This window comes from Telopea speciosissima, chromosome 5 (genome assembly GCF_018873765.1).
Source record: "Telopea speciosissima isolate NSW1024214 ecotype Mountain lineage chromosome 5, Tspe_v1, whole genome shotgun sequence".
Taxonomy (NCBI): Eukaryota; Viridiplantae; Streptophyta; class Magnoliopsida; order Proteales; family Proteaceae; genus Telopea; species Telopea speciosissima.
In genome coordinates, this window is record NC_057920.1 from 55,357,235 (window position 1) to 55,429,323 (window position 72,089).

General features: G+C 39.6%; 2 protein-coding genes and 1 pseudogene across 2 annotated transcripts; 2 read left to right on the plus strand and 1 right to left on the minus strand.

The window, feature by feature from the left end:
- Positions 1-3,214: 3,214 nt before the first annotated feature.
- Positions 3,215-31,746, plus strand: LOC122661539 (oxysterol-binding protein-related protein 1C-like). Its single transcript, XM_043856964.1, has 10 exons — positions 3,215-4,098; positions 4,177-4,533; positions 8,556-8,655; positions 17,183-17,625; positions 23,617-23,772; positions 25,227-25,394; positions 25,475-25,615; positions 30,830-31,060; positions 31,170-31,283; positions 31,381-31,746. The coding sequence occupies exons 1-10, from the start codon at positions 3,475-3,477 to the stop codon at positions 31,546-31,548; spliced, it is 2,502 nt and encodes an 833-aa protein (XP_043712899.1). The 5' UTR covers positions 3,215-3,474; the 3' UTR covers positions 31,549-31,746.
- Positions 31,747-32,263: 517 nt separating this feature from the next.
- On the plus strand, positions 32,264-33,202 carry LOC122663094 (annotated as a pseudogene).
- Positions 33,203-63,765: 30,563 nt separating this feature from the next.
- Positions 63,766-64,848, minus strand: LOC122663095. Its single transcript, XM_043858800.1, has one exon. It carries the CDS (start codon positions 64,846-64,848, stop codon positions 63,766-63,768), a length of 1,083 nt encoding a protein of 360 aa, XP_043714735.1.
- Positions 64,849-72,089: the final 7,241 nt, after the last annotated feature.

The following is a 72,089-nucleotide window of genomic DNA, read 5'->3' on the forward strand; positions in this document are numbered from 1 at the left end:
TATCGTCTCCTGTTACAGCACGATGCTGTAACGCATCATGCGGTAACTGCACAGGCCATGTGCACCATGTGGGATGCGTTACAGCATCGTGCTATAACAAGAGAGGATAAAAATACTAAACATAGTGATACATGTGTTAAATGAGGATATGCAGTCATTAAATCAGATGAGAAGTGTGAATAAAGGGTGCCTTTGTCATGTCCGGATAATGCCTTCTTTGTTTTCACCGCCCAAAGGCAGGGGCATTTCATGTACGTGTTCGTTCAACAACATATATGCCTCTCCATGTTGCTATTAAGAACATTCAAAAGGGCATTTATGGAAGCAAAAAGATAAAATGTATGTGAAGCGCATATTCGAACTATTACGTGAAGGATAAAGGAGAGATTTTAAAAGCGTGCAGTACGGTAATGTTAAGTGGAGATATCAATACCTGGCAGCTCGGGTATCCATCGATCCAATAATCACCATTGGATGTGGAACTGCTGGGTGCCGCACTGCATGCTTTTAGGACTTGAAGAGGATTATTTTTCATAAAAGAGACGGAGGGTCCCCTGACATCAACTAGCTTCTGTCGACACGTATCCCTCTTGTTGTGCAGTTACCGTTCTGCCTTCTTTGCTCCCCTTCTGTCGCGCTTCTGTAATAAAAACTCAGTCAAGCTGAACAAACCACCGCGGCAGAGCAATACACAACAGATAAAACTCACCGTGGTTAGAGTGGACCCCAGTGCCACGTAGGATGCACCTAGCCAGAGTACTTTTGACCGACAGTTAGTCAAACTTGGATGCCTCATTCTGTGATCTCGTGTGACATCGTACACGGGGACATGCGTGGGTATTCAAAGTTTTTTTTCGCTTGGTCTCTCGGGTCCTTTGGACAGTGACGACTCACAACCTTTCGCAAGTGTCTATTGAGAGAAAAGAACAGAAAAAATAAGACTGGTTTTTGCCACGTGGAAAATCGTATGGGTTTGAAATTTTGAGAACAAATTAAAGCTTTCAGTTGTATTACATTACGGGGGGAGAATAAATGATTAAATTTAAGGGGAATTGTGGATTATTATTCGCTGCTATACTCATCGTATGGTGTTGTAGGTGCAATGTGTAATCAATAATCGATCCAATACCATGCATTAATTCGAACTGTAGTTCTCGTTCACTTCTCTTAATTGTATAAAACAACCTGATTGGGATCTCTTCGAGTTCCCTCTTTCGATCGTAGATCATTGAACTATGTACCTATCTTGTCTTTTCAATGAGCCGTAGCTCCCCCGTTCACTTAGTCTACAAACTACTACCTGGCTCACTTGAACAAGAACTCCAACTTGGCTCACTTCTGGCTTGTTTAACCCTAGATCGCTTTCTAGGATATTCACACTGTTTGGGATCATTATGAAAACTTCTCTGATGTGAAATGAAAAATTCAACCGAATGACTAAACGAGACTGCTCATCCCTCTCAACTATGTTATTACACCAACTACCACTTCTAGTTCTAGACCCAGACCCAATCTTGCAAATCGGATTTGGGTCGACAATGAGCATGCATCAAAAGATGCAAACGAAATTCTTCAAGGAGAAGATCTTTTCTCTATAAAATAGAATTTCTCAAATTTAAGAACTTATCTAATCTGACGCAAGGCTTGGAGAACCATGGGCTACACGGTCCCTCACAGAAACCATTTTGTTTAAATTTAGATATCCAGATCATTTCTTATATATCTTACGGTCAGAATCTCTTAATCATAGAATATAAAAAGAGACTAGGTAAAGTCCCTTGACGAAATCGCCGGATCGAATCCACTTGATGGAAGATTCTTTTGTTCTTTATTTGAGTTGCTTTCAGTTACTATCTTTGGCGTAGTTTTATAATCAGATGATTGGTGCCAAGTCTTATCCAAAAGTTACAATGTTTTTGAGGGGATGGATTTCCTGGGTTGGTGACATATAATAATAATGTAATTAAATTCGCGTTTTTCCCTTGAATTATATCCTGATCTTTCGATCGGAATATTTACATTTGTTTATTCAATGATTATCTTGGTATTCATTTTCTAGTTGTTTAGATTCTAATCGAAAGCAACTGATTGGTTTGTTGTCATCACCATGCACTGTATGAACTTTCGGATCTTATAACTTTCAGACCCGAGCCGATCCCAACCGAGAAATGAGTCAAATGACCACAGCTAGACATTACCATTTTTTTTTTTGTTAGTTTGAATGTATGGAAACGTGGGTGGCACTCTATTCCTGGTCTCTTCACCACTTTCTAATGATATTCACATTTTCTTTTTACCTTTTTTACCCTTCTCTTTATGAAAAATTAGCTGGAAATTCGGAGCAACAAACTTGGGATCCATTATTATTACACGTGACAATATGAAACGGCAACTATAAATATAGCCATCCACGTCAGCAAACTTAAAATGTCTTATTTGCTGTGGTCATTATCTGCACAAATTAATGGTTATTAGAGGATATAAACAAAGAATGGATCCACCTAAGCATCTTGGAATCAAAGAAGGAATCAAAGAAAGAATCAAATGGGGTCTCAGTGCACATATTGTGAAACTTCACTAAGGCCGGCTTCACATGAAACCCTTCCTCAAAACCGTCAGATTAGAATCTAAGGTGCGCCAAACACACACGTAAGACCAGAATGAGCCTTCTGCCCTCCGTGGGTATAAGACAAAAACCCATGTTGGCTTGTACGTATACGTGGGGGGTTGTTCTGCACGGACGAAGCCCAAAGTGTTCAGGCGTACTGCACATCCACCCTGCGCGTACTACTATACAGTATAAACTCTTCAATAGATCCCTAGTCTCTTACTCCGATCATTCTATAGAGATTCTCCACTGAAAAACCACCGTCAGTTATGGACCCCAATCAATCAACCACTAGTTTCATGCCACGTTTCAATATGATATTGCAATGGCTGCCAGCTGTCAGTCATGCAGTTCCCCGGCGGCGTACGATCCTTATTTCCATATATTAAAACTACACCCTAAAAAAACCCAAACAGAAGGAAATAAAACAAAATGAAGAGCGTTGGCAGAGAGAATCATTATAGAAGCAAAACAACCGCCTTATAGTGAATTATTTAACTTATCTGAATACCGGCGAATCTTCGCCGGAATTCATTAACCGTCGGTGATGAGAAGGCGGAGTTCTCGGAATCGCCTCTGTACACTTCTTCTTCTTCTATTTCTCTCTAGTCGATACATATATAAATAGATAAGCAGATAAATTTAAATAAGGATAACCGTCCGCGTGTTTGGCATTCTTGCGGAGCAAAGGTGGCTTTGGCTTTCTTGCGGTATTTCTTCTTCCAATTATAGCATCTGAAAGCAAATTGTCTCCGACGAACCTCTACCACCAGCAGTGATGGATTCTGGCGATCCTCAACAGGCTTTTTGATTCGTTAATCTGCCATGATCTGAATCATTTTCGCTTTGTCGTCCTTTTTTCTCTAATGCATCCCTTCTGCTGTGTCTCGACAGTTTCCGAACGAAATACGGCGGCGCCGTCATCGGCATCGTCGTCTTCATTGACAGAGTTTCTAGACATGCCTTCACATCAACCAACATCGACGAACGCCACACCAAGATCTGATTTAACGAATCGCCACCGTGAATCTCCTGTCGATATTAGTAGCAGCAATAGCCACAATTCCAATGGCGGGTTTAGGAACAACAACCATAATAACGGGGGTGGTGATTTCGGCCGGTTGAGTATGAGGTCTGGTGGTCCTCCGTCGATGGAGTTGTTGTCGAGGCTTTCGTCGTTACACGATACACAACTTTTATCGGCCGATCACAGAGATTGTGTGAAGATCAACGATATAGTTGGGAACGGCATCTGTGGAATTCTTTATAAGTGGGTGAATTATGGTAAAGGTTGGAGGCCACGGTGGTTTGTTCTTCAAGATGGTGTTTTGTCTTATTACAAGATCCATGGACCTGACAAGATCATTGTCAACCAAGAAACTGAGAAAGGATCGAAGATCATTGGAGAAGAATCGGTCCGTCGGATCAGTCGCCGTAAGAATGGCCAATCACAACTTCGCCGGAAGCCATTCGGTGAAATTCACCTCAAGGTCTCTCTTTCTGTTCTATCTTGAACTTTAATCAGAGATTAAAATTGCCAATCTTAATTCTGTTGTTTTTTTCTTTAGATTTCGTCGATCCGCGAAAGCAAATCGGATGACAAGAGATTCTCCATCTTTACTGGCACAAAAAGGCTGCATTTGAGGGCCGATACGAGGGACGATCGAACTGCTTGGATGGAAGCATTGCAGGCTGTAAAGGATTTGTTTCCAAGGATGTCGAACAGCGAGTTAATGGCTCCTATGGAGAATGTTGTCGTCTCAACAGAGAAGTTGAGGCAGAGGCTGTTGGATGAGGGCGTCAGCGAGGCGGCAATTCAGGACACCGAGCAGATCATGAGGAGTGAATTCTCGGCGCTTCAGAACCAGCTAATGCTTCTCAAACAGAAACAGTTTCTCCTCTTCGACACACTGCGGCAGTTAGAGGTATATATAATGATTCGTAAAAAACCAACTTGCCAATCGAATTCAGAATAGTTCTTCAGTTTATTTCTCCGAGTATTTTTCATAGCCCCCTCATTACAAGGTTGTAGGGCAGAGATGTGTCATTTCGTTGCTTTTTCCGTGGGATTAATTTTTAGATTTGTAACAATCTGTTTGATTCTTCCTTCTATTCATTGTGTATGGAGGTTCAGATATGAACAGGCCTTGAACTCAGATGTATTATTTTTTACATTTACTTAATTATAATGCAATGAAGTAATGATATCAATTTCTACAAAAACACAACTTTCATGTTTTGATGAGAAGAGAGTTTCATGGTTTGCGCTACATTCTTTTGAGTAAAGGTTATATCTTACTTATTATCAATGAAACCCCGGTACAGAGGATACAAAATGGAGCGGTTTTGATCTGCTGTGTTGGTTTAAATAGTAAAGTCTATTAAAAACAAATCCTAGCTTCCTTCTTGTTTTGTCCTGCCCTGTACTCCCTTCTGCTGTGGTTTTAATATCACTGTTATGCCTTAACACCATGCTTTTGATTTTATTTGCTCGCTGAAATTTCTCTCTTCCGCCTTGAAGATATTTTTCTGTTTTATCCACTTAAACATTTTCTCTAAAAGTTGAGTTCTTATTAGGGTTATCTTTTTCTCCCTGTTTCCGGGTTCAGTTAGAATGGAGATAGCCTGTTGAAAAATTTGTTTAGATTGTTTGTCACTTCATTAGGTTGTTGAGAGACTAATTATAAGCTGGAAAATATATTATTGTGAAGTGGAAAAGGGTTAGTGTTATAATTTTCATCATTTTCAATGTATATTTCCAATCTCTTGTCTACGGTGTCATGCAATTATTTATTAGGACTATAATGTTCTTTCAGTTATTCATTGCTACTCTGGAATTAAATGTGCAGTCTCTGATACACATTGGATACTGATACATTTAGAACACCTCTAGAATTGCATCAGTTATCATTTGCTGCTGATTCCTTTCTTAATGATCAGAACTTGGTGTCCAAAGCCTCCAATCTATGAGCATAAACAACAAGTTGACTAACACTACAATGTGAAAATGGTGGATCTCTTTTTACATTGCTTTGGGGGGGGGGTGTTACTGGAGGTTGACACTAACCTCAATAATTCAGACTGATTGATTCAGGCATACGTGCAGAGAATTAAATCCAGATGGAAAACTGAAACAAGTCTTAGAAATAGATTGAGAACTCCTAGCCTATGAGACACTGCAGTTTACTAGTCTGCACTGTCAGAAGCTTCATGGTATTCTAATGATTTAACCTGGTTAATTGTGAAAGATGTTGCTTACAACTTTTCTTATGCAGCAGAATATTCATAGTCTTGACATAAAAATGGAAAATGAGAGAACATTAGGGTTGACCATATACCGTAAGAAGAGAGAACCATTCTCTTTTCTAATCTCATAACATTACAAGTCCACAGCATAAAAAAATAATTGGTCCACATCTGGTTAATAACCCAAGTCAGACTTTGAATCAGTCCTAATCTATCGTAACTTCTTTAAAGTATCAAATTAGACTAGACTAGATTCTGAGATACCCAGATTCCGTCCTTAGATAATTATTATCTGGCTTTATGCCTACATTTGGTTGGTTATACTTATGGATTACCCCTTGGAAGTTATCCTTTCAGCATCAGAAGCTTTAAGCAAATCCAACATAATCCTTATACAGAATTACCTCAATGAGTGCTCTATGGCTGGGTGGTCATTTTTTTTAATCATTTACGGTGTGGCTTTTAAGGGTTGCATGTTGCAACTTCTCTCCCATGTTTTGCATTGTTGTTGGTTTCTTGAACATTAATTTATTTGATGGGAAGGAAACATTTGTAACATTAATGAGAAGAGAGGGAAACTTTATACAGTTTTAGGTTATGAAAGCCCTTCCTCCATTTCGTCTGAGATACTATTAAGATAGCACAGCAGGATTTTTTTGTGCATTGATATATGAATGTATGAATTGCATAGTATTGAGTGTAGGATTCTGTAAAATCCAAAAAGCATGCTTCCATACATTGACCACCTAATGAGCTACATGGAAGGATGATTTGGCAAATATAACTGTTGAATAGGAAGGGCATGGTCTAGATTGGTTACTTGTCAATTTTTACAGCAGAACTCAATCATTTACCACCCATGTATTGGCATCTTTCCCTTTTAACCGTCCATTTGCTTTCCAAAATGTAATGAATCTTCAGAGCTTTATACTGCTACATGGCCAACTCTGAATGAGCTCAATATTGACAGGACAGGTAATTAGGGTATCATGGGGCATACTTGTACACAAAATTTTTGCCCTAACTGATCTGCCACATGGCAAATATTGGGTCTAAGCACCTAACATCCTATGGTTGAGCCTAATTACTGCTTATTTATGGTGTATTATGCTTTAAAATTAAAGTTTGCATGTATCCTAAGCTTATCCATGCATATCTTAAGTGTATTCACTTAACACCTTGGGTATGAATCGTGTTGCCACCCACCCCACCATGAAACTAAGAATGGCCATATGCCATTCAAACAATAAGAGAGAGAGAGAGAGAGATTATGCATGTGGTACTCATGGCTTCCGTGATTTAGCGCTCACCGTCTTACAGTTTGTTCATATATTTTCTGGACCTTTTGAGCTTCCTGTAAAATCAGAAATATCTGATAGTTCGTTCATCTCTCATTAACTTTCAAAGGCGATAAAAATATATTTGAACTACAATTATATTGAGCTTTGGAATTCATGTGGACCTCAAGAGAAGTTTTAAAACAGTAATTGCAGTAATAAGAGCAATGCATTTCCACAGGCATAGTTCAATTTGAGAAGCACTTTGATTTGAATGTCTTTTACAGGGCTGAAGGTTGTAACACATCACAATGTGTTGAGTTTAAGTTAAGGGTCAGTTTGGCAGATGCTAACTCATCTTGGTTTAATGACAAACTTCATGATTCTCCTGGGCGCTGACACTTCCACACCCTCCTCAGTGCCCTTACAAATTATTATTCTGGTTAAGGGTTTAATTTGAGCATGAAAAGAAAGGGTGAATATTCAGTTGCTAAATGAAAATCAGATGTCTAGTTGAAAGAAACCTAAATATTTTTTTTTATTGAGTTTTTTAATAGAAAATCTTGCATTTTCTGTGTGCACCTTCTTAGTTTGATGATGTGTAGAAAACCTATAGTTTGGGATTGCCTTAAACTTGTTTGCTATTGGTATTTTTCTTATAATTTTCATGTCATATATATAGTATGCATTTTTTTTTCAATTTATATATATGTTTGTTTTATTTGCCTAAAAGAAGAAAAATAAACTAATTCTTAGTTCTGGGATTAATTTTTTGCATATCTACTAAAAGAAAATTTAAAGAAAATTAACATTTTCTTCTTTTGCTTCTCTCTGTGTTATGCATGATCATTAGGACATAAGTCCAGCTGTCTGTACCCAATTCATTACCTGATGTGAAAATTACATTGGTTTATATCACACGTACTTGTTAATTGGGTTTGCTTCACTTTGAACCTGGACTAGTTATATGATTAATTTTTCCTAAATATATACACCTCATGACTGAAAGAAGCTCTGAGTCACTATGAATTCTGCCTTCTGCTTTTTGAGACTTTATTTTCAGTAACTTCTTAAATTTAAGTGACAAAGATTTCTCGATGAAGATTTTGCTCCAATTGGGGCATCCATTCCAATCTTATGATTTCTATCTAAAACTAATTTTGTTAATCACACTTTAATGGCTGCAGAGCCTCAGACATCCTATTTGGGAAAAGTATCCACAACTAATGAAACTTCTGATCTGTAGACTGACTACCTTAATGTTGCCTTCGATAGTTTTAACGTATATTTTACTAGAAAGCATGGATTTATCATATCCTTTGGATTAAATTGGCAGGTTGACTTACTGTTCAAGGTGTTATTAGTTCAGAATTTCTTCTTATTGGTATGCTAAAAAACTTCTTTCTGTAAATTTCGTTGTGTAGACAGAAAAAGTTGATTTGGAGAATACACTGGTTGATGAGAGCCAAAGACAGTTGAAAGAGCAAGGAGCTTCTTCAAGGTCAAGGCAAGATAAATACAGTGGTACGAATTCATGAAATGGAAATTCATGATTTGTTGCGACTTGCAAAGTCCAACAATAATGTTTGCTTATACTAGATATGCTTGGATTTGATTCCCCCTCCCTTTATTTTCAATGAAAACCGTCAAAGCTAGCTTTTAATTAATTGATTCAGTTTTATTTCATTGTTTTCCAATTAAGTGATTGGTTGGGAACGTTTCTGTTATTTAAAAGGCTGCTATGTTGGTTTCTGAGTTGATAAGATTTTATTTTCTACTCTGATTAACTGGATGAACCTCCATTTTTTCTTTTTATTACTTAAATTCTCATCATGAAATTACATGGCTGAATTTTGTCCCTTTTTAGGTTACTGGCACTTTGATTCTTTCAATCTGGGTGTTTGAAAGGCATTTGATTTTGATACTTGTTTGGATTTGCACTTATAATGTGGACTAAACCTTTTGCCCATGGTTAGATCCATAATGTACAGTTTGGGGTATATGATGACAAGTTGTTGTTTCTGAGCCTATAATGTTAATGTTTCAGTGACTGCACTGTGTCAGGTCAAGAACACATACCCATTTACCAATATCTTATGAGTAGTTACAGTATCTCTTTCATGAAGACAAGGGTATTAAATACAGTTATGGAGTTCTAAAAGTTGAATATAATGGAAATTCTAAGCACTTAAACCTAAACAGAAAAGCAAGAAACTTTAAATTGGGGTAATGAATGCAAATGACATAACATAAATCTTCTATTTTTACATGATGCATGCTGAGTGGGTGGTATGGTACTATGCTGGGTATCATATGTATGTGTGGCCCCCCTTGAAATCTTTTTTTTATGGGGCAGGGATTACTTCTCTTTGCAGGAGTTGAAAATCTTTTGCCATATATAAAAATAGACATAAATATGAGTTCAAAATAATTACATTATAAGGTTAGTACTAATAATGATGATGATGAATGATGATAATGATAATATAGTAATACTAATAGTAGTAATACTACTGCTTTGACTTTTTCCTTTACTTATTTTCTATCCCTCTTCCTTTTACTTCTTTTACGTCTTTTTACTTCTCTTATTTCTTTTACTGGCATAGCTTCTATCGGATCCATGTAGCCGACCCCATTTAGTTGGGATAAGGTTATGGTTGTTGTTGTTTTTGTAGTAATACTAATAGTAATGGTAAACTCTATGTTTCTTTTTATAACTTATGTTTATTTTCACATTTATTACGGATATGTAATGTAATAAAATAAATGATTGACATATAGAGCATAATCACCAAAGTTATATAATTAATTTAGACCAGTCACAAGTGATAAACAGTCCACAAGATGATCGCAAACTTTAGGTCCAGCAGCACTAAACAATTTGATCGGTTCTCAGATTTGTAGGAAATTTCAGAACAATAAAATAATAAAAAAAAGAAATCGAAGAAGGGGAGAAGATAGGATAGTCTCTCTCAGACTCGGGTCTCTCTCCCATGGCCTCTCACTGTATTTTGGTCTCACCAATGGCATCTCACTATACTCTCTCAAGCTATGTTTTTCCCCCCCTCGGTCTCATTAATTCAAATTCGTGTACAAGGTTGTAGCCCCTTACAAACTTATACCCAAAAACAGACTCAAACACTAGAAAGGAAAGGCCTAACCCAATCCTAACTAATAAGGTAACATAAACTGACTAGGAAACTAAAATAATGAAAGAAAGAGACTCAAACAGGACTCTAACTAAACTAATGAAGTAAATTCCGTTTTCCTACTTTCTACCCATATTTTAGGCCCATTACAAAAAAAAAAAAAAAAAACACATAGGATCCAAGGGCCCAACACCTACACGACCCAATTTATTTCCAATAAAATAAGTGATGAGGACATCATCCAGAGATTTAGAACATATCAGAGGAGACACCGATGTACACTGCAACATATCACTTCATTATGGCTAGATGTCCCTTATTAACTTGGTCCTTAGTAGCTGTAGAGAATATGCATGGTTGTACACAAATGTGGTCTCTTGTCTTGCCCTCTTGACTACATTCCGTACCAATGTCTTTTTCCCCATGTCTTTTAGCATAAGGTCCATGCAGTTGGCTGCACAAGGGGTCCCAAAAAAGGCGGTATCTACTGTTCATCAATTTCTCCCCCATCTTCTTAAAGTTACTATCGTTATCCGTCATCATGATAATGTTTTTTATCCCCACCTCCTTCAATAAGTTGTAAATATATTTTACATCCTTCTTTTCCTTGGATGCATCAACTAACTTGAGGAACACAGTCCTCCCATCATAGTATACCATGAAGTTGATGAATTGCTGTCTAGTAGGTTCACACATCACAGTGACTATAATCTGACCATAGACCCTTGAGGGTCTCCATGTACTCCTCTTAACTCTTGCTGTTGGGGCAGATAAATTCATCAACTCGTTAGCAGTGAGCCTCTTCACTACCTCCCCAGCCTTCCCCACAGTGTCTAACATGTTCTGATAGTAGGGCTTCTTAATGGCATGTGCTGAGATGCTGTGGTTAAAGAACCACTTTGGCACTGCATCCCCCACTATACCCTTCCACTGACCTCACAGCTGCTTTAGATTTCGTTGTCTACTCTTCGGTATGTAAGCTACAGGATCCTACACAAGTATATCAATATGATCATCATCATTGTCCCCTAAAAATCGGGATGGTGGGGCTGCCCTCACACTCTGTGATCTCCTGAATGGCAACTCCATCTGCTTGTATTTCTTCGTACTTTTGCTAGAACTACTAGGATCCATAGTTGTCATGGCGTCCTGGTGCTGGAGAGGGTTGCATGGCGACCTACGCCATGGCGACCCTCTTTGATTTCTTCTTCCTGTCTCTCTTTCCCTCTTCGATTTCTTTTTCCTGCCTTCGATTTCTTCTTCCCTCTTCGATTTCTTCTTTCCCTCTTCAATTTCTTTCGATTTCTTCTTTCCCTCTTCGATTTCTTTCGATTTCTGAATTTTCTTCTTAAAACTTGAGAAACAATAGAGAAAAAATAAAACATGGCTTGAGTATACATCTATTAACACATTAAAAATAAAGAAAATAAAAAATAAAACATGGTCGACATGCTCGCCATGGCAACGCCATGGCGGGCGACATGTCGATATATCGAAGTGACACCCCTCCACCGACTTGGATCGCCGTGACGCCGTGACAACTATGCTAGGATCAGTCTGACATTCAAGAGACGGCAGAGTTCCGGCCCACCTGGGAGATCATTAAGGGGTCCTCACCAAGAGACGACTTAGTACCAAAGGATTTGGGAGATCAGTGTGGGGGTGCAAACTGAGTCTCACATTGTTTAGGGAGGGAGATCATGAGCTATTGATAAAGAGTAGCCTTCTCTACTTGGTATGATGTGTTTTAAAGCCCCGAGGTCCATTGGGCCAAAATAGACAATATCATGCCAAGAGAGGGGCTAGGTCGTTACAGTGGTATCAGAGCAAACTCCCAATACCGGTGGTGGGGCCACAACGGGGACGATGTACCCGTATTGGGAGGGGAGAGAGAATGTGACACCCAAAAGACGGCATAATACCGGCCCGCCTGGGAGATCGTTGAGGGGTCCCCACCAAGAGACGAATTAGTACCAGGGCGTTTGGGAGATTGGTGAGGGGGTGCAAACTTAGACCCACATCTGGTAGGGAGGGAGGTCATGAACTATCGATAAAGAGTAGCCTCCTCTACTTGGTATGACGCGTTTTATAGCTGTGAGGCCCATTGGGCCAAAACGAACAATATCATGCCAAGAGAGGGACTGGGTCCTTATAATCAGCCTCTTCTCCAACTGCTCTGGAGGAACTAGCTTCTCCCCTGAAGTTTCTATGTCTATCATGCTACTGTTGATGTGTGACATGGCTCGCTTTGGTTGCCTGCTATATCTATTTTTGGCTTTTATTTCTGTCTCCATATCGACAGGCACAAAGTCCTCAGCAGAATCTTGAGTCCCCTCCTCCTGCCTCTGACTGTCTCTCTAGGACTGGATCGTTATAATCTTCCCTTACCCTCCTCTTGTCTAATTTCCGCTTTATCCCTTCCTTCATGAGGGTAGGCATGGCCTTTTGCACCTCGTAAGGAACCTTGGAGCATTTTGCCACATCCCTATGCCAAATTCCACTTCAGTCTATTGGCCTCGCCTCCTAGGATTTTTTTTCCATAATAGTTGCACTGAAATTTTCTTCTTGTCATTCTCAATAGGTTTACCATGCCTCCATGTTATTGGAACCCTATCTGCTCCCTAAGAAGCCATGATGTGCTCTTCTTACACTGTTGCAACAAAAAATGTCACCATCAGTAACTTTTCTACATCAATTATATATCCTATGACAACAAGAAAGCTGTTTCATAATTTCTACCTAAGTTGTATTTTTTCCTTATTTCAAATTACATTTTATAATTATTTTTTAAATAATAATAACCTAATTAACCAATATATAAGTATGAAACAACACATAAATATCATTCTATGTTGAAAAGACGACCACAATTCAATACTTCAAAATTTTTTTTAATATTTTTCAAACCGAAACAGAATATGTTTCCATATTCTTCATAATTTTTTTGAATTTTTTAAAATATTTTCTTGAAAATTAAAATAATTTTTTTTAGCAGAAAAAAGCGACATCGTGACTCCATTGATCAGACGATGGTGACTAATATATATAAAATTGAGCTCCAACTAATAAGTATTAACCCTAATTGTTTTTTTCAGAAATTTGTTGCAAAAAAATCATTTTTTAAACTAGAACATTAAAGATAATTTAAAAACAGAAAATTAAATCCGACTCCGTGAAGTCGTAGATCGGCTAATACTATCCAACATAAAAAATTGAAGCCTAAGTACTACATATTTACCTTATTTTTTGCAAAAAAATATTTTAGGGAAATAGGGGATACCTCAAACTATGAATCTTTAAATAGTGTCTCTCAAATCCAAATGTTAGCTATAGATGACTTGTACAAGCTTCTAACAACTTGTTTCACCAATAGTTGGAAGTGGAATGGTCAAAATCCAGGTAAAATTGATTTTTTTTTTTTAGGCTCACAGCAGGTTCCTTACGAAACCTATTGAAACTACACCCCAGAATGGGTCGAAACAGTATCCATTTCGACGGCTTTTGGTTTTAAATACACCAGGTTGGACCTTTCGGCGAAACAAAATTGCACGACAAAAACAACTGAGATTTCGACCAAAACACTAGGTTTCATGCTGGTTCAGGTTAAAACCAAAATTTTTTTGTAAGTTTTGACCGAAACTACTGACTTCTTGAATTATGTTCTGAACTCCAAAAAGTTGATTCTGTTTTCTCTCATTGTATCTCATAATTCTCACAATCATCGAGTATGGATCAATCTCTTGTCCTATATATATATATATATAGGTCAAGAGATCTCTCCTTGGTTGCATGGTCTCTACACAAGCGTCTGGGCCAATGGGAGAGCACACCTGGGTATCTACCCAGGGGCAAAGGCGTCATCTCACAGTGCCCTGTGAGAGGGCGTAGGAAACACCACTAAGTCGAGATCTTTTTCCCATATATATATATATATATATATATATATATATATATATATATATTGCATTGGACTATATTTATGGTATGATCTCACTACATATTCTTTTTGTTCAATTTTTCTTTTTTCTTTTTCTCGAAGTATATGTAATGTAGCTCTAGATAGGAGGCAGTCCTACTAGAGACCAGGTGAACAATAATCCTGAAATTAATCAGCCGATTGGGGCAAAGCAGGCTGACTTGACTCAAAACTAGGGTTAGGTTTATGAATTTGGGGATGGGTCTTCTATAGTTTTAATAGGCAGACCTAGGGGGTTATTATGGTATAAAAATATCAAGGTTTAGATAAGTTTGAAAATTCTGCAGAATTGGGGTTAGGGTTTAAAGTGAGGTTTTGGGGGAGGGCTTTGGATCGAAGGTAGGGGACAGTGGAAGGGTAACTCGACTGGAATTTGGTTGGTTTTTGATGGTGGGAAGTATAAGATCTAAAAATTGGAGTTTTAGGGCTTATTGGGGAATGAAGGGGATTAGGGTTTTAACTGTTGGAATGGGCTTTAACTGAGATCGAGTGGAGGGAGGTGTTTAATGGGTCTAGACTGTAATATGGGCTGAATCTAATGGAAGAATAAGGCTGTGAAGGGATTCTAGGGTTTAATGGAGTTAGAGTTTTATGGGAATCGATTATGGGAGGCTGGAGGAAGAAGAAGAGGAAGGAAATCTGCAGAGGATTAAAATTAACTCACTGATTAGAACTCTTTCAAAGACAGCTGCAGCTTGAAGATAATCTGAAGAAGAACCTCCCGATCTACAAGATGCAAGGAATCACTGGAGTCCACCAGCCCTTCAACCTTGATATTACTCACAAGGGGGGGGGGTCTTGATATGACACACTAGACAGTCTCTGAAGAGAGAAGCAGCAACAGCAAAGGCCAATAGCAAAAGACTTGATTTTGTTTAAACATAAAACTGGTGGGGGAGCCTCTCCCATGATATCTTATTAATAAGGGCCTAAGGGCTGAATCAGATTACAATTCAAACTCCTCCTTCAGAATCGTGGAGGTTAGGCTGAAATTAAACACTTAAAAGAGAAAAGGCCTAACAACCCTTAATAACTTAAGACAACTTAAAACAACTTAAATATTCCCTAACAACCAATAGGATCAAATCCGCTAACAACCAATAGGATTAGATCACTTAAAACAGCTGAAATAAAAGATACCCTAGGAACCAATAAGAATAAAACAATCTCAGCCAATAGGATTAAGTCCTTAAGGCTGCTAAAAAAAAAACTAAATATAGAACTGAAATAAACTATACTAAGGCTCAAGGAATTAAGTATCGGAGCGTATCGTATCGTCTCGGCTGATACGTCTCGGTATCGGTCGTGGCCGAGACGAGACAGGTCGAGACGTATCTTTTTTTTTTTAAATGTAAATGTCTCGAATGTATCGGTATGTATCGACCGATACATATCGATACGATACGATACGGTCGATACATATCGATACAGATGAGACATGATTTAAACCATTATTTTATTATTTTTGAAATAACGATACGTATCGAGACGTATCGAGACGTCTCGATACGTATCGGCAACTTAAAAATCACATGGGCCCAAGTCTTCTCAGAACAGAAAACTCGAGCAGGAGCAGGCTGGCGGAAAAAAAACAGTTCCAGCTTTGAGAAACCCATCAAAAAACATCTTTAAACTTGGTTTTTGCCAAAGATTTGTTGAGGGCTTTGATTCCTTTGCCAAAAACGATCCTAAAGGAGGTGAAATCTCATCATTTGCTGCATCTAATAGCCCACATTCGAAATCAAAAGGTGTTCTTGAAGGGAAAGGTAGGTTTTTTTTGCTGCATCTAACAGCCCACACAAATTGCTTGTTTATATTGTTTTTATTGTCCAAAAGTGTATTTCCATGTGTATTTTGATCATTTTCATGCGTTTCTGCACTGGTCGATACGTATCTCCGATACGATACGATACATCTCTTAAAATCGCCTGACCGATACGATACCCGATACCGATACTTAAATCCTTGCTAAGGCTCCTACTAAAACCCTATGATCAAGGGGGCTTCTTCAGGTCATGGAGACTTGGATCTACATCAATATGGAACCTCATGAATCCTTTTCTATTGTGCCTTATTTGGTTTATAAAATGTTTTTTATCTTCTGTTGGAAAACAGGAAAAGAGAAACTGTTTTATTATGATAAATAGAAGAAATATCTTATCAGAACAAGGAGTAAAATGCATGAAAAGAAATTTAAAATGAAAAATGCATGTTGAGAGAATCGGGAAGAAAACTTAAATTTATTGTTTCAACAATTTTTTGAACTTTTTACTGTTTCTCGTTTCTGTTATTTCTTCAAGAGTGATGTTAAATTTTCTTTATAGCTTTTCCTCTTTTTCGGCATGTGTGTGACCATTAATTCTCCTTTTTCTTTTGTTCTTTTTACTTTCCACTCCAACCCCTCTCTTGGTTGTGGTGGAAAGCTTGAATTTAGCAGTACTCTCTACAACTATTAATTGTTTAATTTCTTGATTTCTGAATCTTCTCCTCCATCTCATGGTTATATTATATATAGGATGTCAACCCGCTGACCATTAATTCACCTCTTTCTTTTGTTCTTTTCTACCTTCCACTCCAACCCCTCTCTTGGTTGCGTTGGAAAGCTTGAATTTAGTAGTACTCTCTACAACTATTAAATGTTGAACTTCTTGATTTCTGAATCTTCTCCTCCATCTCATGGTTATGCTATATATAGGATGTCGACCCGCTGACCTTGAGGCGCAAGAACTTGATTGTTAACTACAAGTTAGTTATGGTTTTCACCTGACCTTAGGGTACAAGAACTTGATTGTTAACTGAGAACCTATCGACATCAAGATGATTGTTCTCCTTCATCATTTGCGCTTATTTGTTACTTTATTCAGTTTTCTTCCTTGAAATGTTGCAGCAATCTTATTATTTTTTTCCAAAATGATTTTTTTTTCAGAAGCAAGTGCTAGTGAATCTGAAGATGATAATGAAAGGCAGGATGCTGCTGAGGAAGAAACAGATGATGATGACAACACCTTCTTTGATACACGGGATTTTCTCTCATCAAGTTCTTTTAACAGTGGATCGGATATTCGGAGGTCATCATTTGATTCTGATGATGAACTTTATGCTGTTGATTTGGAGGATGGTGTCGATCCCTCAATTAAGTCTATTGGAACTAACTATCCACATGTTAGGCGGCGCAAGAAGTTGCCTGATCCAGTTGAAAAAGAGAAAGGAATCAGTCTCTGGTCAATGATTAAAGATAATATCGGAAAGGATCTCACCAAAGTTTGTCTTCCAGTTTATTTTAATGAGCCATTGTCTTCTTTACAAAAATGTTTTGAAGATCTGGAATATTCGTACCTTCTCGATCGGGCTAATGAATGGGGTAAGAGGGTAAGTTTGCCACAGGAACTCAATGGCTTTTCCTTTCTTTTTATGGGTGTGAAGATATTGCTTGCAACAAATACCTCTGCTCTGCTGATTTCTAATATTAATTAACCCATGTCTTAGTTTTATTCTGATCTTGAAGACCTTGGTAGTTGTTTGGCAGATTCCCTTTAATCGGGGTGATTGCTTTACTGCTTGGTATACTGTTATTACCATGGCAAGGAAGTAACTTTTTCTGTAGATATGGGTATATTTAACCAGTAATTAAATTATTGCATTTATAAGAGTTAAAACCCATAACATGCCATGTGCCTTGTTAATTTGGTACCTCCCTTGGATGAATTAACCAGGGGCGTAAACTTGCTTGAACGTATGATCTCAACTAGTGTCTTTTGTGTCAGTTTATGTCAAAGCTCCAAAATTCGTCAAAAGAGATTTTAGACCTACATTTCAACCCATGGGTAATTGTGACTTGTGGTTTTGGTTTAGGCTAGATTTTTCTGGTTCAAAACTGAAGCACTTGTTCAGGTCTGGTTCTCCAATTGTGGATCAGTTTGAGGGCTGCTATCTTCTTTATTTTTGTTAAGTAGTTTCCTTATAAGGATGGAATACCAATTATTAATTTCAGTCCTATTTCTATTATGATTTTGCAAAGTCCTAGTTGTTATAGGAGTTCTTCCATAACCTGCGGTTGGGAGAACCTTCTCATTATCTGTTTTGGTTTCTTCTTATCATGTTTGACACCCAATTTCTTCTTCTAACCCTCTAATCCTTTCCCCCAATCGATCCCCTTTATTTTTGGTTTGAATCCCATAAACCCTAACTCCATTAAACCCTAGATCTTGCTGCCCAGCCATATTTAACCATTAAAATTACTTCAAATTCAAACCACAGCCTCTCCTTAACACCCCCTACACTCGACCCAAGCTGCTGCCCCTATTTGTCTTTCAAAACCCTAAATCCCCTCACCTCCATTAAAGCCCTAAGGTCCCTAAAAGCCCTAAAATCCCCACAGCCTGATTTAACCATCAGAACCAGCCCATATTTGGATCGAACCTTCCCCTCCCTGTTTAGAAAACTCGATCCCAAGCCCAACCCTTACATCCCACTTAAAACCCTAAATTTGACCTAATTTCTAAACCCAAAACCCCCGAAACCCTAACCCTAATTTCTGGAATTTTGAATTCTCATCTAAACCTAACCTAACCAAACCGAGCTTTCTAAACTCCCCAAAGCCTGCCTAGTTTAATCCTATAAACTATATTCCCATTATCCTACCCTAACCCTAGGAATTGACCTAAATCCTAGTGCTGTCCATTCGAACCAGTAGCGCCTTTTGTTATTTGATCCTGTTGTTTGGCTCCTAGTAGGTCTCCTACCTATCTAGGACTACATTAAGAGGTATCAGAGCCCATGGCTGACCCCATGGCTACAATGCTCAAGATGTTCCAGAAGGTTGCTGCTGAATACACAGCTGCAACTGAAGCCCAGAGGGCTGCAGCTGATGCCATCATGGTTAGGTTGCAACGATTGGAAGAGCAGAGAGTCACCCCTGATAGATATGAGATATGGGAATTCCAGATATGAATATAGAGGTAACAGAGATGGACCCAGAGATCACAAGGAAGACAGAGAAAGGTATAGAGAACACAAGGGACAGCAGGTCATTCTAAATCCTTTTAATCTACCCTCTGAGATGCGCAAACGACAAACCATGCGCACCAATCAGAAGGGGACAGATTATGAGAATAAAGTCTTAGCTGCACCATAGAAGGAATTTGAGCAGACCAGCCATGATTCAGGTCTGATCCTAGCCGTGGTTACACAAGAAGTTGCTGCCCAGCCTGAGGTCAAGTTGGCACAGCCCATCAAGGAGTTATTGCATGATTTTTCTAATGTAGTGCCAGGGGAGCTGCCAAATGAGTTACCCCCATTGAGGGATATTCAGCATGTAATTGATTCAGAGGTGATTCTACAAGAGAACAATGACCTTTAAGATGCTGTTCTTGAAGAGGTGGAGCTTGTGTCTCAAGTATTAGATGAGAAGGTTGCTAACACTGAAGACTCTTTGGATAGGATATTCACAATTGGTGCTGATTCAGAGGTAAAACATATAGAGTTTGTTATGCCACCATGGTTCTTCGAAGAGAAAGCTCCACGCCTGGAAGACTATATTCCTAATGTTCTTGCCCCACCAGAGTTTTGTTTGGGAATGGTCAAATCTGCTACTCACATGTTGTTTCCCCCTTACCACTACAAAATTCGTTCAAGCTGGGGAGAGTTGATGCAGAATTATCACCAAACTGGGCTTCTTTTATTAGTAATAAGTCTAGGGTTGGGATATATATATGTTGGGCCTTTGATCCCAAGGGTTTTCTATGTAATACGTCACTTTAATGAGCCTAAACTAGGGGTATATAGGTTGCATACGGGATTAGCCCAATACTTAGTTTATTTTTATGTTTTTTAATTGAACTGATTCAAATTGGTTGCATCCAAATGGTTCAATTTAAGTGATCATGTGACTTGGTTAAGTGGTCATGTGACAACTTAAGTGGTCATGTGATGTAAGTTGGGCTGGATTAGGACTCTATAAGTCCAGCCATGTTTTGAGTTTATTTCCTTTAGTATTTTAGTTTCCTAGTCAGTTTAAGTTACCTAATAGGTCAAGGATTGAGTTAGGCCTTTCCTTTTTAGAGTAGGAGTCTATTTTTGAGTCTTTTATATGAGGTTGTAAGGGGGGCAAACATTGAATACGAATTTGATTAATGAAAAGCTTTTGTTTGCTGCCATTGCTGCTGCTCTGCTCTGTTGAGTGTTGCTCCTTGTGAGTGTGCATCCTTGTGGTTCTATCAAGGTGGAAAGGGACTGGTGGAATCCGGTTGACTCCTTACGCCGTGATGGCTGGGAGGAACTTATTTAATTCGAAGGTGGTTCTATCCTTCACATCTGTTCAAGCTGCTACCAGTGGAATCTCCAGTAAGTTTGACACCCAATTTCTTCTTCTAACCCTCTAATCCTTTCCCCCAATCGATCCCCTTTATTTTTGGTTTGAATCCCATATACCCTAACTCCATTAAACCCTAGATCTTGCTGCCCCGCCATATTTAACCATTAGAATTACTTCAAATTCAAACCACAGCCTCTCCTTAACACCCCCTACACTCGACCTAAGCTGCTGCCCCTATTTGTCTTTCAAAACCCTAAATCCCCTCACCTCCATTAAAGCCCTAAGGTCCCTAAAAGCCCTAAAATCCCCACAGCCTGATTTAACCATCAGAACCAGCCCATATTTGGATCGAACCTTCCCTTCCCTGTTTAGAAAACTCGACCCCAAGCCCAGCCCTTACATCCCACATAAAACCCTAAATTGGATCTAATTTCTAAACCCAAAACCCTAACCCTAATTTCTGGAATTTTGAATTCTCATCTAAACCTAACCAAACCTAGCTTTCTAAACTCCCCATAACCTGCCTAGTTTAATCCTATAAACTATATTCCCATTATCCTACCCTAACCCTAGGAATTGACCTAAATCCTAGTGTTGTCCATTCGAACCAGCAACCCCCTTTTGTTATTTGATCCTGTTGTTTGGCTCCTAGTAGGTCTCCTACCTATCTAGGACTACATTACTAAGGATCTTGGAAGATTGAAGTATTTTTTGGGTATTGAAGTTGCTCAATTAAGGAAAAGAATTTCGCTTTCTCAGCAGAAGTATGTTTTAGATTTGCTTACTAAAATAGGGATGTTAGGATCCAAGCCTCTAGATACTCACATAGATCCCAATATGAAACTTACAGCTGAAAGTGGTGATATTCTAGATGATCCTGAGAAGTATCGGAGGTTGGTACGAAAATTGAATTAACTGTAACTCGACCTGATATAGCCTTTCCTGTCAGTGTTGTGAGTCAATTTTTGTCCTCTCCTTATATATCCCACTGGGATGCTACTATTTGTATTTTAAGGTATCTCAAGAAGGCTCTAGGCTGTGGTCTAGTATACTCTGATTATGGACATGGACGTATTGAAGGTTTTTGTGATGCTGATTGGGTTGGATCTCCTGTTGATAGGCGATCAATTACTGGTTACTATACTTTTGTTGGAGGGAACCTTGTGTCTTGGAAGAGCAAGAAACAAACTCTTGTGGCTAGGTCCAGCGCAGAAGTTGAGTATCAAGCCATGTCACTTGTGAATTGATGTGGGTGAAGCAGTTGGTGACTGAACTTGGGTTTGAAAGTGTCTCCTATGCAATTGTGGTGTGATTAGGGTTTGAAGTATCGGTACATACCGGTATCGGTCGGTACCAATACGATACATACTAATACGTCTCTTTTTAAAAAAAAATGGTTTGTCTCGAATTGTATCAACCTATATGGGCCGATACGATACGATACGACTGATACATATCGATACCATCCATTGTTGTCAAGGAGTCGACTAGATGCCGCCTAGGCGTCCAGGCGCCTTGGACGCCTTGTTAGTGTTGCCATGTTTTGGGACCCTCTCCAGCACCTTAGGTTGCCTAGACGCCGTGACAACTATGATACCATCGATATGTCTGGTAAAGGGTTCCGTGGGTGGTTTAATACGTATCGATACAGATCAACCGATACGGCTTGATACATCTCTATTCATAACGATACATACTGATACCATCGTTACATTCCATAAAAAATCCCTTTTCACTCACAGACTTGATACAACTCCTATTCTAACAGAAAAATGAAGGAAAACTCTCAACCAAGAGTAATTCTTGCATTTAATCTTGGTTTTTCACACTTTTGGACTGAAAAACGAATCAAGGAGTGCTACAACATCATCCTTTGCATCATCCAATACTCTTCATGGTTATAGACGATTACAACATGTAAGAAACCTCATCTTTTATAACAATTTCAATTTAATGGACTTGTTTGGTTGTACATAATTCTCCATTTTAGTGTTTATGCTTGATACTTGTCATATATATATTTTTTTTGTTCCAAAAGTGTACTTCCATGTGTATCTTGACCATTACTATGCATATTTGTAGTGTTCGATAGTATCTCCGATACGATACATCTTTTAAAATCACTCGACCGATACGATACCCGATACCGATACTTTAAACCTTGGGTGTGATAACCAAGCTGCTATTCATATTGCATCAAATCCAGTGTTCCATGAGAAAACGAAACATATAGAGGTTGACTGTTACTTTGTTCAAGAAAAGCTACAACAAAGAATTATCTCTACAATTCATGGTCGCACAGGAGAACAACTTGTAGATGTTTTTACCAAGTCTCTTGGGAGTGGTAGAGTTGATTATATTTGTAACAAGCTGGACATGATTAATATCTATGCTCCAGCTTGAGGGGGAGTGTTAGAAGTAATCGAATAAGGGGGGAGGGAAATCGTGGCTAGCGCTAGGCGCAAGTCACTATTTCCACCTAGGGGCTGTTTTGTCCTTTTTTGTTTTTTTGTTGGTTAGTTCCTATTATATCCTTGTATTGGTTAGTTCTATATATATTGAATGAAGTGGGTAGTCTTAACTACAAGGTTGTGACTCCCAAGGTTACAGCCATCTTTCTTCTCCCTTCTTCTTTATCCCTTTTATTCTTTATATATTATTTACAAAGGCAACTGCACTTCTTCTGTATTCTATGGTTTCTCTATAACTTGATTATTTCTGGTTAAATGTCAAGAGAACTGTTTGTAGATTAATGATATTAATAAGCTGGTATAAAATTCCACATCTGTATCAGGCATGAGGTTTTTTTTTAGGAATATGATTGAGTTTGTAAGGCATTAATGGAATTAGAGTTCTTTTATATTTTCGTTCAGAAATATTTTTATCTGGAGTTTTCATCAATTTTACCTTTGTATTTGTTCACCATTTGATGACACATCAATTCGCAGTTGAAGTTGTGTTCTCTTGGAAGCACATTAATTTGGAAATGATACATCTAATGAGTATTCCTTTCCAACTTCTAAGCACTTGCTGATTTGATTTTGTAGGGAAATAGCCTGATGAGGATTCTTAATGTAGCAGCATTTGCTGTTTCTGGATATGCTTCAACTGATGGAAGACATTGCAAACCCTTCAATCCACTTTTAGGGGAGACATATGAGGCTGATTTTCCAGATAAAGGCCTTCGTTTTATCTCAGAAAAGGTTCCATCTTTACTATAGAAACTCTTAAATTAATATACTTTTTTTTGATTTCCTTGATTTGAGTGTAAATGGTTCTTTTTTACAATTTTACTACTTATTTTTTAGATATTGTTTTTGAATGAATTGCGAAGTTTTTGAGGTAGTAGGATGGTATTAAGTATCAAATATGTATCAACCGTATTGGTCTGATAGGTATTGACCGTGTCGGTCCAATACATATCGAGCTATACCCTCTGGAGAAAGAAGAAAAGAAAAGCGTTTTTGTATCAACTGACTGCAGTAGGTGCAGAATGGCAAATGATCTTGGCTGTGAAGGTTTTTTTTGGACAGACGATGCCAAATAGAGATAGTTTGTACTCATTGTGAAATAGCAGTTGGCAATGAATATCTGATCAAAGTCCTTGGCATTAACTTGAAGAGATTGGGAAGTCTTTAGGCCTTGTTGGTTGGCATAGGCTTGAAGGCCTGACATACTTTGCGCTGACTTTTTGTATAAGCAATATCGGTTGAGCTTTGGTCAACTTTTTTAAAACTCAAAGGTGCAATCAGGTGTTCATACTAAGCATTGATACTCCATTATGGAAGCCTTTACTTTTTTTTTTTTTGGTCTATCCTACTCAAGGGCCCACAGACCAACTACAAGCTTCAGAGGGAAGGCTAAGACAAGCCCACAATCTAAAACAAAGAGGGGGGGGGGGGGGAGGGGAGAGAAGAGTGCCTTTTTGGCACAATATGCAATCCAGGAGAGTCGATCCCTTGACCTCCTAGGGGGCATGCACTCAACTTGCAATGCCTCCAACCAGCCGAGCTAGCGGCTGTCTGCATGGAAGCCTTTACTGGTGAGTTTGTAAAATTGTTTTCTTCCACCATTGGCCCATTGGGGCTATTTAATTTCTATCTAGATCAGTAACTGAAAAATTCAATACAGGTTTTAAATCAAGACTGGTCACTAGAAAATTTTACATGTCAACTCAGATAAGTAGAAAGTAGCTGAACTTTGGTGTTTCCCTTTGGTCAGCTTGTTTTTATGGCAACTCCCTGAAACATTTAAGAACTGTAAACTAATCAGTGATTTATTTTGACAAACTAGTCAAATTTCTATTTATTAGCAAATTTGGCAAATTGAGAGCCTTTTATTTATTTCTTGGGTCAGTAGGGATAAAAAAAATAATGTGAGCCATGTTAGTCAAAAAGAATTGTGAACTTGGTAAGCAGGATTTGAAATCAAGTGTTCACGGCCTGTCAGCCAACAAGACAAGTTCTTACGGACTTGGATAACTATTCTTGGCCCTTGAATGAGTGGTTTATGTGTTGTTTCCTGTTCAGAGGACTCATATAAAAACACATGGATGTTTCTCATTTCATATCATCTGTTTTTTTCTTTTTCATTTTTTTAAATGAAAATTTATTATACTGAGGATGAAATAGCTTATATTAGTCTTACAACATGACAGGTAAGTCATCACCCTATGATCGTTGCATGCCATTGTGAGGGCACAGGATGGAAATTCTGGGCAGATAGCAATCTAAAAAGTAAATTCTGGGGTCGTTCAATTCAGCTCGATCCTGTTGGTGTTCTCACTCTTGAGTTTGATGATGGAGAAGTTTTTCAGTGGAGCAAGGTATGAATATATAGTGGTTTAGAATTTCTAAGCATATTTTTTCATGTGAATTGCCTCTGAAAAGTGGATCCTGCTATCAGGTGACTACATCAATTTACAATCTTATACTGGGAAAGCTCTACTGCGATCACTATGGTACAATGCGTATTCAGGGAAATCGTGACTACTCATGTAAACTAAAATTCAAGGAGCAGTCTATTATAGACCGAAATCCTCATCAGGTGAACTATGTCTCACATCTTTTATATTTTCGTAGGCATGGTAGAGTTTCATTCCTCACTTAAAGTTGTTTCCTTTATTGTAATAGTACTGTACATTGTACAACTTTTGGGAGGACATCTTATTATCATGGTGTATGATTGAAATCTTTTACTTGTTCATACTGAAATTTCTCAGCTGAATACTGTTGTTGAACCCTATACTTTTTTTAGTATGAGGTTAAGTACTACGATCATGGATTTGTTAATACAACTAGAGAGCATTTATCTAGAAATGAAACATGGATGTCACTGGATAAGGGTTTATTCTTCAAAAAAGAAAAGTGAAGGAAAATGAAAAAGAAACCAATTGGTTGGGTCCGGCCATGAGATCCTACCAAATTAGCGCGATCAGATGATTTCTGACTGTAGGATTAGTGGTCTTCCACAAATGCTTATGTGGATTATGTGGTGCATAGAGTAAAATCAATTTGTCGGAGTTGTGCTATTGTATTGATTTTTGGATATATCTAGATCGCTTATGATATGCTCACCAAGGAGTGTAGGAGAGTGGAAAAATGAAGTGAAGAGGAAGAAATTGTGAGTTGCCAAAGATGTGCTAGGGGAAGCGAAGGGTAGCCGTCGTGCCCCTAGGGAGACTTGGTGGTGGAACGATGAGGTCCAAGCTGCCATTAAGACCAAGAAAGATTGTTTTAAGACATGGCAAAGGACAAACGAAACAAAGAATAGACAGAGGTATAATGAAGCCAAAAACGAGGCTAGGAAGATTGTGGGGATGGCTAGGGAAAAGAAATGAGGATTGAGGATCTCTATATCAACCTAAACACAAAAGAAGGGGAAAAAGCTATTTATAAGATAGCTAAGATGAGAGAAGGGAAGAGTAGAGATTTCAATCAAGTGAGGTGTATCAAGAGTAATGAGGGAAGAGTGTTGGTAAGGGATGAGGACATTGTGAAGAGATGGGAAGAGTATATTTGTGAACTACTAAATGGAGATAGGTTGAGTAGAAACGAGTCAAACTACTATATTATTCAACAAGACACCACAAGCCATAGATTTGTACGAAAGTTTACTGTGGCGGAAGTTAAAGATGCCTTAAGAAAGATGAAAGCAGGTAAGAAACCATGCCCAAATGAGATGCTAATAGAAGTTTGGAAAACCCTAGGAGATTGTGGGGTTTATTGGTTAACCAAACTGTTTAACAAGATTATGTACACAAGGAAGATGCCAGATGAATAGAGGATAAGCATTGTAGTCCCGGTCTACAAAAATAAAGGTGATAGCCGAAGTTGCAATAACTATAGAAGCATAAAGTTAAGAGTCATACTATGAAACTTTGGGAGAAGGTTATTGAAGCCTGGTTGAGAAGGGAGACTCATATCTCGGTGAACCAATTTGGCTTTATACCAGGTAGGCTCATGGAAAGATATAGAGATAGCAAGAAGGATCTTCAGATGGTCTTTATTGACTTGGAAAAAGCTTATGATCGAGTTCCTAGAGATTTAATCCCAAATGTCCTAGTGAAGAGAGGGGTGTCAAGTATTTATGTGGATGTAACTAAAGATATGTATGAGGGAGTGCTGACTAGAGTGAGATCTGTTGGAGGTCAGGGCAAGGAATTTCCAATTACGATTGGGCTACATCAGGGATCAGCCTTAAGCCCTTACCTATTTGCGCTCATCATGGACGACCTAACCAAGAGCATCCAAGACGAGGTCTCATGGTATATGCTCTTCGCCGATGATATAGTTCTAGTGGATGAGACTAAAGTAGGAATTAACGCTTAGTTAGAGCTTTGGAGATATACCTTGGAAACAAGAGGTTTTAAGATTTGTAGAATGAAGATGGAGTATATGATGTGTAAGTTTAGTCATTCTATGATGGCACTGACATGGTGACATAAAGGATGATGTTTCGCAGAGAATTAGAGTGGGATGGTTGAAGTGGAGAAGTGCGTCCGGAGTGTTGTGCGACCGACGTATGTCTTTAAAGCTTAAAAGAAAGTTCTATAGGTAATATAAGAGTCGACCTCGAACCAAGGAATCCAGTGGGAGATCGATTGCAGCCAGGATCAACATGATAAGGAACAATTTAAATAACTAAAACTCATTTTTCTATTACTGCTTTTTTTCTATTACATATGAATGGAGAACATAAAGGAGAAGAAGAAAGGAGAAGAAGATAAAGAAAAGAAGGGGGTAGGGGAATGTCTCTCTCAGCTTGGGGGTCTCTCACCCACAGCTATCCCAGCTGTTGAAACATGGAATTGCTCCCATAACCGATGGCAAGCTTGGCCACAAATTCTATTCTCCCATTCTGATCCTTTCTTACATTAGGGTGAATATTAATAGCTTAGGCAAGCTTACAAAATAGAAGGTAGAAAATAGAAACTAACTAGAATTAGAAACTACTAAGGCTTTATATTTCAGCCTTTTAAAACAAAAGGAAGGACACTAAAATAAAAACTAAATAAATTAGAAAGTAAACAAAAATAGAAACTTAAGTGATTAGTAACTAACTAAATCAGCAATAAAATCTGCCTTGTCTTGCTATCTTTAGTGGGGGCCCGTAGAATCTCAAATATTTGCTTGGTTTCCTTCTCCATACAAGGCTTATGGATCCACAACACTGTTCACATGAACAGTATGTGAACAAGTCTGTTTTGTCTTGTTCTTCATGCTTCTCTTTGGGCTGGGGCTGCCTTAGGTGGATGCTCCATCGAATCAACAGAAACTTGCCACATTATCACAGGCTGCCCCTCACAGAAGTCGAAACCACAACCTTTATGGGCTGGTGTTGGGGCTTGTTCCTGCGGGTAGATATGTACTTGTGATCTACATCAATAGGACTGTTGTATGGCCAGCTATGATGTATGGGTCAGAATGTTGGGCAGTTAAGAAGTGTCATATTGAGAAACTGTGTATAGCAAAGATGAGGATGTTAAGATGGATATGTGGAAAAACTAGGAAGGATAAAGTGAGGAATGAGCATATTAGAGCTGACTTGGGTGTTGCCCCGATCAATGACAAGCTCCGAGAGTGTCGTTTGAGGTGGTATGGTCGCGTTCATCAGAGGCCTAGGGACGCCCCAGTAAGGAGTGATATGATCTTGATTGAAGGAGCTAAAAGATCTAGGGGCAGGCCTAAAATGACCATAGGAGAAGTTGTGAGGAAGGACATGCATAGTACCGGCCTTGTACCAAGTATGACCTCGGATAGAACCTATTGGAGGGCAAGGATCCAAGTAGCAGACCCCATTTAGCTGAGATGTTCCTGACTTGCTGGGCTATGCTTCTTTCCTCTTACTTTCATCTTTCTTCTTTCAATTTTTTGTTATTTCCCATCTTTCATTTGTTAGTTTCCGTTTTTCATTTCTCACCTCACCTCCCTTTTCTTATATCTTCATCAGCCCTTTTTTTGTTGTTTAGACCTTAGTTTTACTTATTTTGTTTTATTTAGATCCGTGTAGCCGACCTCATTAAGTTGGAATATGGTATGACTGGACAAGTAAACGAAGGGCTGAAAACAAAATTCAAGAGAGGATAATAAAACAGATGATCAGGTATAGATTTTCAGTCCAAATTGAATACTAGAACTTCAATTACTGGGCCGGGAGAGGGTGGTCTATGATCAGCTCGACCGCAAGCTGGTTGTAAATCAGGGGTGGTCTTAGACCAGCTGCTCCTCTTTCTTCGCTTCGGGGACGGAGGTCCTACGGTGGGTAACAGCAGGCACAAGCAACTTGACCGAAGGGGACCAGCGCTTCTACTCCTCCACCGAGGAGCCGTTTGCAGCCAGAAGCAAGGGATGTCGTGAACAGTGGAAGGTCACAGAGAATTGACCTCTTCATAGAGTGATCCTATGATCGATATAGGATATAGACTTTCTCATGAAATCGAAGAGATTTAGAATAAGAAATCAGAATTTGATCGCAAAAAAAAGGGATACCGCAGGGTTAAGAGAAAAGGTGTAACTGTCCTGGATGATAGAAGGAATGGAAGTAGCAGAAAAGCGAATGTGGAAGGGAAGACAGGATTCCACCCTACTAGCCTTGAGAATCCACTCAATGGAGGCAGTATGATGCTGCCAGCCAACCTAGATCCCAAATTAAGAATCAAAGATTAGATCGGCCATTCCATAGGCCCAGATCTAATTATTTTCCTGATAAAACAAGGTTGAAAATGCTTGCTTATTTTTTTTTATTTCAGCAGGCTGCGATGGGAAAAGAAAGAGAAGAGATGTGGGGATATTCTGGGACTGTAAACAGTACCCATGAATAGTAACTTGGAGAAAAGAGAAGAGGGGTAGGGAAGAAGAGCTCACACATCACACACACACACTCACAAATAAACTGTGTAATCTGATGAGGAGTTACATTATTATATGAAAACTCAAAAGTGGTATTTGGGTAACTTTCAAACACTTTAGCCCCTAGATATAGTCTGAGCCTTAAACAAGTTAAAAGTAATCTAATGGAGTAAAACACTGACACTAACTGGATTAGCATTATTGAGACTAATTATAAATAAACTATTAAACTAAAACTACTTAATCCCCAATACTAAGATGGCCCCACTGTTGGAGTTTATGTAACAAGGGTATTTTGGGTACTGGGTTCATAGTTATCAAGGCGGTAAGGAGACCAAAGCATTGGAGAGGGTCCAAAATCCAGGTGGTATTAACAATGCTGACCAAGGCGTCCAAGGAGCCTGGACGCCTAGGTGTTGCCTTGATTACTATGATGTCTGGGTTATTATCTTGTTAGTTAGCTTGTATTAAGCTCTTATTATTATTATTATTTTTATTATTTTCTTATCTATTACCTGCCTAGGGAGGTGTATGTAGTTTCCAATATCTTATGTTATCACATTTGGTTCCGGTCCAGAAAGAAATTTAATGTTACATAGAGTCACAATGGTTCTCTTTAGATTGTTCGGCACGGACAAGGTGGATTATTCCTCATGAACTGATCCTTTGTCTAAAAGCTACACGTGACAAATATATGTGAAGTGCTGAAAGCTGACAATTTTGCTGGTTTAATCGAACATTTGCCCCCCAGTGATAGCATCTTAAGTACACTCATACGTGGTAGGATAGAAAGTTTATTCTCCATTTGGTCCCTGTATATTTTTCACTCTTGCTGTGGACTGCTAATGACATCAAGGTCATGGACCACCAATCTTTTTATTTGACAGATTCAGTTGTCTACTGTTTGCAGGTACAAGGTATTGTACAGGATAAGAATGGAAAAACTGTAGCCACTTTATTTGGAAAATGGGATGAGAGCATGCATTATGTTAATGGAGACTGTCCTGGGAAGGGAAAAGGATCAGAACCTTTGTCCCCATCTCACTGTCTGTGGAAGAGAAGCAAACCATCCAATTTCCCCACCAGATATAACTTGACACGCTTTGCAATTACATTGAATGAGCTTACTGCTGGATTACAGGTATTGGGAGAAATGAGCTATCTGTGATCTATGCCATTCTAGGGATCATCTCTTTGTTGTGCCTATAACCTCTCCATTGATGAATTTAAAATGGTTCTCTTATGTGTAGGAGAAGTTGCCACCAACAGATTCAAGGCTCAGACCTGATCAAAGGTGCCTTGAAAATGGTGAGTACGAAATGGCCAATGCAGAGAAGCTGCGTTTAGAGCAGAGGCAACGGCAGGTAAAACTATACTGGTCTTATTGTTTTTTATTATTGGTTTTACATGGAAAAGAAATAGTAGTGGAAGTACTGAGAGATTTCATTGATATGAATGTAGGCACGAAAGATGCAAGAGAGAGGCTGGAAGCCACAGTGGTTTGCCAAGGATAAAGGAAGTGATACGTACCACTATATTGGTGGGTACTGGGAGGCTAGAGGACAAGAAAATTGGGAATCTTGTCCTGATATCTTTGGCCAAGTCCCAGCAGATCCAGCATCAGATTGAGATATGTTTCATTTGCAAGGTGCCTTCTATTTTCTTGTTATATTTTTTCAACTACTGAGTTGTCTACTGCCATTTTCAAGTAATTGAAGTGTCATCTGGCTTGCATTTTATATAGTCTAGATTAAGGTATTCGTCAACAAACAAAAGTGAAGCAAATTATACAAAATTTTCATGTAAGGATGTCGATTCCGAGCCTGCCTGCCTGTCTGTCTTGATCTGTCCTTGACTAACCCCATAAACGGGCTGGTATTGGTGTGGCTTCTTGTTCTGATCATTAAATTGGCCAGCTTTGGGAATGTGTTTTAGATCTGATGAGCCAACCTAATCCTGTCGGATCCAGCCCAACACTGTCTGCCCAAAGCTGCTGATTGTGTGATAATTTCTCACTTACAGAGAACCTTGTTCTTAGAACAGGGAATGGCGTATTAGTTTAAGAAAGGGTAAAGTATACGTACCCCCTTAGAATGCACCAAATATTCCTCGTACCCCCCCTAAGCGGCTCAATATTTCACGTACCACCCCTGCTTGACACATCAAATGCCATTTAAGTCCACACCAGGTATTAAATGCTATAAAATGACCAAACTACCTTTTCTTCTATCTTTTCTAAAATTTGAAAATACCAAAATGCCCTTATCTTCCCCAAATCAGTATCTTCTTTTACCTACCCAATACCACCACCATCACCACCACCACCCACCATTAACACCATCACCACCGTGAAGCCCCACCTTCACGCCTCCATCTCCACGCCTGTCTTGATGTTCCAATCGCTGCAATTTCTTGTCAGATTGCACGCAACGCTCTATGGCCCAAGTCTTGGGGCCCACGGCCATTTGACCCTGAGAAGGCTTTGCACAGAGCTCGAAATGCACTGAAGAAGGCACCCATCTGGATCCCTCTCTTCAACCACTGCTACATCCCTTTCAACCCCTCTTTGGCTGGAAACTCTATCTTCTCCGTCGACGAGAATTGAATATTCTGTTGCGGATCGGATTTATCCGATTTCTTCAAACGAGAGTCTCTGCTCCGATGGAACAACAATCCCTGCGTCCTCAAAAAGTAGCGCTCGGTCAGTGAGAAGACAACAGTTTTGTTATCATTTTCATCTAATTACTCCCGCAGAAGCTTAGATTCTGGTAGCGCCGCTGGGAGCTGAACACCCAGATGGGTTGAGTGCTGGAGTGATGCAGCCATCGATAGAAGAAGGAGGAATTCGTCATCTCTGTCGTCTTCTTTATCTTCTGATCAATACTATGAGATTCCTCGGCCAACATTTCGGGGAAAATTGTTGAAATGGGTTGAAGTGTATTTAGAGCGGATCGGAACGATCCTGAGGGAAGGTGGTTGGAATGAAACAGATGTAGCAGAAATCGTACAGGTATCAGCATCTGGTTTTTTCGAAAGGGAGATGATTTTGTTAGATAATCAAGCAGTCTTGGATGCTCTGCTACTCGAGGCAGAGCGATTCTCCGACTCTTTGAGAAAAGCAGGGTGGAGCTCTGAGGACATCACTGATGCTCTGGGTTTTGATTTTCGACCGGAAAAAGAACTACCCCACGTATCAAAACCCCTCGTGTATTCGTGTTTGATTTGCTCTTTCTGGGTAAAAATGAGGAAAATCGGGAAACGCATTGTAAAGAATCTTGATTAAGGAAACAAAGATTACCATTTCAAAAATTTTAATATAAAACTCAGTTTGTTTCAGGTAGGCTTCCTCGCTATCCCCGTGAGGCGTGCCGCGTGAGCTGATCTACTCATCTACCACTGCAATTGCAACTCGCAAACCAATTTGAATCGAAATCTCCTGTAAAAATCTCTGCTTTTTGGAGAAGACCCCACCACCTTCAGAAAATTTCAGATAGAGAAAGGAGTTGGACAGAGATGCTGCAACTTGGAGTGATGAGCGGCTGCGAGAGGTGGAGGAAGTAGAGGAGGGGAGGAGAGAGTGAGGTGGGGCTTCAAGGTGGGATGGTGATGGTGTTAATGGTGGGTGGTGGTGGTGGTGGTGGTGGTGGTTATGTAAAAGAAGATGATTTGGGGAAGATGAGGGTATTTTGGTCTTTTTAAATTTTAGGAAATAGGTCAGGGCAAGTAGGTCTTTTCAAATTTTAGAAAAGATAGAAGAAAGGGTAGTTTGGTCATTTTATAGCATTTAAGACCTGGTGTGTACTTAAATGGCATTTGGAGTGTAAAGCAGGGGTGGTACATGGAATATTGAACCGCATAGGAGGTACGAGGAATATTGGGTGCATTCTAGGGGGTACGTGTACTTTTACCCTTTAAGAAATAACTAAAACATAGATCTGATTTTTGAAATACAGACAAGGTAAATTTTACTGGAGGGGAAAAAAAAAGGGCACTTGTAAATTTGTGAATGAAATTTTTAAGCTTTTAACTTGGTACTGCTATATTTGAGCATTGATGCAAAGGAAAATATGATTTACATTTCCGTGGTTCAGCTATAAGCCTGACTATACTTTTGAATAAATATTTATTTCTATTGCCATACAAACATAGAACATTCTATAATAGTAATCAGTTACAAATTCCAATAACAAACTAATGGGAAAAGGTTGGGTCTGCTAGCAGTATACCGTATGCTAGCACCCTATGTGTCTTATCTCTTTCTCTCTTTGCCTTTCCCACCCTTTGAAAGAGGGGAAAGAGTAATTTTATTCCCTTCAGGTTCCCTGTCTGGTACGGTTGTACGGTGCCTCTAATAAGAGTGGGGGAGGGGACCCCACCCAGGCAGTGTATTAGGGCAGCGGGTTAGGTCATCATTTCCACCCCTATGAGAGGAACCGGACAAGGAACCTGAGGATAATGATCCTAGGAGAGAGAGAGAGAGATACACACATAGAGTGCTAGGTTATGGTATACGGCTAGCATACCCATCTCTCTCCCTTAATTAATATCAAACTTAATGTCCATGTAAAAGTAGGCAGGCCTTTGCACCACTTTAGAAACTATATATAATCCAGTTGGCTGAAACACTTGTGAGTAGTAAATCAGAGATGAAAACGGAAGATGGATTATGGGTTTTAGTTTTTGGGTATTTTTATTCTCGGGAAGCATTTCTGAGAGATAATGGATTATTTGATAATGGGCCTTAAAGGTGTTTGTAGATCACGAAAGAAACAAAAATGAGTTTGGAAAGCACAAGGTATTTTAACAGAAGCATTCCTTGCCACTTTTACAATGCCCGTAGCCTACGGGATCAACAGAAGCTTTCTTCAATGGGTTTCTTTGTTTACAAGGGGAACTTCGTTGCTAGGGTCACATGGATATAGGCTTATCATACCTCTACTGACAGGACCCAATGACAGACTTATTTGCAGATACTCTTAAAAGGGGATCGTGATCGTTTATGGCACACTGCCCGTAGCGGCGAACACACAAGGCATGGTTGGTGTAATGACCGCCTTAACCCCGTTCGGACAAGGCGGTCATTGCACCGTGCCTTGTGTGTGCACTGCTATGGCCGCTACGGGCAGCACGCTGTAGAGGATCTGAATACCTTAAAAGGTAAGTGAGGTTTTCACCTGCCTCCATGGAATTGAAGAGGTGTATTTTGTACCGCCCAGATCTTATATAGATTGGAATCGGGAGCGATAAGAATGAAGGCCCTAACCACAGCTGCAACTATTGGCTTTTTAAAAGGCTTAGATTCTAATGGCGCTACTGAAATCGTGTAAAGCCCGAAAGCCGGGCGAGCAGCCTGTTAATCAACCTAACAAAAGAAGAAATCGGACGGTTCGAGAGGCAGATTGAGTCTCAGAAGTGGGGCCAACCCAAGGGCATTGTGGAGGATCGACATCGGGCTGGGCTAACAACCAACATCAGCTTCTAGGAATAGTAGAAGCTCCGGTTTCTCCAACCATTTTAGTTTACGGGTTGAGGCCATGCGGCATCAATGGAGCTAGAGCTCGTTTAGCAGAGATATGAGCCCGAAATCTCATTATAAATCCAGAATCCGATCCTTCATTGGAAATACCTTATGATTCTACCTCACTAATCAATCATCTAGTTAACTGAACCAGGTAACTAATCGGGAGACTAACTCTTTGTATTCAAATAATCAATTCAGCAAAATCAAGATATAGATGGTGACCAATACCCGATTCAAGAAGAAATAGTCATTAAAGGATAAGTTTTATAAAATTGATGGTAGAATACATACAAGAAAAGGATGTCATGCCCTCTTAAATTTACAAAGACACAAGGGATACAAATAACCCCGAATTGATGGTAGAACTTATTCAAAAAATGTTTGTCATGCCTTCTTAAAACGTTTTTTTCCCTATAAATATAATATTAGGGGTGAAAATTTGGTCCGGTAAGCCCAAGCCCACCCAAGACAGCATTGCGGGTTGAGATTTCTAGGCACAAGCCGGGCTGGGTTGAGTCCGGCCTAACACTATATATAAATTTAGAGGAAAAAATGCTAATCGGTGCGGATTTTAACCCTCTCCAATTCCCTAAATTTTGCAGTGCGGTAGTTCAGGGTGGAGATGTTGACACGTGGCAGCTTGGACATACAACGATTCGAGCTCATTGACTTCTGTCTTTTTTTTTTTTTCTTGAGCTCTGCAATGTTGGATGGCCGAGCTGCCATATGTCGACATCTCCACCCCCGAACTGCCACAGACCGTTGCACCCTTGGACCTTTCCACCTTTCCAAGGGTTGTGACGGTCTTTTCGTGCCAGGCTATGTCTAGGGGCAGGTACACACCCATACACAGCACCAGTACGTTAGTGTTCTTTCTCCCATAAATTTATATATATATATATATATATATATATATATATATATTTTATAATGGATTTTCAAAATTGAAAAACAGCGTAAGTGGCTTGGGATGTCTTATTTTATTTATAGGCATCATGGTATCTATTCATTTTCTTAAGTTTTGCATGTGGGAAAAACCTTTTTTTTTTTTTTGAGACTCGAAGGGAGGATAAATGATCAAGAGAGTACACTTATTTTTAATCCCACATTAGAAATTTAACAAAAGAAGGGCATTGAGAGCCTATAAATAAGAGGAAGGGATTGTGGGTAAACTCAAAGGTGGCTGTTAACCCCAAGAAGGTAGCTTAGTTGGCAATGACCAACACTTTAGCCCAAACACACATGCTAGATTCAAGAGATGGTTCTCAAGAGTCCTGAAGGTGTCCTATGGTGATGCCCCTACAAAATACTTGGGGCTTTCAACTGATTTTGGAATCTCAAAGAAGTTGTTTTTCCAAGATGTGAGAGGGAAAACTCTCAAGAAATTACAGGACTGGAAGAAAAATTATCTCTCCCATGCAGAGAAGGAGGTGCTATTGAAAGCAGGTATTTCCCCAATGTCAAATTTTGCTAGTTCTCATTTTAAATTGTCTGTATCACACCATGATTCTATCAAGAGTGTAGCGGCAAAGTTTTATTGGGGAGATTCAAACAGTGACACTAAAATTCACTGGATATCTTGGGCACGTCTATGTAAACAAAAATCGAAAGGTGATTTGGGTTTTAAAGACCCTCGTTTGCAAAATCAAGCATTATTGGCGAAGGCAGATGACATCTATGGTTTGCACTGGATCAACATTGAATTGGGCCTTTCTTTTAAAATCAATTTACTTCCACCACACAAATTTCCTTGAAGCTCGGTTGGGAAATACACTGCCCTCGGGGTAGTGAGGGTGGGGCAACCTATTGGAGGGAAGATCTCTCTACTTGTTGGTTTAATATGGCAGATAGGTTCAAGTGAGAGAGTAAATATCTGGTCTGATAAGCGGATCCCAACACTTCCACAATATAAAATCTAGCAATAACGACCAGAGAACAAATATAAGGAGGAATGGGCATCTCCTATCCACGAATTGCACCATACATACGTGTGTGCATAAACATCCATAGGCCGGTGGGTGGAGATCGACCATGGATCCCAACAAGGGGAGCAAGTCAAAAGGTCAACAATCGCCACTGGAAGGGATGATGGCATTGGCAACGTACAAAGATACATGCTAAACACATTAAAATAATAATAATTTATGCAAAATGAACCAACCAAGTATCATGAAAAAAAATTGCCAATTTAAACTTGCACACATTAAAGCAAAAAATAAATCTCAAGGGCAATTTAGTAATCTCAAATATTAGAATTAAAAAAAATAGACCAAATTAGGGTTGAGTAAGGATATGGGTAAAGAGGAAGAATCCCTTCACCTGTCTTCTTCCTTAAGAACCCTAATAAAATCCAATTTTTTTTTATGTTGAATAATAATAAGGGGATTGGCATCAGTGGCAGCGACAACAGACCCGCGCGCACACACACCCCGTCGGCAGGCGCAGCTGCAGCAGCAATAGTAAGGCTGCACGTATATAAAAAATGTGACAATAGCGGCAATAGCTGAGCACACAAAGGTGTGACCAGAACGCAGCCACGCATGGGCAGTGTGCACCAGCAGTAGCAATGGCTACAAAGGCTTGCCCAAAAGTGGCAGTAGAAGCTGCATTGCCTTGTGCTTCAGAAGCAATAGCAACCAGTGCCACGCAGGCCACATGTTTGACGAATTTAATCGTCTTCAACCTCTAGGTGAACCCAACTTTTTCCTCCACAGATCAATCACCTTTTTTTTATTTATATAAAATATGGTTTAAATTCTACGAGGGAAGTCCGTGGGATATGAGCAGGAAAAAAAAATTGGGAAAGTTTGCCCTCCCACCACCCACCAGGTGTACAGAACAACACTCTGCATCGCATGGACAAGAAAAACAAAACAGTCTGCAGTGCTGGAGCAATATCCCACTCTCGGTCCAATGGTCTCGATGTGCACACAGGGATTAAAAGAAAAAAAAAAACACAGCCTCACGGGGGGTGTGAGATCGCTCATGACTAGTAGGGAGGCATGACCAGTGGTCGCGTGAGCCACACAGGCCCGCAGCCAGTGGCCCTGAAGGAGCAGAGGTCTTCAAAAAAATGAAAAAATTAAACACCACACTCCATTGCTGCAAGCCCGATTTTCTTGATGCGACACACCAGCGGCGATACGCGGCAAGGCGTAACGTAACCGTGAATACAGGCTCTGATACCAATATTAAACGAAAATAACTCGGGTCTAGAATTACCTTGATGTTGATTTCCTCGCAGTGGAAATGATCTGATTGTTCTATGCGTCGATCCACACAAACTCTGACAATGCACATTTTGCAGCGATCTCATTAGGTTGTGTGAAGACGATACCACACAACAGTCCACCCTCTAAATCCAAGGATGAAGATGGAGATCTTGAGAAATCTTGCTAAACATAGGAAACGAGAGAGATTGAGAGAGAGACTGGTGGCTATTGTGACCGTATCACTTATTGCCCATTTTTCTCCATCTTATTAAATAGAGGGTCCAAACCCTCATGGGCCATGGGCCCCACATCAGCCCCAAGTGGGCGCTTATGTGGCCTAGGCCACGGATTTCTAACATATATAAATAAATAAATTTAGATCATGTAATTAAGCTGGATTGTACATATCAGTTAGCAATTCGATACCTCTACTTCCGCCTGCCCCTATTGCCGTGTGCACCCCACACACAAGCAAGGCGGAATGTACCACCTTACCCCTGCCCTAGAGTCTTGCCCGAGTGGGGGTAAGACGGTACTTTCTACGGGCCACGATAGTACTGAGTAGGCGAAAGTAGAGGAGTCAGATCTTATCAATTAGATATTTAACCGTTGCACTAAAGCTTCATTAAGACTCCAACCTTACCTTACTAAAGGATGTCCGGCTCCTTTCCTACAACCTGCCCTACTTCCCTCCTTCCTACTAGACACAAACATGGATGGACCCAATATGAACAAGTGTTTGGGCAAGGGTAGAGCGGTCATTTCACCCTTATTTGTGTCTGGTAGGAGGGAGGGAGGTGGGGCAGGTCGTAGGAGAGGAGCCTGATCCTACTAAAGGCAGCCCATTCTTGGCAAGGCCCAATGGAATCTCCCCCACTGCCGGCCCTAGCTGGGTTACTCCAGCCTGCCTGGTCCCCATAGCTCAGTTGAGACTCTCTCTCTGTCTCTGTCTCTGTCTCTGTCTCTCTCTCTCTCTCTCTCTCTCTGTGTGTGTGGTGTGTACGTGTGGAGATTAGACAAGACCTAGACTCATATATAGTAGAAGTTTGAACTCAAGCTTGGAGACGAAGATAGACACCCAAGGATTTGTATCATATGATTCAAGTCTGAGTTGTCTGACAATGGAGAGAGAGAGAGAGAGAGAGAGATCTCCATCACAATGGAATGATGGATGTGCACCTAACTGTCTGTCTGCCCCATGCTTCAGAAAAGTGTGTGATCCCTCTTAACTGTCTAATCTCTATCCTTTGATTGAACCCTTCACTCACCAACACTCAGAACCAGAGAAGAAACAAATCATGAGCTATCTATCTCAACACTGGCCACTGGGTATGGAGAGAGAGAGAGAGAGAGAGGTCACCACTCATTTCACAACTTCCCACATGCTTCCCCCATCCATCATGGATCCCTTCCTTCTCCGCCACCTTTTTTTTTTTTTGTATTCTCTTCTTAGCTGCCTTACGAGAGAGTGACGAGTGAGAGAGAGAGATATGTAATGGAATATTCTTCTACAGGAGTACAGGACCATATTTAGGGTTGCAAATTGCAATGGAGACGGGGACTGAAGTGATGTATAAAGAACCCTGTGACTTTTATTACAGGGTTCTTATTTGTAAAATCTTTCGTAGAATCTCTCTCTCTCTCTCTCTCTCTCTCTCTCTCTCTACTCTTGTCTTATTCTTGTCTTTTGTATTTCTGTTTCGTTCCTTTCTGTTATATTATGTTGAAAAAGAAAGTGTGGATGAGACGAGAAGAGCAAGGGGAGAGAGAGAGAGAGAGCACACGAATCAGAGTGTGTTCACGAGATTCGCAAACACAAAATTGTCAAATGTGACTTAACATACTCAACTATGGTGGATTGGTACGTTAAGGTTTCCAAACTTATAAGGATAGAGGTGAAGTGTCTCTCTATGCCTTTCATATTTAGAGTTCTAAGGCCACCATATCCTTATTTGTATATTATCTTCATCACTAATATGGGTAATATGATGGGAAAGGTGAATTAATGGAGGTTAGTTGGTGGACATGTGTTTCATTAAGGTACGGGACTCCATCATCTTTCTAGGTATGGGCGTAGGGGAAAATTATCGTCTCCAATTATCTCTACCTCCATTTTCTTCAATTCCTCTAATAGCTGTCTAATATTTGATGATCAATTTTTGGATAGTTTTCAGTCATTTATAACATCTTCATTTTTATTAATACATATTTTGTTGACCTTTAGCAAAAAAAAAGGGGGGTAGTGGATCCCACCCAGGTAGTGTATTCAGGCAGGGGATAGGATGGTCATTTCTATCCCCTATGAGATGAATTGAAGAAAATGAAAGGGCTGATAATTGGAGACGATAAAGATCCTGGGTGAACATAGGAATTTAAACTCCCACATCCTATCGTCCTATGTTGTGAGGATTTGATCTCCAATCAGTTAAAAAATAGTTATTTGAATCTAGACTTAATTGTGGGTTAAGGAAATATTGGTGTACTTTAGAAAACTGCCACCATCCTTAATTGTTACGATAAGTTGGCCAATCAATCTCTCTCGTTCTCTCCCCGATAATCGAATTACTCTCCCCATCCTCCCATAGAGTTCTCCAATCTTCTTAGCGAGTGAGAGGATGTCAGGTTTGAGAAACCCTACATTGTGAGAATGGTGATTGCAATGGCATGGTGACCAACAAAGATGAGAAAAACTTGCTACTATGGTGAGAAAAACAGTCAATGGAAAGTCTATATTCCAGTGGTGGCCTTACACTTGTGGAAATTTTTAATGGCCGATCCTACCAGTAGGACGACCTGAATCATTTCTGCCTTTCACGTAATTAGTACATTAAAGGGTAGCCGAGGCTCAAATCAAAATATCAAACCATCCGAATTAAGTTTCGATCGCATCTATGGCTCCTTTGTTTGGGAAAAACCCAACACCAAATTGGGTTGCAGAGTTTTAGTTCATGGTATTGAAATGGATAATAAATTGGTTTGACAGTAATCGAATAGGCCAATTTGATTAATATTAGCAATACATATTGGTATTGTATCGATATCAATCACGATCACACTACTGATATGGATCCACCATATTGATGGATCCAATATTGATACCTAAAACCCAATGGGTGAATCAAACCAAACACTTTCGAGTTCCAGTTTATTCCTATGCTTTAAATTGCTAACTATGGAAATAACAAGTCATATGAAGAAGGCCTAACCAAATTCCCCTCCAATTTTAATTAGTACCATCAAATCAAAATAATTTCCTATGTATAAATAAAATATTTAACACATGGGGTGGCTTACCAATTTGTAGGAACAATTGGGAAGGGGCCCTATCCCAACTAAATGGGGTTGACTACATAGATCTAAACAAAGAAAAAATATATATAAAAAAAAAAAAAGGGGGAAAATTACACTACGACCCCCTGAGGTTTGTCTTAAATACAGTGCGACCCCTTGTGTTTTTAAATTATACAGTCGGACCCCCTGAGTTTAGGTTAATTGTTACAGTCAGCTCCACTCCATTAGTTAGGTGTTACGGTGTTAGTAATTGATGCCTTCAAATGACTAATATACCCCTAATGGGGTGTGAGCTTACGATTTTGCCCATAGGGCATCCCTAACTTCACACCCCCTTCCCCTGCTACTCGAATCAGTCGTAGGTTTAGGGTTCTGGTGATCTACCTCATGCCATCTTCTGCTTCCTCTACAACTCGAATGCATGATAAGGAAGATGCATTTTAGGGTTTGCAAGTTTATTCATCACCAACAAGTAAGTCTGAAATCGCCAAACCCTAGATTCCCCTTGCTTCTTATTTTTTCCAAGACCTAATTTCACCCCAGCCCATTCTACCCGTGAGAATCACTCCAAACTCAGGTCGAGTACTACCCTGCCCCTTTGGAAAACTCGATCCAAGTTGGGTGTAATTCTACTCAGCCAAACCCAAGGAATCACAATTTCTCTTCCCTTAAACCCTAAACCTAATCTAACCTATTTTCTCAATAAACCATTGTTGTCGATTCAGTTTACAACCACTGTTTTGCTAATTAATCAACGAATAGATCACCCTCATTCATCATCAACAAGTCTGATTTCAAGTTCCAAAAGAACCATCTCTCCCTTGCCACCCATTGGTTGCATAATAGGTGGTATGCCCTCTTAACCGAGAATGTACCACTCCCCTCCATGGTTTGAGGTATCAGATCGGATTGGTCGATATTGGTCGGATCGGATCGGTATCGGTCTAGGCCTATCCCGAGATTTGACCGATACAACAAGGTTTGACTGGATCGTTGATTGGATTGCCTAACTCGATTGGATTGTCTGATCCTTGACTGATCTAATTGAATATTTTTTTATTTTTTCAAAGTTTTAAAGTTTTTTTTTTTTTAGTTTTTTATATTATCTTGACCGATACTGACTGATATAAATCGATTTTGACCAATCTGATCCAGATAATATCGTTCGATCCGATTCCGAGATCACAACACCCACCAACTCTGACCGATACATGTCCGATCCATAAAAAAAACGATTTTGGGGGTTTTTTTGACCGATCCTGACTGATTTGGATAGATTCGATCCGAATCCGAAAAAATTTCAGCCATGACCAATCCCGAGTCCGATACTTGGATTTTGAACCTTGCTCCCCTCTGCTCCCCATACCTGCTGATCTGCAGATGGAAAAAGGCTCAATCGAATCTGAAAGATCGCCTCTTTGCTAGCTGGGTGCACATAACAGTTAATGATATTTCTATTCCAGGACCGATTTTCATGATCAATAAAATCAGACACTGACATAAATGGGCATTCTTCAATAGGAGGGTATTGTATTTTGAAACTTTGAAGGATTAGTATCCACTAATGGGGTCGGCTACAAGGATCCTTGCTCGATGTCCACTTGTTTCTATTAGAAGACATATATGGTACGAGACCTAAGTTATTAATGTCTCTCCTCACCACTTCACTTAAAGTTAATTTAGGCTTACCCCTGATTTTTTTAGTTCTTTTGATTTGAATCAAATCACTTCTCTGAGTTGAAGCATTCCAAGGCCTCCGTTGAGTATGGTCATGTCATCTCAAGCGATTCTATCGTAGCTTATCATGAATCGGAGCTACTCCCAACTCAGCTCTAATATAATCATCCCTTACTTTATCTTTCCTAATTTTGTCTCACATCCATCTCAACTAGGGATGTAAATGGATCGGATTTGGCTCGAATAGTGCTATATTCGCATCCGCATCCGATTAGCTTTCAGACGGATTCAGATAGTGCTAAACGGATACGGACACGGATACAGATTGGATATTTTATCCGTTTACATGTAAATATAGCTTTTCGGATAGCTTTAGCCTACCCGTATCCGTATCTGTTTAGCTTTCGAATGGATTCGGATAGTGCTAAACAGATACGGAAATGGATTTCGGCTATTTATCTACATCCCTAATCTCAACATCCTCATCTCCGCTACACTTAGTTTATCTATATGTCGCTTCTTCTTAGCTATCCAATATTCCGTTCTATACATCATACCCAGTCGTAGGGTAGTCCTACAAAATTTCTCTTTAAGCCTTAAAGGAATAGTTGTACGGCAGTCCTATTGGTATACTCCATACAAATGACAATGTTGCAAAATAGTTATACCTTAGACCATTGCTGGTTAAAAATAAATAAATAAGTAAATAAAATCAAGGGTGGTTTCTAGATAATGAGATGGAGGAAAAACTATTTTAGGTATTTATTTCTTGAGAAATATAATTTCCACTTTCTATTTTTAGTTAGCATGTAAGACTATTTTCCCAAAAGAGTAATGCATCCTTGCTATGAGCATTGCACAAATTTCATGCAATGAGGCAAATCAGATGTCGATTATATTTTGTAAATAAGTAGACCCTAAGGTTCCTTTCTCACACGTCAAGCTTTAGTCTTAGTGGTGTTAATCAAGTGGAAAAAAAATAAAAGCTTTGAAAAGCAGGATTATGAGAAGGGGTGTGCCAGTACATGAACAACCAAAATTACAAGAATGCATCAACATACTTGGGAAGCTAGATGATTGAATTCGAGTTTGAAATCTAATACATGACAATCTTTAGTATTTTATATGTATCCAACAATCAAAATTGCTTTTCAAATTTGCAAACTATGTTAGGTTTTCTACTCTATGCAGACTAAATAATCTTTTACTACTTTGAAATATAAGTATTCCTCTACAAGTAGCAAAAGTAGAAGTAGAAAATAATCATTCCCTTATTCTTATGGAAGAACTTGATCAAAACAAGGAAAAGGGAGACATCAAGGGTTCATCTAGTTACCATATGAAGGGACACAAATGTATAATTAAATTGATTAGAAGGGTATGAATTGGGAGACATTTGAGGGCGAATCATGATCCTCCAAGCATGAAACATGCACCCATTGATTATGAAAGCCTCATAGTGATTCTAAAAAATAAACAAAAACTATATCAAATGAATTCTGAATTAGGGATGCCACCAGGCTGGGTTGGTTTTTGAAAACCAGGACCGGCCCTACCAGGCTCAGGGCGAGCTAGCTTGGGCTTGTTTTTTTTGTCATTTGTAAGTTATTCTTTATAAAAATAAAAAAAAAAAAGAAATAATTATTAATATATGTTTATATGTTTAATAGTTGGAAAACTAGGTTTTGATTGGGGTGAGTCACCCGAGTCAAGTCAAAATTTAGGAAAACCTGGTCAAGAGTCATGTAGATTAGGTTAGAGTAAAAAATGATGAGACTGAGTCAAACCATTTGAGTCAAATAAGACTCGGTATTTTTACCCAAGTCATGACAAACTCGATGAGTGTAGTCGTTTTTAAAAAATCCATAAAGTCGGTTCACTTAGAAATTGAGTTGAGTAAAATAATAAATCCGTATTCGAAAACAGTTCGCCCTTTTCCTTGTTCAATGGTATAAACTTAAAAATGCATTGATATGTGAGTCATTTTTTTTTCTGGTTTTCCCATATTTTTTCTGTATTTTACTAATTTATACATATTTATTGCATTAAAATTTTAAAAAAGACTCGCCTTGACTGGGTTGACAAGGCCGAATCAACTGGTTTTTTTGAAAGACGAGTTGAGTCAAAAAACCTGATTTTTCAACAATGTATAATGAGAGAAAGAACACTACCTAGGCAAGTGTGTCGTGTTCCCCTTGCACCAAGACATAGGGGCGGGCAAAATGACCGTCACACCCCCATGGAAAGGGAGAATTTCCCAGGGGTGTGATGGTCATTTCATCCATCTCTGTGTCTAGACGCAGAGGCAGCGCACTGAACGCACCTAGGTAGCGTTCTCTTTTCCATATTTAACATATTAAATTGTCATATTGGGATTTAAATCAGGAGGTGATTTGAGTTTTTTCAAAAACCAACAGGTGATCTGAGTTTTTTCAAAAATCAGGGGGTGATCTAAGTTTCATTTGAAAATTAGGGGGTGATGTGTAATTTACCCAAAAAAATTTGATTCTGATTTTGAATATTAATTTTCTATTAGATTTCGGTTGTGAATTGGAAACCATGATAAAAAAAAAACCTATAAGTTGAATAAAATTGTAAATCAAATAGAAACCCAACCGAACTGTTTTTAGATCAATCCAAAACCATTACACCTTAACCCTCCACTACTCTTTCGTCTCTTCGGTTCTTCCTTCTTCAATCATGAGTATTGTGGTGTTTGTGAACATGGGCTTTTTATAGAATGAATTTCTTTAATAATTTAGAATGTTTTGAAGTTTATATTTTTAATTTCATCCCCGCAGGGACAGAGAACCCATCGTTGTCTCGATTGTGCTACTGGAGGCTCTGGGAAGTCGGAATAAGACAGTAATCATCATCTTGGGTAGGGTTTGAAAACCCGGAATCTAGATCCAAATCGATCCAAAATCTCAACTGATTTCAATTCTGATCAGATCAGAGTTGGACTGGACTGGACTGGACTGGCCTGGATTAAACCAGATGTCAACCGCTACTTTTCTTGAAAACTGTTGGTCATAACCGAAAATCTGAACTGGGCCTCTTTTTGGTTCGAATCTGATCCACATCGGCATATCCATGCTCATGCCTTGGCCACCCATCACCATTCTGATAATTAAGGGTGGCTTTAAGTTGATCATGTGTTTCAATGCCTCAGTGCATCGCAACCTCTAGTCTCCATAAACCGGTTGATGGAAAATCGGTGGTAGAAATTAAAAAATAAAAACCCATTTACCATGTGGCAATAGGTGATTGCATTAGAATCATCACTTGAATATAGGTTGGTCGGAAAATTATCTCATCCAGTTTTCTGTCCGGCCTAGTTCCCCGATTCCTCTAATAGGGGGTGGTGGACCCCACCCGGGCAGAGTGTTTGGACAGGGGTAGGGTGATCATTTCAGTCATACTTTGTTAGAGGAACTGGGGAACTAGGCCGAGCAGAAAACTGGAGGTGATAAAGATCCTGATGGAGTACATGAGCATTGAAATAGATCCCCTTTTTTTTTTTTGGTAGAAAAAGAGGTTCCTTCACTAAGCTTGGAATGTCATCAAAAAAAAAATTAAGCTTGGAATGCATTATAGATTGATAATGCATTCAACCAAATCATACCAAATGCAGTGTTGGTCTTCCACAATTATCTACGAAATCATATCAAATGCATCGTTGATCTTCCATCCATGATCTTTTAATCATCTGGATCCACTATTTATTTAATGCATGTTTATCATCCAAACTTCTCGACCTCCCCACACTCCCTAAAGATCTAAACTCTAAATCGTGTTTAAGAGAATGAATTCTATATACTACTCTAAATCGTGGTTAAAGAGGATCGGACTAGACTTATGTCCACCACAAATGGGTGCGTGACAAGGAAGGAAGGATGATAGATTATTGTACCTAATAAGGGTATTTTGAAGAATATACAAATTTTTTTTTTTTTTGCTAATGATCAGAAAAAAAAATATTAAAAATTAAAAACTTACAAAGAATGATTCTAGGCATTCGGCATTCCCAGGAGATTCAAGAAAACAAAAAGGTAAGTCAATCCCCACCTTCGGTAATGATATCAATAGGAATCAACGAACCTCAAAAACAAAAAAAAAAATTTACGAACTAAATCAGTATCTAGGCATCCCGGCCAAGAGAATCTTTCCTGATCTCTTCTTGAATATGATTTGGGAATACAGTGATTGGACCGGATAAACATCTTTGGATAGATAGTCTGCCACGGGATTGGATTCTCAAAATAATTATGAAATTCTCATTCTGTAATTTTCATCATGTTGTTCATAATTTTTGAAACTATTAACTACATTTTGAGACATTTTCTTTACTCATTTAGGTGCAATTTTATTAATAATATGAGTACGAGTTCTTTCATCAAACAGACCTATCTCTATATTATCCCTATAAAATCATGAGAGACTCTATTTGTTTCAACTGAAAAAAAATATATATTTAATTTTTTAGATGCTCTAATTTTCATTTGTAATGTTGGATATATTTGTCCATCAAACTCAATTTAAAGTATTTACATTATCATTTTATATGCCATATTTTGTCTTAAGATTATATCTTAAAGTGTTTGCAACTAGGGATAGTGTAAGTGCCGTGGTCCTCGCAGTGGACGAGGTTTTCGCAGTCTTATTGGCGACAGGTGGGTTAATATGGATAATATTATCAATGTTCAAGAATGGTGTCAGAGGATTGGGATCATACATCAAAATATATACTAAAAATAATGTGAAGTCGCCACCTAGGGTTAGGGCCTAGGACCCATTAAGTGTAGCCCTATCCATTGAGAACGGAATCGGGCTACGTGACTCCATGTGGTCCAACCAGAGGTTCTAGGTAAGGGGTCAGGTTACGAGTGTGGGAAGGTGTTAGGCACTCACCTCGCCCGGCCGAAATCGGTCTCTCTGTAATAGATGCTACAAAATGACGAATATTCTCTCTCTTTTATTACGAGGGGAAATATTATGTATGCTACATTATAACATTATGAAATGCATTAAATCTATAAAATGTACATTAAAGCAATGAGATACAAAAGGACTACATTGGATCGATAAAAGAATGCAGTAATTATACCTGTCTGAATGTATTCCCTTGGCTCAGGGGAAATGGACGAATGGACCGACGTCGATTCCTTTTTGGGTAGAATAACGGCTATTTTAAGTAACTTGGCAGTGAACCAACGGACAGAATAACTTCTGTGATGGGGATTTTGCTTGTTATCCGTGCACTGACGGGATAACAAACTCTAAGAGCGGAATCGCTCTATTATCGAACGGGTAATCGAAAGATCTACCCACACCTAAAGGTTTTGCTCACTCGCACACTCAAAAGAGAAAAGAATGGGGAAAAGAGAGCAAAAAGGGTGGAATAGCGGTTGAAACTACCTGTAGAGGGTCCCCTAGCCCCAAAAAACCATGAAAAATAAGGGAGGGGGACCCTCAGCCCTGGCCAGATAACACCTCCACGGCGCCGTGGAGGTGTCCAAGGCGCCGTGGGGGACTTTTCCACGGCGTCGTGGGTGACATCAGCAGGCTGATGTCACACCCCTTTGCTGCGCCGTGGAAAAAGTACACTGGTGCCGTGGTGGGCCCCCACAGTGCCATGGAAGTGTCCACGGCGCCGTGGGAGCGCAGTGCCACTTTTTCCTTGATTTTGGGCCTTAAATGGGCTCCTCTAATATTGGGGTTCTGTTTGGGCCTGTGGGCTATCTTTCTAGAGCTTCTCTAGGGGTAGTGGTGCGGTCTCGTTCATCCGTGTCCCTTTGTCATCATTGCCAAGGGGGTGACAAAATTCAGTGTCTGCAGTTTGCCCCTCTTTGGCCGAGGCCTGTGCCAACAGCCGAAGGGTAAAGACAAAAGACCAACTAATTTTGTCACCAAGAGCATATACTGCTGACGCTTTGCTCAAAGGCAGTAGAGTTGCTAAAACGGACGGTTAATCACGATGAAATCCTTCAGTAAACCTCAAAAGAAAACTCGGGAAAAACCAAATCTTTATGACAATACCGATTATTCGGCAACTCAAGGTAATTTCATTCCGCACTCTTTTGTCGGGTGACCCATCCAGTCACACGTCTAAGAGTAACGGTCTTCATTCTGTTATTCTGCACTCTATTATCGGGTGACCCATCCGATCACACATCTAAGAGTAACGATCTTCATTTTGTCATTCCGCACTCTATTATCGGGTAACCCGTCACTCGTCTAAGAGAAACGATCTTCATTTTGTCATTCCGCACTCTATTATCGGGTGACCCATCCGGTCACACATCTAAAAGTAACGGTCTTCATTTTGTACTCTTTTGGCAAGTGACCTTTCGGTCTTTTACTTGAGAGTAACAGTCGACCCGAATGGTCAGAAATCAAAGACTCAGACGGTCAGGAATCTTTTGAAGAATCATTCATTAAATCTTGAAGAATATTTAAATGGGTTGGAATCCTTTGCTAAATCTAAAAAATTAGACGAGCTAGAAGTTAATGAAGAAATGACTCCTTTTAACCGATAGAGAATGCATGCGGGTGATAAGACACTGCTCGACCGAGAATTAAGTATTGTGGCACCGCTCGACCGAAAATCAAATTTTGAGGGTGATACGGCACCGCTCGACCGAGAATCAAGTTGTGAGGGTGATACGGCACCGCTTGACCGAGAATCAAGTTGTGAGGGTGATATGGCACCGCTCGACCGAGAATTAAGTTGTGAGGATGATATAGCACCGCTCGATCGAGAATTAAGTTTTGAGGGTGATACAGCACCGCTCGACCAAGAATCAAGTTTTGAGGGTGATAAGGTACTTCCCGACCGAGAGTCAAGTTTTGAGGGTAATACGGCACCGCTCGACCGAGAATCAACTGTTGAGGGTAATACGGCATCGTTTGACCAGAATCAAGTTTTGAGGTAATACGGCACCGCTCGACTGAGAATCAAGTTTTGAGGGTGATATAGCACCGCTTGACCAAGAATCAAGTTTTGAGGGTGATAAGGCACCACTCGACCGAGAACCAAGTTTTGAGAGTGATAAGGCACCGCTCGACCGAGAATAAAATTTTGATATGGTTTCGTCCGATTCGGACGACTGTTGAAATGACACTCTTCTGTCGATGACGGGACGTGGAAAGTTACTCATCCAAGACAATGGTACATGGAAAGACACCCCAAGACATGGACACGGTGTACTTATAGCCAATTTGGCTGATCTATGGACTGACACACTCTAGTTGTTCCGAGGGCAGTGGTCAGGGAAAAGCAATCCGATGCTTGTGTAGCCATGATGAAAATGGAAAAGCAATCCAACATGCATACCAAAAATCAGATGGTACATGAATGTTGTCATAATGGAGTGCTTAAAAATGCAACCCTATGCACATTACCATTAAAACTCAGGTAGTTCGCGAGCATTAGGATGCAACAAAACAATCTCATGCAAGTAATTTTTTTTTTATTATTTTATATCATTTTTTTGTTTATGGATACATACATTATTTATATATAAATTTTTTATTGCATTATTTTTTTTATTATTATTTTTTCTTTTTTCTTATTTTTTTATATTTCATATTTATCTGGTCTTGTTTCATTGACTCACTTCTGTTTATTGCAAACATGGAGCTATGCAGTTCTTCGGTTCTGAGCCCCCACTTTCAGGATCGGGGATGACCCCGGGACCACATTCCCTAGGTCTACGCGATGGCGTAAGACCCATCTTCTCAGGAGTGGCCGCCACAGGGATCTTGATTCCATACATGGCCTCCTGAACGAGCTACAGCTCAATGAGGTATATTCAAACTTGTCTTTCTTCTTTCTTATTCCTTTTTGCTTGTTTGTTTTTGTTTTGTCATTTTTTTTTTTTTTGCTTACCCGTCTTTTATTTGACAGACTTCTCTCCGCCCATATTTGGCGGAGATCATCTTGGAGCCGGAACTATTTGCCAGGGCCTCGGCTCTCTCCTCCTACCGAATTCTCTTTGAGGGTCTGTGGGGGTTCTCCTTCTATATGGGAGAGCGAGCGTCCCTGTAGTGGTCCGATGCTCGATTGGTTCCCTGCCCGCCTCCATCTCGGGTCCATGATCCATCCTTGATGGATCGAGAGGAGATTGACCACTGGAGGGCCGGCGAGCCAGGGATTGGTCTGGTGTTGGTCGACACAGACTACACCACCTTCCTCTACTGGGAGACGGTCTGCGTCCCCCTTACTCCAGAGGGGCCTCGGGTACGACTCATTACTCTTTTCTCTCTTTTCTATTATTTTTCCTTTCGGATTGTTGAACTAACCCTTATTTTCTTTTTCTTTTTTTTTCTTGCAGTATCCAAATCGTCCCCTATACCCAGGGGTCTTTGGTGGTGGGAGCTCTTCCCATGGCTCTCGGGCGGTGGGAGCAGAGTCTGAGGCTGGGACTTCTGGTGGTGTCCCCGCATTACGGATCGCCGGACTCGATGATCACATCCCAGGCTACCGTCCGTGGTTCGTTTGGCATCCCGAGCCTGAGAGAGTTGAGATCATCCTGGAGCCTCCCCGTTCTGAGGACAGGGACCTAGGCCTTCCCTTATAATATGATGAGGTGAGTGGATTCTCTCATCATTATCTTTTTGTTGTTTGTTTACACCTTGATGGATTGATGTATTCCTTGCTTAGGTGAGTGCCGATCGATATGCCAACATGAGGCGTATGTTGGCGAGCCTGGATGAGGTCATCATCACTCACGAAGAGGCGGCACACCAGCAAGTGAGCCTCTTATTCTTATCCCTTCTTCTTTTAGGCATCTGTCTCTCGATATTTAACTCTTCGATTTCTTTTTGCAGAGGACCGAGCTTGATTTCTATCGGAGAGAGAATGAGAGGCAGAGACTCATGAGCGAAGGACTTCAGGCCGATTTGGCCCGTGCTCGAGTTGAGGCAGAGGCCTTGAGAGCATCTCAGAGTGGTGACAACATGGGTTTGGATGTCTCTGTAGAGGACTATCCTGAGGAGTGACCCTTCTCTTTTTTTTTTTTTGTTATTTTTTGTTTAGATAACATTGACATTTTTATTTTTGGAAAATGTGACATTTATACACATATTTTGTATATATTTATTGCATTTTCCTTCTTTGTGCATGCACACTTGTGTGGAATCAGTCTCTCTTTTTAGAAGCACAAGTTCCATTGATAGGGGATTTAATTACAAAAAAAAGAAAGAAAATCGACATTGGTCTGATATCACTTATTTATAAGATTTTTCCCACGTCTTGGATAACAAAATCACCACTTCTTGAGTCAAAATCTCGGGCACCCTAAAATTCCTCAACTTAAGTTGTTCCTGCTTTGGGGACACCAAGGAGGGAATATAAAAACTAGTGTGAGTCAAGCCCATGAATCTCACGTGATTGCACCCTGGTGTTTTCGGTTCCTCTATCTCGGCCTTCATCCAAGGGCAGTTCCATTGGATTTCTTTAACACTTCTTCCATCCAAAAATTTCTTCCAATCTTGGATCTTGTGAAATTTTGACTTTTCTCTTTTCATTTGATAGTGTATGGGTCGAAGGTGAGGACTTGGAATCGGCTCTACTAATTTCAATTTTTCCATCAACCACATTTGGAACACCCTGGAGATCCGTGAAAGAAATCTGTTCCATATTTTTGAGACTGACTCATGACATCAAACCCTTTGAAAGTCTCTGCTAAAATGGTGGGGACAATGTCACATCTTTCTTCTACTTGTTTAACAACTTTCGCAATCATTGGAGACATGCCTTTTTCCTGGAGCTGTTAGTAGGTACTTCCCGATCATACAGGATAGGTATGCTCGCTTCCTGCATCGAATCTGACCTTCTTCTTCAAACCTGTTGTTGTTCAAGATCTTTGCAACTTTCAACGCATCCACCCTATCATAATTGAGAATTTGCTTTATCTCTTTCTTATTCATGACGAAGAAATCTTCCAGATTTTTGAAGAGTTGCTCTTTCTGCATGATCGGGAGGAACAATTTTCCTCGAGGGGTGCTAACATATAAGCTCGGAATTCTTCAATAGTTGGAGTCAGCCAGACTTTTCCAAAATGAAAGGCGTGCAGCTAAGGATCCCAGCATTTTGACGCTTCCCTAAGTAAGTCATGATGAAGCTTAAAACATCTAATCCTGCCCAGTATCGTCAGAAGGAGATCATCTAGAAGTATAGGAGCATCCATATGCATTCGGAGAGTCCACTGGCACAGCTGCTCATCTAGCCCTTCTTTCTTTGGTCCCCACATGGTACCTGTACCAAGGATCATATTAGCGCTTTGTGACATAGAATGAATAAGTCCATTGGTAATAACCAACTCTAAATGACCCTATGCCTAAACTAAGTCAAAAGAATGGATTGGAGGCCAAATGGCGAGATTTACCCATATTTATAGGGGATGTCGGGTGGCAGAATTGCGGAAGGAAATCAACACAATGCCCTCTTTTTATTTTTTTATTATATTTTTTTGAGACAGCACTCGAACATATCGAGTTGCCTACTTCTTTAATTGGTCCATGTTGACTAATCCCCGGAGATCTTCTCCATCAAAGTCAGAGAGTTGAACTGCCTGGCCTGGCAATATGGTCTTGACTTTGTAAGGTCCGCTCCAATTAGGCCAGAATTTCCCCCTTGGGTCATGAATAGGAGCTCGTTGCTCTCTTAGGACCAAATCTCCTTCTTCAATGGTTCGAGTACGTACACCCTTTTTGAATGCCCTAGCCATTCTATGTTGATACTTCTTGAGATTGTCCATGGCTTTCATCCTTTTCTCATCCAAGAGATTGAGCTCTTCGTATCTAGTTCTTACCCATTCTCCTTCTGGCAATTGGCTATCGAGTAAAACTTGAAGAGAGGGGACTTGGATTTCTACGGGCAGCACAGCCTCTACTCCGTACACAAGAGAGTATGGGGTTACCCCAATAGAGGTTCGGATGGATGTTCGGTATGCCCATAAGGCCAATGGGAGTGTCTCCGCCCAGTCATTGTGTGTATCTGCCATCTTTTGTAGTATGACCTTCATATTTTTGTTGGCTGCTTTTACTGCCCCATTAGTCTATGAACAGTAAGTAGTAGACTTATGCCTTTTAATGCCGAATCTGTCATAGAGTTCCTCCACTTTTCCTCGGAAATGCAGCCCTTGGTCTGAAACCAATTATTGCGGCACGCCGTATCTGTAAATGATATTCTCTTTTATGAACTTTACCATTTAGCAGAAGTCAAAACGGTATAAGACTGAGCTCTTACCCATTTTGTGCAATAGTCGATGGCGACTAACACGAATTGGTGACCGTTAGAAGCCCTTGAGGTTATTTTGCCAACTACATCAATACCCCAAGTATAGAACGGCCAAGGGGCATTCAGCGAATGTAACTCTGCTGGAGGGATATGAATAGTATTGGCAAATATATGGCATTTATGGCATCGTTTCACAAAGGCAGCACACTCGGCTTCCATTGTTGCCCAATAATATCCCATCCTGAGGATCTTCTTGGCAAGCATCTTTGCATTCATGTGTGGTCCACATATTCCTTGGTGGATTTCTTTCATAATGGTTTGGGCCTGGTCCTCATCTATGCATAACAGCTGGATGCCATCATAAGACCTCTTGTACAGCAAGTTTCCTTGGAGGCTGAATTGAGTAGCATATTTTTGCAAGTGCCTCTTCTCTCTTTCTGAAAAGTGTTCAGGGTACCTCCTTTCCTTAATATAATCAATTACCAGGGCGTACCAAGACCTTCCATCCTCGGTGAGCGCATTGACTGGCTCCCCATATGCTCGGCTAGCTCTTCTTTTTATTAGAAAAGGTTGGATCCTATCTCGAGGATCGCACTCCACTATGGATGCTAAAGTGGCTAAGGCATCAGCAAATCGATTGTTGTCTCTAGGCAGATATTCAAATGATATTTCTTTAAAGTATCGGGTTAATTGCTCCAAATAAACTTGGTAGGGCTTTAACTTTTCATCCTCAGTCCTCCATTTTCCTTAAATTTGACAGATCATAACGGAGGAATCTCCGTAAACCTTGATCCTTTCCACTCCTACGGACAAAGCCATTTCCAACCCAATGACACAGGCTTCATACTTTGCTATGTTATTGGTGCAACTGAATTCCAATCGGAATGCCATTGGCAAGTAGAAATCCTCTGGGGTTATCAGTAATACCCAGCCCCAAATCCCTTTTGATTTGCGGCTCCAACGAAATACAACTGCCATCCTTCATTTGGTTTGGCTTCTATAGAGTGCAAATCTTCATCTTGGAAGGAATCCTCTGCTGGTTGGGAACTACCTTCTATAGGGAACGCTGTCAAATGGTCTGAGTTTGCTCGCCCTTTTACAGATTTCTGATTGACATAAGTTCTGTCGAATTCTAATAATAACAACAACCACCTGGCCATCCTTCCAGTCAATGCCGGTTTCCCAAAGAGGTATTTGATTTGGATCCATTCGTGAGATCAATTTGACTGGATGCAATATCATGTAATGCCTCAGACGCTTAGTCACCCAAACCAGGGACGTGCATGTCTTCTCAACAAGAGTATAACCAGTTTCGTACTCTAGCAATTTCCTGCTCAAGTAGTAAATCGCGTGCTCTTCTCCATCTCTTTTGTCAATTTGTGCCATCATTGATCCAATCGACGTTTCCCCTACTGACAGGTATAAGAGCAAAGGTTCGCCCAACACGAGAGGGATTAGTATAGAAGGAGAGAGTAGACACTCTTTGATTTTCATGAAGGCCTCTTGGCATTCTTCATTCCATTCTTTTGGTTCCTTCTTCCTTAGAAGTTTGAAGATGGGTTCACAGGTTGACATCAACCGAGATATGAATCTACTGATATATTGGATGTGGCCTAAGAATCCTCTCACTTCTTTCTCTGTCCTTGGTGGCGGCATTTCTGTGATGGCTTTTATTTTGTTAGGGTCCACTTCTATCACTCTTTCGCTGACGAGGAACCTTAGCAATTTTCTTGCTCTTGCCCCAAACACACACTTCTGAGGGTTTAGCCTTAACTTGTATTCTTTTATTCTTTTAAAGAATTTTCTGAGGGCTGTAAAATGGCCTTGTCGGTCAACGGACTTGACTATCATATCATCGACATACACCTCTACCTCTTTGTGTATCATGTCATGAAGTATAGTCTTGGCAGCTCTTTGGTATGTTGTCCCAACATTCTTCAACCTGTGAGATAACCTAGAGGGGGGTGAATAGGTTATCACTAGTGAATTTTAAACTTTTTTTTATTTGTCTCCCAATTAAGTGTTTGAAACAAAATAGTAAACAGAAATAATGCGAAAATAGGAAGACACAAGATTTATAGTGGTTCGGTTAAACCAAACCTACATCCACTCCTCTCAACCTTGAGAGAATTTCACTAGTAACGTCCTTTCAGTACAGTAGGTGGGAAGAATACCTTTATAATCTTTTTCACAGGATAAGAGAATCCTAACTCTTTTTCACAGGATAAGAGGATCCTACACACTAATCTAAGTACAGTCTAGATTAATGTAAAAATATTTTCTTAACTCAAAAGCATAAACAATTGAAAGTTAAAGGTAAGGATTACCTAGGCAAGGAATGTGACAAGTATTCCTTGCAAGTGAAGAATGATATGTGTATGAATGCTCAATGTAATGCCTTCAACATAATAATGCTTGAAATATGAATTTGGACAAGGTCTTTAATGTGTTAAGGTTCTCTTGAATGATGCTTGCAAGAAATGGCTAAACTTCAACAAAGAGAGCTTGAGATTGATGCTTGAATATAGCTCTCACTTGATTTGAAACTCACACAAACAAGTCTTCAATGGCTAGTACTTGAGGGATTTCAAGTGTTGTGTTTAGAGCTAAGAAGATGCTCTATTTATACAAAAAATTTGGGTTAAGTTTGAGTCACAACGGATTAAAAGCGGCTAGTTTTTAGTCAAATCGGTCAACCACTTTGTGTGTTGGTCGACCTCTTTAAGAGAGTCGTTGCAAAATATAGCCGTTGGAATCAAATTGCATCAACTGGTCGATCACCGATCGATCGATTGTGGAATCGGTTGGTGTTGGGCCACCGGTTCCCCAACTGGTATGTCCCACTTCAGCTACTGTGACCAGCGGTCGATCTATGTAAGATCAACCTGTCGATCGATTCTAAAACCGGTTCATAGACAGGATATTTTCAGTGATTTTTCTCAGTGGGTACTTACACATATTAAACCCTAGTAATACTAAGGCCATAATGGTATATAATCTAGTCTCATAAGGTCTCTAAAATGCATGATGTATGTAATGCAATCTTCATTTAAAATTATCATGCAGTACATTGTGTGTAAGTGGTGTGTGTCTACAGGGTTGAGTTTTCGATCTTGAGCTTCATATTGACATCTTCAAAGATGTTCTTCAATCTCCAAAAGATCTTGATTAGATCTTCTGGAATAAGCTTCGTATGGCTTTTCAGCATCCTTGATCATCCAAGTTCATTGATTCTTTGGTTCTGGGCTTCTTGGCTTCTTGACTTCTTGGCTTGATGTCTATTTTCAAACAAGTTTGTTTGTTATCATCAAAACCAATGAGGGAAGTGATTACCCAACAATCTCCCCCTTTTTGATAATGACAAACCTTATGATTTAACAATAAGGCAATGGTATATATTTTTGAAAATTTCAAGACAAGAATACATCATCATAAGCATTACGTACGTAAAATAAGTAAGAATCAATAAATTACCATCTATTTTTAAATCATCCATTTTTCTCCCCCTTTTGTCAACAGCAAAAAGGTTAGGGATGAAAAGAGCAACAATTAGCTCCCCCTGCAGAAAATATTAGTAGCTAAGTATGAGTATACACAAGTAAGCTCCCGCTACAAATATGCATTAAGGAAATAATAAAGCATGTGTACCAATATTTAAACCATAAGCATATAGAGTCAATAGCATATAAAGGTTTTAAATGTAGGAGTGCAAGAATAAAAGAAATGCATAGTCTAAGCTATTACAACCCAAAAGTTTCAAAGTTAACATGTCAAAAAGTTTAAGTTTTAAAGATTGAAGGTAAAAGGAGACTAAGCATCAAGAGCATCTGGAGCAGTGGGAATGTGGAAGTGTTCAGTGATACGGCCAAGTTGAAATATCATGGAGTTCATCTTGTCATCCATTGAGTTAAGCCGTTCAGTAGTTGTCTTCATGTAGTCCAGCATCATCTGGCGATTAGAAGCAGAGGAGGACCCTTCTGGAGGGTTGTAGTCCTCATCATCACTCTCATCATAATCTTCTTCTTCAGTGCCAAATGCATTGGATTTCCTTCTGTGAGTCTCAAGAATAGAAACAACAGGAGGAACAATGGACAAGTTCATCGTCTTGATGGTTGTAGCATCAATGTCACATGGCTTATCTTCAGGAATCTCATTAGAACAGTCAATTTGGAAGTGAGAAAATAACAGTAAGAGTCCTACCATATGGAAGACTATCTTGGGAAACTCTTTTGGAAGTAGTTTCCATCACCCTCACCATGAGATATGGAAGGCTAATTTGGTTTCCAGTAACCAAACCAGGCAAGGTATGCTTTAAAGGGTTTCACTGCATCCCTATGGCCTCCTTTGGGTAGAAGATTGTAGGAGTTGATGAGACACATCACCCTAGGAATATCTTGAAGTTTGACAGCCTTGACCTTTTGGGAGCTTCCATCATAATTTTGCATGATTTTGCCATAGACTTCAGCCTCATTCATGAAATCATCATAATTCTGTTTGGTTTTGAGATACTTGAACTCACCATAAGCCCTAATATTCAAAATATCTTCCAAATCTTCCATATTGAAAGAGATGGGAATGCCATTGACTAGAGATTTGATTCTCAAGTCTCCATCTTGACCTTCAACTTCTAAGTTGCAGTAAAAATACTTTACCAAAGCAGGATAACAAAAATTATTATGGTAAAGTACAGAATCCCATCCAAGAAAAGTGTAGTATTCTGAGATATTACCAGTTTGGAGCTCTCCAGTCCTCACATGGCGTTCTTGGATCACTTTCCTTTCCAAATACTTGGGCCAAAATAGAGAGGCTTCAAGAGATTAGAAAAGAGACTCATTGTAAGCCCTAGTCTTCCCTTTGTTTGCAGTGGTCTTCCTCTTCTTGCTTGGAACACCATCCTTTGGATCCATTGATGGAGGAAAAGAGGTTTTTGAAGGAAGATGATGAGATTGAAGTGAAATGGTGCTTAGATTCAAGGGTTTTTACAGAGATTTTATCCTAGAATGTTCGTTCAAGGGCTTTGGAACGAAGAGGCTAGAAAATAGGAGAGGGTGTGATGAAATGACCTCTCGGTTTCCTTTTAAAAGCAGATTTTTAGCGATCCGGTCGACCGGTACGATCGAAGTGGTCGACCAGTTGGGGCAGAAATCCTATATTTTTGAATTTTTAGAATAGAGACTGATTTTTCAGTCAAATAAGAGTATTTTTAAGAGCTTTAATTCAAAAAGGATTGCAGATGCCCAACTCACGTCGAAGCGTGAGAAATGCTCTTTCGGTAGAGATTTGGTAAAAATGTTCACGACTTGTCTTGCAGTGTCGATATGTTCAAGGACAATTTTGCTCTTTTGAGCAATGTCACGAAGGAAATGGTGACAGATGTCGATGTGCTTTGCTCGGGAATGAAGAATTGGATTTTTGCTGAGATTTATAGCACTTGTGCTATCACACATGATTTTTGAGGTTTCAAAAGAAATACCATAATCAGTGAGAGTTTGGCGCATCCAGAGAATTTGAGCACAACACCTACCTGCTGCAATATATTCAGCTTCAGTAGTAGAGAGTGCGTCGCAGTTTTGTTTCTTACTGAACCAAGAAACAAGACATGATCCAAGGAAGTGGCAAGTTCCACTTGTGCTCTTGCGATCAAGATGACAGCCAGCAAAATCGGCGTCAGAAAAGCTTAGTAATTCAAAATTGTTGTTCATAGGATACCATAATCCTACATTAACAGTGTTTGTCAAATATTTGAATATTCTTTTGACTGTACTAGCATGAGATTGCATAGGACTAGCTTGGAATCTAGCATAGGCACAAACACTAAACATAATGTCAGGTCTACTTGCAGTTAAGTAGAGCAAACTACCAATCATACCTCGATATCAAGTGGAATCAAAAGGAGTTCCATTCTCATCTTTTGATAAACTTAGGGAAGTACTCATAGGAGTGCAAGAAGCCTTCTGAGCATTTATATCAAATTTCTTCAATAATTCTTTAATATATTTAGACTGATTAATGAAAATTCCATTTTCAGTTTGTTTACTCTGAAGTCCTAAACAAAAATTCAATTCACCCATTAAACTCATTTCAAATTCATTTTTCATGCAGTTACTAAATTCAATGCATAGAGATCAGTAGCTCCAAAAATGATATCATCGACATATATTTGAATAATGATTAAATGTGATCCTTTGTGCTTTACAAACAAAGTTGTGTCTACTTTACCAATAATATAATCATGCTCAATAAGAAATTTTCTTAATTTATCATACCAGGCTCTAGGTGCTTGTTTAAGTCTATATAAAGCCTTCTTAAGTTTATAAACATGATTAGACAAAGTAGAGTTTTCAAATCCAGGAGGTTGTGAAATAAAAACTTCTTCAGTTACAAAACCATTCAAGAATGCACTTTTTACATCCATTTGATAAAGTTTGAAGTTCTTATGATAAGCAAATGCTAACAACATTCTTATAGCTTCTAATCTAGCTACAGGAGCATAAGTCTCATCAAAATCAATTCATTCCTACTGATTACAGCCTTGAGCGACTTGTCTTGCCTTGTTTCTCACAATAATTCCATTTTCATCAAGTTTATTTTTGAAAATCCATCTTGTTTCAATGATGGATTTATTTTTAGGTTTTAAAACAAGTTCTCAAACATCATTTCTTTTGAATTGATGTAATTCCTCTTGCATAGCCAGAATCCAATCATTATCTAGCAGTACTTCCTTTATGTTCTTAGGTTCAATCATAGATAAGAAAACAGCAAAATTACAAGTATTTTGGATTTTAGATCTAGTTTGAATACCTTTTTCAATATTCCCAATTATTTGGTCCAAGGGGTGATGTCTTACAGGTCTTATGTCTTTAGAAAATCCAGTTGACTCTTCTAAAGGGGTATCTTTGATGGAATCATCTAGAGAGATGGTCTCAACTCTCTTTTTAATCTCGGATATGTATCCTCATTATCATCAATCAATGGTTTATATCTGTCTTTGGGAACTGAAACATCAAATTTGACATTCATGGATTCTTCTACAATTAAGGTCTTTTTATTAAATACTCTATAGGCTCTACTGTTGCCAGAGTATCCAAGAAAAATACCTTCATCAGATTTTTCTTCAAATTTCTCTTTGGCATCTTTGGTATTCAAGACAAAGCATTTACATCCAAAATTTTTAAAGTAGACAACCTTGGGTTTTTTTTCAAAATACAATTCATACAGAGTTTTAGATAAAATCCTTCGGATTAAAACACGATTCAAAACATAGCAAGCAGTATTTACCGCTTCAGCCCAAAAATATTTTGATAAAGAATATTCACTAAGCATGGTCCGGGCAGTCTCTTGAAGAGATCTATTTTTCCTTTCAACAACCCCATTAGATTGAAGAATTCTAGGAGCTGAGAAGTTGTGTGTGATACCTTCATCATCACAAAATTTTTTAAATTTGTTTGAATTGTCAAACTCACCACCATGATCACTTCTTATAGCAGTGACCAAAAATTCCTTTTGGTTTAGTATCTTCTTGCATAGTGTTGCAAATTCATTGAAAGCATTATTTTTGTGTCTAAGAAACAAGGTCCAAGTATATCTAGAATAGTCATCAACAATCACAAATGTATATACTTTACCACTCAAGCTTGGAGTAGGTATAGGACCAAACAGGTCTAAATGAAGTAATTCAAGGGGTCTGCTTGTAGATACAATATTCTTAGATTTATGAGAAACTCTTGCTTGTTTGCCTTTTTGACAAGCATCACAAAAATAGTTTTTGTCAAATTTGAGTTTAGGCAAGTTTCTAATAAGATCTTTTGATGCAATGGATTCTATCAACTTCACATTTATATGACCAAGCTTTCTATGCCAAATATTTGATTCTTCATGTGAAATCAAACATGTAATACTAGGACTAGCTTCATCAATAATACAAGTATACATATTGTTATTTCTAGTTCATTTTAATATGATTTCATCATTAGCATCCATAACTAAACAATGTGAAACATTAAAGTTTACTTTAAATCCGGAACTACAAAGTTGACTTACACTAAGTAAATTGTAAGCAAGTTTGTTTATCAAACAAACATTTGAAATAGTAGTACCTCCAATATGTATGTTTCCGATGCCAACAATTTTTTCTTTGCCATTATCTCCAAAAGTTACCCATCCACCATCATATTTTCTTAGTTTTGTAAAAAGCTTTTCATTTGATGTCATATCCTTGGAGCATCCACTATCAATGTACCATTCAATCTGATCTTTGCTCTTCAAGCATACCTACAAAACAAGATTTAAATATACATTGACCCCTACATTCTTATGGGTCCATTGTGGTTAGGATCAAGGGTTCCTTTGAGCACCCATACTCTCTTAGTAGAGTAGTTCATGAAATAAAGGTTCCTTGGGGATTGACCATAGCTATTTAAGGATGATCTGGATTGTGTTGTAAATTTTTTGGTCTTTGATTTTTGATATCTAGGATAGATATTCAAGGGAGATGGTGTCCTCTTTTGACTATCAAAATACTTTTGAGATCTCCTTCTTCTTTGAGGAATTTATGAATCATAATGTCTTGGACAGTAAGGCTTGTATGACCTATGGTGTGGGTGAGGTCTATAGTTTCTTTCCATAAAATATGGAGCTTGTGGTCTATAGTATTGCCTTTGTGGCTCTTGGGGAACAAATTCCCTTTGTGACCTATAACTTTTGTGCTAAGTATATTGGAAGGCAAGATTCTTTGGTTTTCCATGATTTTGTTTTCTTCTTTGGTTTCTAGAAGAGGGTACTTGAGAATTCGAAGTTTGACCTTGGCTTGCTTCTTTTGGATGTACCATCTTACTCTTTCCTTTGGCTTGTTATGGGATTCTCCCATCATAGCCTAGACCTTTCTTATCAAGAGGGGTCTTTTATGGTGTACCAAAAAGAGTATCTAGGGATTTTTGTCCCTTGGTAAAGGTGAGCAAAGCCGACTTCAAATTTTCTTTTTCTTCTTCAAGTTTAGGAATATAATCATGTAGACTGTCTACTTTATTATGAAGGCTAATAACTTCTTTCTCTAATGTAGAGTTGGAAGCCTCAAGCTTTTGGCTTGCCTCATAGAGAGCTTTAAAGCCTATTTCTATATCATCTTCATCTATATCATTTGTATCAATATCATCAATTGAATTGCTATTTGAACTAAAGAAGTCAAAATTTACCTCTAATTCATTTTCTCTTTCATGAACCATTAGTGCTAGGTTTGTGGTTTCTTCTTCGGATTGATCTTCTTCTTGTTCTTCATCCGAATCCCATGATATTTCAGTGATGTAGGCTTTCTTCTTATCTTGACCCTTTGGACACTCAATTTTGAAGTGACCAGGCTTTCTGCATTCATAACAAACTATATCTTTTCTGTTAGAAAAAGAAGGTTTATCCTTAGGAATGTATTTACCTTTGTTATCTTTTGATGTCTGTCCTTTGTTGAAGAACTTTCTTCCTTTCCTTTTGAGGAATTTTTTAAAGTTCTTGATGATTAGAGACATCTCCTTCTCTGATATGCTCAGATTTTCATCTTCATCGCTTTCATCATCAGAAGAGTTTGCAGCTTTAAGTGCAATAGTTTTTCTCCTTAGCTCTTTCGTCTCTGCCCACTTGTCATCTTCATTTAACTCAACTTCATGAGTTAGGAGAGATCCCATAAGCTCATCCATATTGACCATGTTCAGATTTTTTGATTCTTTTATGGTCGTAACCTTTAGTCTCCATTTGGAAAGAAGTGACCTGAGGATCTTTCGCATATTTTCGGACTTCGTGTAGGTCTTCCCTAAGCCCTTCAACTTGTTTATGATGTTAATAAATCTTAAAAATATATCAGCAATAGTTTCATTTTCTAACATCTTGAATAATTCATATTCAGTGACAAGCTTATCGATTTTTGATTCTTTTATTTGTGTTGTTCCTTCATAGGAAACAATAAAAGTATCCAAAATTTCTTTAGCAGACTCACACATAGCTATTTTATCAAATTCAGATTCGCTTAATGCATATTGCAAAAAGTTAATAGTCTTAAAGTTGTGTTGAATTTTTTTCTTTTCAACTGGAGATAATTCGTCAGTGGTTTTTGGTACATTCTCTTCACTAACCTTCTTGGTGAAAGTATATGGTCCATTTTCAATGACATGTCAAATATCTAAGTTGTCTGCACATGTAAAGTTCTTAAATCTAATTCTCCAATATGCAAAGTTATCACCATTGAACAGAGGAGGTCTTGAGACATTTAGTCCCTTGAGTGCGTTGTGGTGTGCAACCATGGATCTTTAGTCTCTGTGTATTGAGCTCCCGCTCTGATACCAATTATGAGATAACCTAGAGGGGGGTGAATAGGTTATCACTAGTGAATTTTAAACTTTTTTTGATTTGTCTCCCAATTAAGTGTTTGAAACAAAATAGTAAACAGAAATAATGTGGAAATAGGAAGACACAAGATTATAGTGGTTCGGCTAAACAAAGTCTACATCCACTCCTCTCAACCTTGAGAGAATTCTACTAGTAACTTCCTTTCAGTACAGTAGGTGGGAAGAACACCTTTACAATCTTTTTCACAGGATAAGAGGATCCTAACTCTTTTCATAAAATGTGACAAGTATTCCTTGCAAGTGAAGAATGATATGTACATGAATGCTCAATGTAATGCCTTCAACATAATAATGTTTAAAATATGAATTTGGAGAAGGTCTTTGATGTGTTGAAGTTCTCTTGAATGATGCTGCAAGAGATGGCTAGACTTTAACAAAGAGAGGTTGAGATTGATGCTTGAATATAGCTCTCACTTGATTTGAAACTCACAAAATAAGTCTTCAATGGCTAGTACTTGGGGGATTTCAAGTGTTGTGTTTAGAGCTAAGAAGATGCTCTATTTATACAAAAAATCTGGGTTAAGTTTGAGTCACAACGGATTAAAAACGGCTAGTTTTTAGTCAAACCGGTTGACCACTTTGTGTGTCGGTCGACCTCTTTAAGAGAGTCGTTGCAAAATATAGCCGCTGGAATCAAATTGCACCAACCGGTCGATCGCCGATTGATAGATTGTGGAACCGATTGGTGTTGCATGACTGGTTCCCCAATTGGTATGTCCCACTTCGGCTACTGTGACCAGCGGTCGATCTGTGTAAGATCAACCGATCGACCGGTTCTGAAACCGGTTCACAGATAAGGTATTTTCAGTGATTTTTCTTAGTGGGTACTTACACATATTAAACCCTATTAATACTAAGGCCATTATGGTATGTAATCTAGCCTCCTAAGGTCGCTAAAATGCATGATGTATGCAATGCAATTTTCATTTAAAATTATCATGCAGTACTTTGTGTGTAAGTGATGTGTGTCTACAGGGTTGAGTTTTCGATCTTGAGCTTCATATTGACATCTTCAAAGATGTTCTTCAATCTTCAAAAGATCTTGATTAGATCTTCTTGAAGAAGCTTCGTATGGCTTTTAGCATCCTTGATCATCCAAGTTCTTTGATTCTTTGGTTCTGGGCTTCTTGGCTTCTTAACTTCTTGGCTTGATGTCCATTTTCAAACAGGTTTGTTTGTTATCATCAAAACCAATGAGGGAAGTGGTTACCCAACATAACCTAAAAGGCATCACCTTGTAACAAAATGTTCCCCACGGTGTGGTGAAGGTAGTCTTTTCCCTATCCTTTGGACACATGCTGATTTGGTTATACCCTGAGAAACCATCCATGAAGGATAGCAGAGCGTGGCCTGTAATATTATCCACCAAGATGCCGATGTGGGGCTGCGGGAAATCATCCTTAGGGCTAACCCTGTTTAGGTCACGAAAATCCACACACATTCTGATTCTTCCATCCTTCTTAGGAACTGGGACAACATTGGATAACCACTGGGGGTCTTGAGTTACTTGGAGGAATCCCACGTTCCACTGCTTGATGACCTCTTCCCTGATGTTCTCACTCCATTTCGGCCGCATCCTCCTCAACTTCTGTTTGACTGGGCAAGCGTCCGGATACGTCGTTAATTTATTTTGCATAATCTTTGGATCAATGCCGGGCATGTCCTTGTAAGACCAGGCAAAGACTTCCTCAAACTCCTTGAGAAGAAAAATCATTTGGGATATTTCGTCTTGGTTGAGAGAAGAACCAATCTTAATCATTCGAGGGCATTGGTCAGTCCCTATATTTATGAGATTAGTGTCCTCTCGGACGGGTTAAGCTCTTCTTTGCTCCAATTGCTTTAACAAGTTACGATGCTCGAGAATATTATCATCATCAGAAGAATAAGAAGAAGAAGCAAAAGAAGAATCATACTCGGAATCAGCAATTTCATTCATAATAAGAGGAATAGTACAAACAGACTCAACAGACTGGACATTTCCACTTTCTTTAAGGGACCCAGATACAGACTCAGAGACAGACTCAAACAGGACTAAGCTAGAGCTAGCTATAACTTCAAACTCATTAACATGGAAATTTTCCATCATTCTTGCCAATTTGCTATGGATCCTTGAAGAGGCTGTATGAGGAGATGTGGTGCTGGTCCTTCTTCTTCTTCCTCGATGATCACTGCTACTTCGAACAGCTCGCCGATCCCCTAATCTCCTTGAACTTCTTTCTTTCTTGCTTGATCCAGTTCTATGGCCACTTAGTCCACCTCATTTTTAAAGAATATTTCAAGCCCAGGTAGACGTTTGCCCTGCTCTTGATCAAACCATGGTTCTTGATTTTCATAATAAGGAAAGTTCTCGCCTTCCTTCACGAAGTACCCATTCAAAGTCTTGAAGTACGAGTTACCACCTGCTGCACTGCTCCTTTGTCTTGAGGCATTCTTCTTCAGATCCCTTGGATTGAATCCTAAGCCGTAACGGTTGGCATTGGATTGTATTTTTGGAAATGTTAGGATTCCTTGTTGATTCTTTCCTAACCCTAGTCCTGAAAAGTATTTCATCTTCTTCATGATCTTCACAGAGGCCTCGCTCCATATCATTGGAAACTTCTCTGAAATCAAATCTTCTTCGTTTGTAGAGGTAGTACGAATGTGGCCAATTTTAAATCCTCCCAGCTGCACCTCCTGTAAAGGCGAACGACCCACCTCTATGTTAGCCAGAGTATGCACCATTTCTGGATCTCCGAAAATGGTGATTACCTTCTGGTCGTACATGAACTTCAGGTTCTGATGGAGACTTGATGCTAGAGCCCCTGCCGAGTGCAACCATGGCCTCCCAAGCAACATATTGAAAGATGCTTGAATGTCGATGACTTGGAAATCTATGGTGAAGCAAGCTGGCCCAATCTTGACATTGGTGGTGAGAATCCCAATCACTTCTCTCCTGGAATTATCGTATGCCCTGATGGTTTGACTGGATGACCTCATTTTGTCAAGAGGTAAACCCATGCATCTTGCCACTTTGAGAGGCATTATATTGAGAGCAGACCCATTGTTGATCAGTACTTGGGGAACCTGATTTTTATTACATTCCACAGTGATGTAGAGTGCCCTGTTATGTTTCTTCCCTCCTGGGGGTAAGTCCTCTTCTGAGAAAAAGAGTGATTGAATGGCATAAGTGGCCCCCACTATGTGAGACAATTCCTCTGGTCCCATCTCTATGGGCACTTGCACCTTGGTAAGGACTTTCAAAACAACTTCTCGGTGAGTAGGTGAGGCCATTAACAATCCCCAAATTGAGACATTGGCTTGGGCCTTCTTCAGTTGGTCTAATACTCGATTTTCTAGTTCGATAATCGCCCTTGACTGACTAGACTGATATTTTTCCATCGTCAAATCCTTATTATTGAACTTTTTGCCACTTCTGGTTTACGTGACTTCTGACTCCCTTCCCTTGATGATCAACTTGACTAGACAAAGGTTGTCATCCTCCTCATCACTGTCGGTAATGATAATGGGGCCCTTGAGACTATCTCCGATTTCTGCACCTTTGTCTGACAAGGCTACAATAGACTTCTGGGCTTGGCCTAGGATTTCAGATAGAGTTTCTTGCTTCTTAGCAACTTGATGGACCATGTGAGAATCCTCTGGCATCAACTGGCTAATGGCCTGAAAAGCTTCTAAGGCAGCTTGGTACATTTTCTTTGCTTCTGTCAAGGACTTGTAAAAGTTACGGTTCTTCTCTTCCTCTTAGGAACCCAAACTTTCGGAGCTTTCTTTAGGACTTGAAATAACTAGGTGAATGTTCCCTGTTGGATCATTAGCTGCTCCCTCCTCGTTAACATGACACATATGGAACTCATCATGCGCTCTTGCCCATGTATGATATTCTTTGCTTCCCTGGTCCGGGGACAGAGGAGGAGTCCCACACAAGTCTTGTGCCAAAGCTAGAGTCAATTTCACAGAATTCTCCAAGTGATGGATTGCTTGAGGGAGTGACCACTGTTCTTTGACGGGTTCTAGTTGTTGGAGTTCCTCTTGGCACTTATCATCTAAAATCACCGTCCTCATAAGCATTTCCTGAATTTTATCCACATTTCGGTGGATCTTGTTCACCTGAAATGACAAGGCCCATGGTGCCGGCCCACAGATGTTCTCATACTTTTCCAGACGTGTTCTTGGTTGCCAAGGTTCTTCATCCTCGGTGTTTTCTTCTTGTTTAGATTCTTCATCATCCGATCTTTCTGGTATAAATTCTTACTCACTTTCATCTTCTTCAGATGACTATTCTCTTTCTGACTCTTCATCATCCCCATTGTCGACATCCATAGGAAAGATGCCTTCAGTTGGGTCGATCTGGATTTCTCTGAGATTGATGTCATTAATCCATGCATCCCATGTTTCAGTTCTTCAAGGTGGATCAGGATAGAGAAATGAATCCGAATATAGGGCAAGATCTTCAAGAGGGGTTCTGAACAGATCTTAAGCCAAGGCATTAGTTAACCAGGTCATATTTTGCAACCCATGGAGGGTCCGAGCTAGCACATCATTCTCATTTGGCATCACCAGCTTCTCACAACGTGCCGCAAAATTGCTGCACACCAGATTTGGAAACAAAAAAATGGCCTTGTAGAGGATTTCTTGAGTATTAGTGGAGACGTCCAGTATGTCTGCTACCTGGTAGAACACACTCATGCTCCATCGCTCAAAATCTTCTCTAGACACAGTCCAAACCTCTCTTGGAACTTCTGGTGAGGAAATCTCCTCATCATCTCTGCTTTCGTCATCATCTGATGATATGGGTTGGATGAGGTTGGTTGGATCGCTATTATCATCGCTCTCGATATTGTTCACCCAATCCATTGTACTGAATCCTTCATCATCCATTGTCGTATCTTGTTCTTTCTTGGCGTACTCCATCCACTCCTCATGAACTTCTAGATCATCTACCTCATCTGAACTGTCATCAGTGTCACCCCCTATGTGGATAAGAGAGACTTCTTTTGATAGAACTTGACCAATGGCCAGTGCCGAAACTGCTTTGAGAAGATGGGGAGTGACTTTGGTGATCTCATCCTCCTCTACTTCTGCTGGGATTGAGTGACATATTTTGGATGGCGAGAAGTCGTACATGCGCAATGGTGCCCTTGTATCGAGACCTTCTAATCCAAATTCCAAGAAATCCAACTTTCGGAGCCGATTATTGGATGCTATGCCCCTACCGTGATCACACGGTTGTCCACCTATTCAGAGATTCCCATCACAGTTGGTTCTAACGTAATAGACGCAGACTTGCATCTTCTCTGCCCGCACTTGACGTGACTGTTCGTCTTTCCCAAAATACCATGGGATAGGCTAGATCAGTGTAGTAGGATCCTGGACTAGTGCTTCTTCTCGCAACATGTTTACCGATCCCGTAGATGATTCTGGAAAATAAGTCCCCTTCAAAAGTGGTTGTGGTACTTTCCATGCTGGTATCGGGTATTCCACCCGCGTGGCACCTTCTGACCTTGGGTGATAGAAAGGGGAGTCTGGTTGGTCCACTTCTTGAGAAATTTCCTCCTGAATCAGACATTTCTTTTCTTCTTTGAGTCTTTTAGCCAAAATTGCTCTATAAACATGTGCCTTCATCAACTTCATCTTCTTTTCGACCGGATGAATTAAGGCGGTGGGGTCTGCATGTTTAACATCTTCTTGGAGCATGTTTACTCCATGAGCGGGTAGAGGATTTATAGTAACATTCGGCTGCTGCTTCTTCTGGAGTTCTATCTTTCCTTCATTGATCAAATCCTGAATCGCGTGCTTAAGGAATATGCATCTATCAGTGTGATGGCCTTGCTGGTCATGGTAATGGCAATAAAGATTGGACTTGTACCATGCAGGTGAATTATTTAAATCCACAGGCCTAGGGGGAACTGAATTGATTATTCCTTCTTTCTTGAGCTTGGTAAATAGCAATGAGGGCGTTATCCCTCCAAAGTCAAAAGTCCTTCTAAGCGGTTCAGGCTCAGCTTGGATCATCAGGGGTGTGGTTCCTGCAGTTACTACCTGGACCTCTGCTGCTTGGTTACTAGTCCCTGTCGCATTTCCTCCCTTCGCTCTTGGACTTTTCCTTGCAGAGTAATTTCCTGTGGTCTCATGGGTCACACCTTGGTTTTGTCTTTCTTTGAAGATCTTGTCTTCAATCTTCTTTCCTATTGTCATGAGGGCATCAAACGTCTTGATATGCTGATAATATATCTTCTCATGGTACTCCATATACAGGTTTTCTAACAGTATCTCGACTTGTTCTTCTTCAGTAGGGCAGTTCCACATTTTTGTAGCTTTTTCTTTGAACCTTATGATGTAGTTTGAAAACTCTTCGCTCGGGTCTTACCTCAGAGTCTCCAACTCCCTCCGGGTGATATCCATCTCAGTATTGTATGAATACTACTTTGTGAATGCTTTAACCATGGAGGCCCATGATTGGCTTTGAGTGTGATCGAGTTGTGTCAACCATCTTAAAGCAGATCCAGCCAAGGAATACAAGAATGCCTGCCCCATTTGGTTCTCAGAGAGTCCCCACGATCTAGCGATGGTGGCGAAAATCTTGAGGTGAGCTCTAGGATCTCCTGACCCGTCAAACTTGTCCAACGTCCACTTGAAATCTTCAGGAATTTTTGTTTCGGGAAAGAACACTAAATCCTCTTCATCTTTCTCCTTAACCTTGCCTTTGACAGCCACCTCTAGTTCGGCTACCTTTTCTCTCATCTTCTTCTCCCTTTCAGTTTCAGGGGGATCGGTAGGGCGATTATCATCCCCCTCCTCCACCAGTATGGTGATTGGAGTCTTGGGGACGGCAGAGTTGG

Excerpts from the sequence above, each read along its gene's own strand:
- LOC122661539 (XM_043856964.1), top strand. The coding sequence starts at position 3,475 with ATGCATCCCTTCTGCTGTGTCTCGACAGTTTCCGAACGAAATACGGCG. Across the intron at positions 4,534-8,555 it reads ACACACTGCGGCAGTTAGAG|ACAGAAAAAGTTGATTTGGA; the intron begins GTATATATAATG and ends TTCGTTGTGTAG. Across the intron at positions 25,395-25,474 it reads AAGTTTTTCAGTGGAGCAAG|GTGACTACATCAATTTACAA; the intron begins GTATGAATATAT and ends TCCTGCTATCAG.
- LOC122663095 (XM_043858800.1), bottom strand. The coding sequence starts at position 64,848 with ATGTGTGAGTCTGCTAAAGAAATTTTGGATACTTTTATTGTTTCCTAT.